The sequence below is a fragment of the Embiotoca jacksoni genome, unplaced genomic scaffold (genome assembly GCF_022577435.1).
Source record: "Embiotoca jacksoni isolate LCO1_2020_lvr unplaced genomic scaffold, fEmbJac1.0.p SCAF_13, whole genome shotgun sequence".
Classification (NCBI taxonomy): domain Eukaryota; kingdom Metazoa; phylum Chordata; class Actinopteri; family Embiotocidae; genus Embiotoca; species Embiotoca jacksoni.
In genome coordinates this window covers 5419016-5486377 of record NW_027185263.1, presented here as the reverse complement: position 1 = coordinate 5486377, position 67362 = coordinate 5419016, and the positions used below count along the sequence as shown (strand labels likewise).

General features: G+C 40.0%; 1 protein-coding gene across 5 annotated transcripts; it reads right to left on the bottom strand.

Moving 5' to 3' along the window:
- Positions 1 to 17476: 17476 nt before the first annotated feature.
- On the bottom strand, positions 17477 to 48433 carry gabra1 (gamma-aminobutyric acid type A receptor subunit alpha1). 5 transcript variants are annotated; one of them, XM_069146003.1, is made up of 10 exons: positions 48292 to 48433; positions 45719 to 45824; positions 41520 to 41632; positions 40322 to 40389; positions 38297 to 38517; positions 36900 to 36982; positions 35586 to 35729; positions 33426 to 33578; positions 22440 to 22642; positions 17477 to 21681 (listed from the first exon to the last, which is right to left on the bottom strand). In XM_069146003.1, exons 2-10 carry the CDS (start codon positions 45796 to 45798, stop codon positions 21361 to 21363), a joined length of 1386 nt encoding a protein of 461 aa, XP_069002104.1. In that variant the 5' UTR covers positions 45799 to 45824; positions 48292 to 48433; the 3' UTR covers positions 17477 to 21360. The 5 variants fall into 5 exon arrangements, with proteins under 5 accessions (XP_069002104.1, XP_069002106.1, XP_069002103.1 ...); XM_069146005.1 differs by having other exon boundaries at positions 45719 to 45821; XM_069146002.1 differs by lacking the exon at positions 48292 to 48433 and adding an exon at positions 48224 to 48263.
- Between the last annotated feature and the right edge of the window lie 18929 nt (positions 48434 to 67362).

The following is a 67362-nucleotide window of genomic DNA, read 5'->3' as shown; positions in this document are numbered from 1 at the left end:
TGAGGGGAGCGTCAATGTTTGGTCATTATTCTGTTCGGGATTGTCACAACATGCAGCATTTTTCACAGTAGACATAGTCACTTGACCCACTGTTTATTTTAAAACAATGACAGCTTTAAGGGTAATACATGGTTTGGGCTACCATGAGTGTTTTCCAAATTAACTTAGGCTTCTAGTGTCTTCACACTACATGCAGACTCAGCTCGAGGATTTTTGCAACCTGTTAGTTTGTTTCATACCCACCTGTATTGGTGTAACCTGGCTTGAGATTCAGCTGTAAATCTTGTAAAGTCAGGTAGTTTGCCTGACCTTATGTCTTTTTAATCCCACTCCACTCAGCAGCGGGGAGTCTGTGGAAACTTATCCCTCTCTCCTCCTCTGCTCAGCAGCCTTTAAAGACCCCGGCGGGAGACCCGGTCCCGGGCCCCGCTTGCTGTATGAATACGGACAGCAAAGCGGTAATCACATGTTGTGTGTCTGTATAGGTTCAGATCCAAAAGCCAACAGAGGTCAAGTGTACCACTGGGGTTATCTTTGGAGACACACCAAGGACAGGACTGTGGTTTTTGGGACATGAAGAATGGTAAATCGGTTGGCAGCCACAGTTAGTTAGTTATTGGGACTCCTCTAACACGTCACAGAGTTTACCAAGAGTGCTTTGTTTATTTAGCTGCCACATGAATTCTGGATCAGTAGGAGTGCCCTTCATGCCTGTTGCCAAACACAATGCGTTTACCTGGGGAACTGGAACATACTTTGTGTGTAACTTAGGGAGAAAATACAATGCCTTAGGCTGCAAGCGATTCATATGGTGAAAATGTGTAGGACTCAGCTTTGGGAGTTTGCTGGAGTTCACAGTAATACCTCTGGATATGCTTTATATTTCCAGGCTTTGGGAGATCAGCTGCTGCTGCCATCACAGCCTTCAAACTGTTCAAATTTGATCATATTTCACTCACTCATAATTCTAAAGTTTGTTTGATGATAATTCTTAAACCATCAAAGCAGAACAACATTTGTCCAAACCAGTGCTTCTTTGGACCAATGTCCAGACAAAATTTTGATTATTATGCAAAACCACACATCTTAAATTTCCTCAACCAATATTTACACTTAAATTACATATATAAAAGAAATGTATGTATCCAGCAACTTAAAATGTAATAACTGAGTACATCCACTCAGTTATTTTATGTAGAACTGCAGATATTCCAGTTATTACTCTTCCTACTAATGCAGAATTGTGCAGCTCAAAAAAAAATTGTTTTTATATTGTTAACACTATTAAATCATTTAATGTTAATTAATAATAGTGTTTAGAAAATTTAAATAATTATGAACATGAAAATAACTAGCTGAAATTCAAACAATCTCAATGCTTTAGAATGAGGGAGTGACTCTTCAGTCTGACTGTGTGAAATGACTGTTCGGTATTTTGCACCCAAGTGGGTTTTATTTCAAGAAAGTGCTAAGAGCTCTGAACCAAAAGATATGCCCACATCCCCAGAAAATAGCCTTGAGCGCCGTCACACTATTCACAAAGTTTCCCCGTCCATGACAAATGGAACAGTTCTGGGAGGTATCGCTTGATGACATGAGAGATTAGTCTTCACTCTCTTCTGTGTGACTTTCAAAAAGAGTTTCATGTTTGCAGAGGTACACTGAAGACACCGAGGTCAAAGAGATATAGTGGACATTTAAACATTTCACTCCATCAAGGAATGCTTTTGAAGGTTGCAAAATATGTCACAGTATACATATCGGAAGATGATAAAGGAGTAAGAAATTGTGAGGGAGATTTCTTTAAGTTATGTTGCAGTTGCATTGGGATTTTAGTATGAAAAGTCTTACGAGTTTTTCTGCCAAAAATAGTAATAATAAATCATAATAACCTCGTGGCAGAGGAACTGTGTGTGTGTGGGGGGGAGAGGGGGGGGGTAATTGAAATTATCATATCTGGGAGAAGAACAAAAACCTATCAAACTTAAGAACTGGACCTCCTGTACCTCAAAACTCGGAGACGGTACACGAGTCCCCTGCCGTTGATGTTCTACATTGAAAGCTGATGAGGTTCAGTGTCCATTTATATTTTAAAGATTTTCAATTATGTCGTGCTCCCTTTTGATAGGCGCCATGTAAAGGTCAATTTGGGCTTCACACATTGAAGGTTTGAGTAATTCATTTGCTGTGGCACAGTCATTTTTCTTACTTGCAGCAGAACGAATGAGGACTAATGTGGTGTGCCTGCAGTGCGTTGTAAATTCAGATTTGTGTGGCATTGTGTTATATGTGTTTCTAAATTGTGCATTAGGCCATATTAGAAACCTCTTTTTTTTATTGAATTGAAAACATGTTTTATGGAACATTTAGCTTTTATCATTTTACCACTTTCCCTACCAAATATATAATGAAATGCCTGGACAGTATTCGAATGATGACAACATTTTAGTATCCAACAAATTGAAGTGTCTGTTCTGATGTCATGATATTTAGTTATTATTAAGGAGGGTTCATTCTGATTTTTTTTAATTTTTTTTTTTACTGCCAACGTAGGAAATATTTTTGCAGTTGTTCTGAAATGTTGACCGTAAACAGTAAATTCCTGTACGTTGTTGACATTTTTGTCATTTGACATTTGCACACCTGCCTCGGGTTTTCATTCACTTGGAGTGGCACTCCGGAAAAAAAAAATCTCATGCTTGCCTCGAGTTCTTACCCTTCTAATTCACCAGTTGTGTTACTCAGAAAAATAATTCCATTGCAATGGATGGCCTCCATAAAAGTGCGTAACAGCACTGCTGAAAGGCACACTCAGTAAATCCTGCCTTTGTAAAGGGAGGTAATAACATCATCATCATCATCATCGCCACTTGCCAGTGTATGTTATCATCCTTGTTGTTGTTTTTGCTTTAATATACTTCTTGTCATCTCATCAACGCAGTATTAGTGACACCCTCCTTATAGCGTCATCTACATTTTAACCATCATAATCTGATTCATACTTCATACCGAGCCTTTCACTTTAACCATCCCGTGTCCCAGACAAATGGGGCAGGGCGAATGGGCATTGGGGGGGTGGATGTAGGATGTAGTTTTTCTAATGTGAGAACAATTACCCGAATGCATGATTTGATTTATTGCAGAAAGGGTGCTGCATCCTGTGAGGCATAATAGATTTATCTAAGTAACTTCTTAATGCCTTTTCTGGAGAGCATTCAAAGCCTCTATTGAATATTTTAACCCCCCCTCTCACTGCGCTTTTTCGCTGTCTCTAACATTCCCTCCATTATTGCTCACCCCGTGTCTCTTGTCTTGCCGCCCCTTGCTCCGCCACTGCTTCCCTGTCTGCCTCAGTCTGCCTGTAAGGTTGAATATGAAAATCGCTTCGACGCCTCCAAGACAGCATGAAGGTGTCAGTAGGGTATATGAGATAAGGGTGGTCTCACCGTGCCCTGCCAGCGATATATCTGATGTTGTGTCAATCACGTGGTAACCTACCGTGGACCCACTTGAGATTCAGCGCACAGAGTACTGTGCCTTCAGAAAGAAATACAATAGATTGTATTTTTTTCAATTTAACCCTGTTTCAGTTTGTTTTCCATACTTCATTTTGAGAATACACTTTCGGTTATGTACCAGCTCAGTGAAACTGACAAAAATAATTTCGGTTGCAGGCAAAATGTCCAGCAGAACTGAAATGACAAGACTGCTATGGCTGGGATGCCACAACAGACAGTAGACTTTTTTTTTTCACAGTAGACCTGTGTGCACGTCAGACTATAAACTGAGTTTCTGAAAATCTTCCCCCTGGAAGGAGTTTTAGAAAATGTCATTCTTAATGACCTAAAACGCAGTTTGCATGAGGATGAAGAATCTAATTGTTTCAAATATAGCCGTGTGTGTGTGGACCAAGCCTCAGCATTGCCCTTGGGTGTCTCTCGATGCATTGAAACAATTGAGAAAAAGTGTAATTACTGGTAGCCAAAACAGCAAGAAAAGTACAAAATGTTATTACAGGTTGTCATGTCAGTTGACATACTGATTTAGCCTGTGCTGCTAGTAAAGACATTAGGCAGGAACTTAAACTCAGTGATAATTTGAGACGAATGGTTTTCTGTTAAATGTTGTACACAGCTGGCATTGCAAAAAAAAAAAAAAAAAAAATTTAAGTTAACGTATTAACAGTTTTGGAGAAAAATGAACAAAACTCACTTCAGTTGTTTTTAAAAGTAATGCGCCTCCCGTTCTCACAAATTGCCATGAAGAGCCAATTTCACATTTTGACATTTGCAGGCAATAAATGAAATAAATTTAGTTTCGAAGGGACTTGCGTAATGAAATTAAATAAAAAAATTTTTTTAAAAAAGCAACAAAAACAAAACAAAAACACAAAACAATGGCTCAGTGAGCTTTAAGCGCCATAAACTGAATCTGTCACCTTCAAGGGAAGTGAATGAACAGTTTGAATTAATAAAAATCAGATTATGTTGATACACACGCATGCATTTATGCTTTTGGTTGCCACCATATATTTTTGACACACAATTTGCTTGGTTTACCAAATTGGATTTCAGTTAGAGGGAGTATTCCTCTCAAAATAAAACACCAATTTGTGTAAAATTAAAATGCACGAATTTTATGAGTTGGCTTTAAGACCTAATTTGGAACAGAGGAGGCAGCAGAGTGCTTGTGCAGAAATAAGGAGAGACAGAGAGAGAGATTTGTCACTGGTCAGGTTTGGAATACAACAATGATTTATTTAGAGCTAAAAAGTCAAGATCATACACGTGACCACCCTCAAAATGAATAATAGCTGGCACCCAAGGCACATCATGGGCTGGCTGTGCATGTGCCTGGGCAATGTATTAATAATTTAGTAAAAAAAAACAAAAATAAAACTTCACATCACTTAAAAAAATGCCACCCGTAAGAAATAATATGCATGTTTGTTGCAATTTTGAATTAATGGCACAGAGAAAAACAAGAATAGCATCTGTTTTTCAGGAAATAATTAGGTGTCTGTGACTGAATGTGTTTTTGCGTGTGCGGTTATGTGAAAAATTGACATTATAATAGTCACAATATAAATAAAAGGGAAGGCTTAAAAACAAACGGGGAACTGGATGAACTTGTCCCAGTTAGCGTCGAGAATATTACTTGCTTTTAAACAAATTTTACATCATTTTTTAAAATGATGAAAAATTTACTGTGAGCCAATTTTTGGGACGAAACATGATATCATCGCTGAAGGCTGAAATTGTCATTCAAGCTAATTAAACTTGAATAAGTTTGCAGTCCAAGTAACTGTAAACTTGCTCTATTGTGGCTTGGATTGTACTTTATTTGTACATCTCTTTGGACCAAAGTGCCTGCCAAAAATATGTAGTGCTTTTCCAGTCTCTGGAGAATGTATCAATGACAACATATTTCTTCAATGTGTGGTTGTTTGACTCAGTTTCATCTGCTGTTTGTTTTTTAATAATTCTGAAGCTGCAGATACACCGCGGCTACTTTTTTCTCACAAACCACATGTTTCCTGTATTTGAATGAAGGCCACTGGATCACACATCCCCCTTCAAAACTGGACCACCAAGCAGGAGAATCAGGTAAGTGACTCAAGGCTACCAGGAGTCCAGGTGCTTCAAGGTCAGTTTGCCAGTGGGTCAATTAGTCTGTAGTAATTGATTAGTTTTAAATTTGTTTGGTAATACTGAAGGTAAAACTAAAGCACAATAAGTTAGATATAAAAAAAAAATATGAAACACAACTACAGGGCTTTTTTTTTTTATTGTAAAGGCGCACTGTCACTCCGGCAGACGTGTCGGAGACGGAACGCGTCGGAGACAGAACCGGTGGAACATAGCCTTCAGAATTAGCCCTCATATCTGCATCGGATGCGGGTTTTCTTTAACGGAGCGGGCCATGTTTCACCGAAATGTTTCTACGGTACCCCAGAACGAACAAACCAAATGCTGGCTTGGGATTTCAGCGTTTTTCGTGAGACTTGCAGCCACCATAGGTTGTAGATTGATAGATCGCTATCATCAACCTCACCACGAAAGGCAGCCAAATCCTGCAAACCGACCCTATAATGAATAATATCGTGCTCGTTCCTAAATATGTTTTTGCCTAATTAAGTCAGAAAATGAAATTTTCCAACTGTTACATGTCAAAGTCCAATGTGCACTGGCCTGAAAATATATATCAGGCTCTCATCAGGGTGGTTATAGTACATATGAACCATGACTGCCCCTGATACTGTAATATGCCAAATCAAAGGTCAATTTAACAAAAAAACAAATAAAATCTACCTGTCTGAGAGTTCACTGGTGTGTAGAGCTACAGACCAAAAATCAAGCTTTCTGGCACTAGCACTTTATAGATCCATACAATCTTCTGAGGCCGGCCACCCTACAAATGAATAGCTTTAGTGGAATAGTGAATCCAAACCTTTTAGGATTCTTTTGTTCTATGATAATGGCCACCCACTGAATGCAACAATCACGTTGTGTGTGACAGAGAGATAAAGATCTCTCTTTGTGTCATGGCTTCATCCGAATATCCCGCTCTCTCTCTCTCTCTCTCTCTCTCTCTCTCTCTCTCTCTGTGTCTCTCTCTCTCTCTCTCTCTCTCTCTCTCTCTCTGTCTGTGTGTGTGTGTGTGTGTGTATGTGTGTGTGTGTGTGTGCTCCTCTTCCTGCCACTAAGACAGGAAAAATGTCCGAACCTCCCAAGTGAGGAGAGACATTGCACGGTTTTGAACAGCTCTAACACCACCCTGCTCCACTTACCTTTCCTCCAACCAAGTGAGTCGGACTTGCGCACCAAAAGAAGGAAGACACAGAGAGAGGAAGAGTCATGTATAGATAGATGAGGAGAGAGAGAGCTCACAAAAAGACACGATCAAATTCCTCTGTTAAGGACACCGTGCAGTTTTGTGTTTAGGGAATGGTGTGGAGAAAAAAAAAAGTTGCATCGATTTGTATGTAAGTCTGAATGAGATTATGTAGTTGGTTGGGTTTTTGCGACAGACAGGCAGCAACCAACCAAATATTGCAACACCTCCCCCTGCTGGATCTACTGCAGTGAGATGAGCAGATGAATAATGGAGGCGCTGTCTCTCTATCTCACTCTCTCACCACCCTAAACTCTCTTTTTTTTTTTTTTTTCTTAGTCCAGTATTGTAGCCCATTGCTTTCCCACAGACCCACAGTCCCACAGTGATGGTTTGACCTTGCAAGTATCTATCTATCTATCTATCTATCTATCTATCTATCTATCTATCTATCTATCTATCTATCTATCTATCTATCTATCTATCTATCCATCCATCCATCCATCCATCCATCCATCCATCCATCCATCTACCCATCTATCCATCCATCTATCTATCTTCCTTTGTTTACTTGGTGGGCGGTAGTACGAATGCCACATGACACAATGTAAAGCAATAAGGGGTGGATGAAGAAGGAAAATGCATTGCCTGACGATGGAACAAATGTCAACTATAACAAATTACATCAGCATTAGCTATTTGCGTGCGCGTGGGTGTGCATGTGTTCGAGTGGAGGCAGTTACACGCACAAATAAACAAGTGATTTCAAATATTATCCCTTAAGGATTCTGGAATATGTGGCATTGTTTATGGTAACTAACAACCCAGTTATATACTTGATCGAATTGTGATGGATTTTAGGGATTTAGTTGGACTGAGTGCGGTATGTACAGTATGTACACATTGAGCACAGTTTGGATCATGTACTGTCCTGTTTCATAGAAGTGAAACCACAAGATTTGTATGAGAGAGCCTTAGGCACACAGTCATTTAATATGAAATTGTTGCCTAAAAACAATGCTAGTACATCTGTATTTAATAAAATTATGACATGTTTCCCCCAAAGTTACCCTCTTTGGCCCATCGTATCTTCAAATCTCTGAATATTTCAAGCACTTCAAACAGTCCAGTTGCCCAGGAGAGCTGATGTTTTTGAAAAAAGAAAACAAATCAAAGCTAATGACATGACACAGCACTGCAAAAACCCAAAGTCTGAGTGACTCTTAAGCATTCTGTCTTGCCTAATGCAATAAACTGAATACTGCACTTTATTCAAATTACAGTACAAAGTAACACACTGGTTTCTTTCATTTACTTTAATAGATTTCATATTTGTTTTTTATAATGGCAGTGCCGTTACTTTTTATATCACACAATAGCAATTTGCACTACACAACCATTACATACATTATGACAATACTGGATACTGCAAACTGGACTTTTTCTGGCTGCAAGACAATATAGTAATATTAGAAATGGTCAAGAAAAAGCATAGGCTGCTGCTGGCAGATACATAAACTCATCATACATGTGTAATAATTATATACTATTGTATTGAGATTTTTTTTTTCTTTTCAAGTCTCTGTTCAAGTTGAATCTTTAGGAAATAATGTAAAAAAAGGTTCCAAAAAAAGCTGTGTTTTTGAGGGTGTGTATTTTTGATTGACAGGCCTGTTGTGCAGTCAGGTTTCCACTATCGGTGGGTGGGACGTTGGGTTTCCAATTAGATAGAGTCAGGTCCACCCCTCGCTCTTCCCCAGCTCGTCCAAATGTGGTCACTTGTGTCGCCAAACCACTCCAAACTAGCAAGATGGCAACGGCCAAGATCCGAACTCGAGGCCTCATAATAGCCGCTCACAAACCAATGGGTGATGTCACTGCTGGTTGATGCTTGCTTCCACCACAAATGCTGCCACGTCAAGTGACGTCAAACCTAATTCTCGGCGCTCTCAAATACCTGCCTCTTCTCCTCATGGGTTAGTTTTATTTCGACAGGCGTTCATGTGTATTCTCCCACTTGGAGGTTGGAACTTTTCTACTTTCCAGATGTTCATGAACGCACCTTTGGCGAAGAAACATGACAGACAACATGATAGTCAATGACCAACCGAAGCTTCTAGTATTTTCTTGATTTCATTGGGGAGGAGTCGCCAGTGACCAGCTTTGGGAAACAAAACTTTAAACAAACAGTAACATGAAAGGAGCTGGCTGGCTTGTGTTCAGAAAAGCATCACAACAGAAAGAAAAATGACTGTGGACGACTAAGAGAACTCTCTTGGTAACACCTGCTAATCAGCCTATTTAGAAGCATGCAGGACGTGAACACCACATGTTTTGATTTGCTTCTAGTCTGATCTGGATCCATTTACCTTCTCCACTATTTACATTTAACCTGCTAACTGCTGATGGATGCTTTAGCATCCCGTGCATCCCTCAGGGAGGTGATGTGAGATGTGTGTCAATCCAGTCTATCATGGCTTGATTTATGGTTCAACACACTGCAGTGTTTGCTGCCTACCGTACACAGAGCCGCATATTGAGCTAAGCCGTATATCTAAAGATAAAAGGCTTTGAACAGGCCCGGGTTGGTGAAGATGAGTTTTGACATTGTTGTGCCATTATGTGAAAATATGGCAACAGAGATGAAAGCGGAGAAACCTCCGTCTCAAATCTGGTTTTCCTGAGATGAGCGTCCTCATAACTGCAGTGCAAAAGCTTGACGTATCTTAACTATCCATCCAATTAATGTTTCACACTGTGCTTCCTTGGTCACACACCGTGTTATCCTGTAAGTTCTGTATTGATTTATGCTCCAGAGACTGGGAAAGCACTGGCCTCAGGAGGAAATTATATTTTGTACTTTTACACAGCAATACATTTATTAAGGTTACATCTGGCACTGTCATACTTTCAGGAAGTCAGTGTTGCAGTGCAGTCCCCAGTGGAAAACAGGGCTAACCACTTTCTGAAAGTCCATGGTGCAATTACGTGGAATAAGAAAACATGTTATGTTCTTGTGATTGAATTCGATACAACTTCTGCCCACTGAGCGGCTATTTTTCCTCCTAGAATACATGGTTTCAAAGGGGCATGTCATGGTAACAAGATATGAATGAATGGCAATGTTTGACTCAACAGGAGTGAGCCTCATTGCCTTATGAACTGCAGAGCTTGTTAGAGATAAACATGGCAACTATTGGTTTTGACGAAGAACATCCGGAAGGCTTTGGAGAGAGAAGACGGAGAGCAATAGAAAAGGGAGAGGGGAGGAGACAAGAAAATTGCGAGAGAAGAATGAGCACAAGTGATTTCTTAAAAGCCCCTGAAGGGTGAAACGGTGTTCAGGTTGAACAGGGCACAAGACAAAGGGGAACTGTAACAAGGTGATGCTTGCACTGACCATAGTAAATGTGGGTTTACACTATGATTTATAGGAGTAAAAAGGAGAGCAACATAGCTGACGGCTGGACACACACACAAGCTGCACAATTACACGCGCCTATGTGCTTGAAGCCCATCTGAGCATTGTATGTACACACGGGCACTCGCACACAGAAAACCATCACAGCATGCTAATAGCCAAGGTGAAGCTATAAATCTATAGCTATTATTTGTCGGCTTTTTGTGGGCAAATGTGTGCGTACCTGCTGCTCAACAGGCCTTCTGGGTGTGGACAGGTGCAGCACTTTGGCAGCATCGGGTCAATACCGCACATGCCTGCTGGAGCTTACATTAATACGAGACAGCTGACAGCACATGCATTCTGATAACACCCCGTAAAGAAAGTAATTTCCGAACAAAAGTAGTTCCAAATAGCCCATATTGTCCACATTGGATCCAAGCGTATTTATGCTTTGACCTTCAAGAATTAGGCAGTGTTTACTGCCTGTGTAGCCAAATAGCTTACTGCAGCAAAACGGAAGCCAGGGCCATTGTTCGGAATAAAAGAATTCAAAACCGCAAACGGGTCGAATTTGTTCCACATAAATCCAGTTGTATTACTACAAAGAGTGGATTGTATGCTGCAGATATGGTTACTGAATCCTCTAGCTCCACCTTACTGCTGTATAGAAGGAGAAGTGCACTGCAAATAGATGTAGGTGCAACTCGAAAGATTCCTTATTTAACGAGTGAAAAACTAACTGTGTTGCCAAAAATAGTAAAGAGCTCCATATACCTCCAGACAGTATATCCGTGACTGTTGTGAGCCGGTGAGGTTGAAGTGGTGTTTTCTATAAGAAGGCAGACAAACTAGTTAATTCCATGTGAAAGCTCTCACTTGCAATTTAATGGAACAGGATGCATTTGGTGATGTAAGCTAAATAAATTACCCCTGTGTTGTCTGGTATTAAATATAACCACGGATTGCAACAAGCTTAAGACCTCTGTTGATTTAGGATGCTTGGCTGGCAGGTGGAAAGCACACAAATGTAATCCAATGATGGTAAAACAGCAACTTTTAATTATGTTATATAACTGCCATTATATAAGGCAACCTAAATTGAATGTGTGTCCCACGAAAAAGGAAAGCAATTTTGTAGATGACACAGTGGCTTTTGTCTTATTAAAGCCCAGCATACATATTTAGAGCTGGAAGAGGAGGGCGGCGTTGTGCATGATTTCGAGAGAGCAGACATGTTTCCCAGGCGTCTAAAAAAGTTGAGGATAGTCAATGAAGGGAATGAAAAGGAATGCCAAAGGGGCAATGCTCTTAAGAGACAAGCACAGAATACAATCAGCCATCAACAATATAGTAATTACAACATATTCTAAAAATATCTTGGTTATTTAATGTGCCTTACAGTTACATTTAATACTATAGAAGTGGTGTGTGCTTTAATGCCTGATCATTCCTGGGTTTTTCTGTGCCCTTGTCTTGGCACAATGTCATTTTTTTCTTTTCCTTGCACATTTTTTTTTTCTCTCTGCTGGCTCCTCGTCACTATTGTCCCCTCCACAAATTCCCAACTTCTTCCTCTTTCCTGTGTAATTACTCTTGTTTTGTTTTTTTTCATTTGGCTTCTGTTCCATCTGTCTTCTGCTTTCCTTTTCCTCATTCTTATATCTTTCTCAGACTTACTCTGCCTCTGGACCCTCACTCATCCTTGTTGATCATCTTCCTCTTTTCTTTAATCTATCATCTCAAATGCCCTGGTGTCCCCTTTTCCTCTCCACTCTCCTATTCTCTTGCCTCTCAGTTCAGTTACTTCTGCTCTCTGCATGCTGTACCTCATTTTATTCTTAGCAAAACTTGACTATCTGGAGAGCTGGTTGACAAAATGTCAGTTGTATGTAAACTTCATAACAATGAGAGGGTCAATGAGAGGGGCAAAATAACGAACAAACATTTACACCAAACTGTGGAGAAGAGACATAAGCACTGTCCTGATCTAATAGGGTACATTTAAATATGAATGATAAACAGGGACAAGACAAAAGAAGACCTTTGGGTTCTGATGAAAGCCGGAGGGGGGGGAAAAGCCAATAGGCTGATGTTATCATGATGTCCTGGAAAATGATTCCCATTCTTATCCCTACCGTCAGCCATAAACCATTCTTTCCTTTGGACTGACGAGTCTTGCCTTCGGCTGCTTCCATCATAATTATCTAATGTCTAGTCTTCTGCAGCATTCACCCCATACTTAACTATTAGCTCACTTAGTTAAACCTGTCACTGTGGTGGCCCTTCAAATGTCATGTTATATGACTAACATTATTCTTATTGCAAAAGAACAGCTTGTGGGCTAAAGTCTGCATTGCTCCATGTCCACAAGCAGCCGTTGTCAAGTTTAGTCATTTGCGATGCAACATTGTGACTGCAAATGGTAAGATCCCCCAAGAGGAACCTTTTTTTTTTTTTTTTTAAATAATATTTGCATCTAAGTGCATGTGAGGTTGATATTGTTGTATATGGGGCTGTGTTGTGTCCTGGTAATTTGTGGAAATCTCATGCAGTGCAACAGAACCCCCAAGGGAAACTGCACTATCGTCCAGAGAGGCTGAAATGAACAAAGCGCACTTCTGGAATTTAATTTGGGGTTGAACATCATGGACGGCAAACATAGCACAGGAATTTTGTTTGATAGGTATAACGTCACTTCTCACTTTTTTTTATATAGATCAAGTGACTATGCGTAATGTGAAAGGAGACACTTATAGAGTCACACTCAACTTTGCTTGTGTTTTAGCATCTTTCAGCTCATTGTTTTGGTTTCCTGATGCACATCTTTCCACTTTTGGTTCATTTTCACCACTCTCATCAACCCGAATTTCATTTTTAGCAGGCAGATTTTTTTCAGTAAAAAGGCATCGATAAAAGCACTGCACATTACCCGTCCAATGCTAAACAATTAACAGAGAAAATAAGGAACAAGCTGGTAGTGGAACAAAAAGTAAATATTTCCCTCAAGATTTGGTGGAGATCAAAAGAAAACTAAGAGAGCATGACTCCAAATAAATGTGAGCGTTGTCTTGTGTGACATTTCCACCAAAACAACTTAAAAGGGCATATATTGTACACTGCCTAATATGCTGTTGATCATTCACAGGCTGCCAAAATAGCTCTGACTTTGAAAGACATGGATTCCAAAGATGTCCTGTGGTATCTGACGGCAAGACATTTGCGGCAGTGGTTAGGTCCTTTAAGTCCTGTAAATTGCGAGGTGGAGCCCCTGGATGTGTTCCTGCCCTGTGTCCCTCCTTGAATCACTGTCAGTAGGTTCTCATCACTGATGGCCGGGAGCACCCCCACAAGCCTTGCTATTTTGGAGATGCTCTGACCCAGTCATGTGGCTGTAGCGATTTGGCCCTTGTCAAAATCGTTCAGGTCTTTACATCTACCCATTTCTCCCACATCAGACATGTTGACAATGACAACCCACAGTTCATTTATTGTCTATCATATCCAAGTTCTTGACATGTGCTGTACTTACGATATATTCAAAGCTACTCACCTCATCTGTAACTGGTCATTTTTACAGCTTGTTTGGTCACTCTCAAGTGGCAGTATGACTGTGAGAAGCAACCCAATACAAGTACAATTACTGAATTTAAAAATGAGGACTATATTTAAGAGTTAATGTTCTTGTAATGTTGCGTTCTTTTGCTGTAACGTTACAGAATACGGACAGATAGACCAAAATAAAAAAAAATAAAAACTCTAGAGGCTTCCTTTTCAACCTCACTGAGTCACCATAAAAAGGTTGGCACTTGGTGTCATAATACCCTTTCACATTACTACCTCACATTTTACTGTTATTGATGGGACATTTACATTTTGATCCTGTCTTATATTCAGGAAGAACTTGTGATCATAGGTGGAACTCACAATGGAAATGTCAGCCTTGAAAAGTCCGGTCCAATACGGACTCCTTAAGCCTTATTTGCAAAAATAAATGACTGAGATGTGTTTTTGCAAAACAAGCCTTCAGGAAAGAAAACATGTTCGGGTGTCAGGGCATTTCTATTGTCCATCAACAGTTTGCAGGGCATGCACAGATGAAAACTAAAAACAATGCTGTCCTTGGGCACAAAAACCTCTAAGTGAATGCTTCTGATATAGAGGGTACAGAATTTTTTGTAATTATCATTTGCCCCAATTGCGTTTTCCTCTCTTGCTTATGTATTCATTTATTCATTTCAATTGAACGAAAAAAACAAATCACTAACCCCGATACTTGGCCAAGTAATCAATAGAGTCTTCCAAAGGGTAATTGGGGAGATAGAGACAGCAGGCAATTGAAAAGAGTGAGATGCTGAACCAAAGGGACAAAAAAATGAGCAAGGAGGGAGAGAACTAATAGAAATCTCAGGAGATGTGAGTCCCTGATGTAGTGACAACTTCAGAATTTAGACCCGGGAGAATTGGTTGTGATGCAAAATACTTTGGATGTGTGTGAGAAAGAATGGGTGAGATTTTCTTCCGTTCTGGTTGATCCTCCATCCTCATGTAAAGAATGTGAACTTCTGAAAGTTTTGCAAGGGGAAATGTCACATTTATCGACAAAAATTCCAGGTGAAGTAATAGAAAGAAATGCAACACTATTTGTCCTCTTTACATTATCAAAATTCAATGTAATTGTTAGGCAATTATCAAAAACCCTTTCCTGAATGTATTAAATACTTACTGCTTGAAGGCTTGAAAGGTGGCGTTGGAGTTTGCTGCTTTGCGGAAGTCAGATGTTTTATTCAGCTTTGATTCCCGATAGTCACAACACTTTGCTCTCCAATGGGGTGTGTGTGTGTGGGGGGGAAACACCAAGTACCTTTTCTATTGCAAAATTTAAAAGATGCTTTGTTGATGCCGGCATTTGATCTTTGGGTTTTTAATGAGTATGCACCTATTGTTCTGAGATGGATTATTTTGTGTGAAGCATTTTTCTGATTTACCTATTTTTGTTCAGCTATTTCTTTGTTTTGGCAGACTTACAAGCTCTTCTGTATCATGTAGGGATTGGTTTGAGTTTACATTTATACCTTCAAGCACGATAAAAACACAATTCATGACTGTTCAACGCCCCTCCACATGGAGTTTCTAGGGAAACTACCAGACGAAGAAAGGGACTTCTTAGCTTTGTGCTTTTGACAACAGCCATCCACACAATGCTTTTGTGAAATTCCAATGTGTGTCTCAAAACCTAGATCAATAGGAAACCACTGCATGTGCATTTGAGGCAGAAACAATTGAAGTACACTCAATCCTTTGCCTAAGACTGAGAGTAGCATGTAGCCCCCCCCCCCCCCCCCCCTCCAATCTGTGTTTATGAGGGACAAATGACAGACAGACAAGAGGGAGGGGGAGGCGGGGAGGGGGAGAAAACCAAGCAGACAAAGAAAGAGAAAAAGGCTCTTCTCTCTCCTGCCAGGGAGAAGCAGCTTTATTACATAACAGTCTCAGGGTTTGGCAGCTCACATGCTTTTAAGGAAGAAGTGCACGTTCCCCTGCACCTGAAGTCTCATGGCACGGTGGGAGAAGCTGGGGGTGAGGTGGAAGCTTGTGAGCAGAGGCAGCGAGAGACAAGGAGGAAGAGTGAAGAAAAAAATGATGAGGAACAAAATACAGATTGTTGGACTGGCTTTTATGGAGGCTTGAAGACAGGAATTAGCTAATTATTAGAATTACTACTACTGTGATTGCCACTAATAGGCTAATATAGATATTAACAATGAAGCCCTAACATGCTCTACCTTTGCTTTCATGAATGCTCTGTACTGGCTGCTTTTGGCGAGAAATCAGTGGCGCAAAGGACATGACGTGCTTGACAATACATGCCATAATGTGTAAAATCCACATTATTATTATTATTATTATTATTATTATTATTATTATTATTAGAATATCAGATGGAAGAGGCCCTATAAACACTGTTTGACTGGAAAGTAATGTCTGGAATGTTTTAACTTATTCAAGTAAACTGCCATAAACCTGGTGGACAAATATACATTTTGATCTGACATTGGTGCTAGATTAAGTGATTATAATTAGGGACATATCTCAGTATTATTTTCATGAAATCCTTCAAGAAGATGTGTAAATATTTAATTTATATTTTATAAGTGACCCGTTCAGTGGGATTCCTCATCTGGGATTCATAAATTGTAATGTGTCAATCTGTTTAGATATATTTTAGGACAAAGTCAAAACGTTGAGCTGCTGGTGGTGCTAGAAATTTAAGAGATTACTGAGAGATTTATCCACCAAATAACAAAGCAAACCTGATCATGATAAATGTTTGGAACGTCCCTTGATAGAGTGGAAATTTGGAAGAGGTTGGTTTAGAAGACGTTTTTTTTTGTTTTTTTTTTCTAATCTAGGGCTTTGTTTCAATTGGTAAATTTACATGGAGTACACTTGCATAGTTTTGACAGGGTAGTGGTGTTTGTTTAAATCGAACACTGACATTGTGCACTTGCTGGAAATGATAACTGCAACATTTGAATGGTTCACCTGCCAAAATATCTGCCTATTTTGGTCATTTGACTTAAAAATGGTAAAAAAAAAAAAAAAATAAGCACTTTTTTGTGGTTGTGTACAACTTGCATTTGTATAATGCCCTTTCCTCTGCTGCCATTTTCAGCAGCTTAAAAATAGGCTGGTTCCTCCCATACTGCTTCGGCAGGGTCCATCATTTTATGCTCAATTTTCTGACCGTCATGAGTACACCATCCATGTACTCATAGTGCACTGCCTATTGCCATACTTAACGGTGTGAATGCGCTCACGCACTCAAAATAGCAAATTGAGAACGAGGCACAGCCCTGGGTCTCAATTAACTTCTAGAAAACCCTGCCTCACCATGTTTATACGTCTGTGGGGCCCTTGAATCATTCAGGGTTATTCCAATACCAGATGGCACCAGTGTTTTGGGTAAATGCAGCTATAGACTTATACATTTACCATGTGTTGCCTGTTAACAGAAAATGTTAATTTATTTCTATTTATTTATTATATTCATCTGTCGAGTGAAACTTTTCCCGCTAAAATCTTCCTGAAATTTTACATGCGTCACATATTAACTACTGAATCTGTGACTCCTTCTTGTGGTGTGAACAGTGCACTTCATACTCATACTTCTAACAGAGATGTGTGTTCCAAACTTGGTCTGGAAATCCAGAGCACAAGGACGGAGGTAGAGCCACGACATTCATTTGTTTTCTTTTTATTTAAAGACTAATGCAGAGAATCAAATTTTACAGGGCCATATCATAACCAAAATAAACAAAAGAAAACATTTACAGAAGGTTCACCATTTCATCTACATCCATCAGAACCCTTTGTCAGTATCATTGAACTACCAACAAATGTACTGTATGTGGGTATGTGAGCTTGTGTGCATTTTGTGTTTTTTTTATGTCCATATGTATAGTCTCATTCTTATTTCTCTTACCCTAATCAACATTTGTGCTTTAGAAAATTAGTTTTTTTTTTTTACATTTCAGTGAAAATCGGAACATATTTTGCTTGATAAAAATACAAGAAAAAACTCCAGTAGGTATCTAGGAATAAACAAAGACTCAATGTTGAAAAGCAAGTGCTGCTGAGAACTGCAATGGACCTTGCATCAAACATAATGAAATAAATGACGGGTGAGCCTACAAATGTGATATTTACATGTATGCTCTGCCTATGAAGTGTGAAGGTAAAAGTTGGAAGCTCATGATTGCACTGCGCCTCATATTTCACATTCTCTCTCTGGAGCATTAAATATAGCAAAACCAGACCTGGCTCAAAAATATTTGTAAATAGTCTATAGCATATGTTTTTATCCAGCTTGGAGTACAAGATTGGGGCTTGGCAAAGAAACTTCCAACAGAAAAGTTAAGTACAAAATTCACGTTTACTCCGTCAAAGTCAAAACTCTCTGGGACTCCCTGTAATATCACTGAGCTTTGGAAATCAGAAGATAAACAATATGATCCATTTGGCAAAATAACATTTTCACCTGCCTCCATTCTTGTAATGATAAACAAGCTCAAGAACTAAACAATAATACTAATAACAAGTTGATATCATTACAGTTTTGCTCCTGATTTTTCAGTTCAATCACTTTATTGCATGTCTCCAGAGAAAAAGTGCAATCAACAATGAAAGCCATTTTCTTTTCAACCACCGACAAATCCAAAGCGCAAACAAAAAAGATAATCCACTGTTTTCTTTGATGTCACCCTGTATAGCCATGGTTGGGGAAAAGAAGCTAATGGGTGTACAGCTGATATAAAAGCTAAGCTTTTTTTTTTTAATTTATTTATTTTTTATAATAGCATGTAAATCTGAAGCACAATGGTCAGGGAGAGAAGGTCAATGATGTGGTTCAAAGCTGTCCTTGCATAGCACGAAGCTGACTACATAGATGTGATGTTATTGTTCTTCTAAATGTGCAAAATGCATAACAATAGGTTGATAATACAAACAATATTCATCATCATCTTAGCTAATATCTTCATTAATAGAATCAAATACTGTATGCATTATGTATTTTACATATGTATATATATTTTTTCTTCATGATAATAAACATACATACAATAGTTTAGAATTCAAATATCTTTATACAACTCTTCACCCTGAACTTTGCAGTTCCTTGACCCTCTCCTTGTAGATTAAGTGACTGTGAACGGTAGACTGCTTGCATATGCTTGTAAAGATGTCTGCTATTAGGGGATAGATTCAGTATTGGTCATAATGATAATGCAAATAATAACAATAGCAACAACCACCGATGTCTTCTTCAAGCCCCTCTGGTAATAGCATGATCTATTCACCCCAGCGCACAAACACACAGAGAATTCTGTACAGTCCTAATATGCCTTTTGGCCTGTTCAGTGCGCTGTAAAACATATTCAACAAAGCACACTGAGAATCAATAATGCGATGCAATGCGCCCTCTCTCTTGACTCTTTGTCAAGCAAGGTCAAAGCGGGAGCCAAAGACTTCAGAACCCAAGATGGACACACAATGCAATGCCTGTTATCTTTAACCAAATCTAAATAGAATGGATTAATTTTCCATGTACAGCATACAGATGAAACTACAAGTCGAGAGGGGTCAGTGTAAAGCTACAATGGATATCACCCCCAGACTGAGTGTCAGGTTCAGGTCCTAAGAAAAGCCCTTGCTAATTAATATTGCTACATTAACATAATTTAAAATGGACTGTTCAGAAACCTTAGCGTGCCACGTCAGAGAAGAAGCGTTTCCCGAAAATGTGTGTTTTTTTCTAAGTTAAAAGAAAAAAAAAGAAGCAAGCAATGTTCAAGACAAAAAAAAATAAACAAATAAACAAAATCAAAAGCATTCTTTTCACATTTGCGTTAGTTTCTGTTGTTTTTTTTCTCGGAAGAGGGATTGACATCATGCTACAAAAATATATTCATCTTCGTCACTATCGTAGAACTACAAGACAATTCTTCTGTGCGAAACACAGCGCCGGCTAAAGTAAGATTACAGTGCCACTCCAACTCAACGTCTCCTTTCTCTTAATCTCTTTCTGTCTCTGTCCCTGTCTCTCGCTGTTGCTCACCAACAAGCGGCAACAAATGAGTCCAAACGGGCATGTGATACTGAAGGCAGTGTAGCTGGTACTTTCTGAGTGTTATGTCTCAATTTTCAACTGAATGCAGATGGGGACTATGATAAACACGGTCAGGGGACACAGTGGGATGGAAAATACAGATGCGCCATCAATCAACAAAGTAATAGCTTTTACAGCTTCAACTCTGAAAATGGAAAAGCCACTTCTCCTCCGTCTCATTGTGCCCCACCCCTTTTGAACTGACGCTAAAAGAATTTTCCTATCAATGGTGTTTTGGCATACGAGGGCCCACCATAAATAGTCAAAAGGCAAAAATGAAAACAAACAAAAGTAAGTAAATTATGAGTGTTTTTAATTCTAAATGTAAATGCACTCCAGGATTTGATCATTTTTACATTCTTACTCGTAACTAGCCAATCTCAGTTTATACCATTGATATTGTTGTTGCTGTTGTTGATGTCAGTGTGTACACCAGCACACAGTTGAATAATATCTTACTTCAGTGTGAAAGCAGCTTTGAATGGAACGTTAACTTGGCGAGAAACAGTCACTTAAGCATGAATTAGACCAGTATATACTCTTTTTGTCGAAAGTATCGTAAAGAGAAACAAAAATAAATAAGTAAATAAAAAAGTTTACCTTTCCATGTATTCAATAAACATACCCTTTAGTTACACTTTGCAAAGCTTAAACATAATATTGACATCTCTAACACCTGATAATATTTACAAAGCTGTGAAAAGGAAATAATATATTTTCAATGCTGAGCACAGAGATGACTATGATGAATTTTTCTATTTTTTTTTTATCTCTAAATAAACGGTGTGTCCACTGAGACATGTTTTATTGCTATTGCAGAAACCCTAACATGTTTTGAAGAATGACATAATTAACCGCATAAAACATCTACAGAGAATGGAAGATATTTTTGAAAGAGACTGAGCGTAGCATTTTGTTGCTGATATCAAATAAACTAAGCCACCAGTAAATGTTGATCTGTATTTTGAATTAAATAAACATAAATAATAAGATGCCCTGCCCATGCATATACACAAGTGCCTTTTACTGTGTCTGTGATTCAATGTTTACATAAAATAAAATAAACCAAAATTAAAATAAATTAAATTAAATAATATTAAACAAAATTGGAAAACAAACATAGAAACAAACGCCCCTTAACGAGCTAGTGGGCCATGTGCAGTTGTAGAATAGCATTCTCTTGGCTATATATTTATAGTAGCATTTTCTTAGTAGCATCATCCCAGACCTGAACAACACCCTTTCAAACGTTTGTATCGTTATCATTCTTTTTTTCTGTATTTAGTTTTTTCAAAATCTTCAAAATTTTGGTAAACATAGAAGCAACGCAACAACTGGGAATTCAAACCAGCATGGACACCATGTTTGTCTGAAAATAAACACTTTTTTTTTTAAAGAGGAATAAGAAAGAAAATGAAATAATTACAGGTATAATTTAAAAGGAATGAAACATGGATTAGTGTGGGTTCATCCCCTGCAACTTGGGCTTCTTATTCAAGTATGTCGCCCAGTAGACCAAGTTAAAGGTTCCAAAGAGCAGTGGGAAGGCTATTCTGGCAATCCTGTCTATCTTGCTCACACTGTTAAAGGTCTTCTTGGCCTCCGGAGGCTTGGGCTTTGGCTCCTCCTTGGGCTCAGTGGGGGGTGGTGGGGCGCTTTTGGCGATAGTGGCCAATCCAGGGTCCCTGGCAATATTGGGGGCGAAGGCTGTAGCAGTAGCAGCTGGGTAGGCTGTGGTGTTGTTCTTCTTGAGGAGAGACTCCTTCTTCTTCTTTTGCTGGAGAAAGACATTGAAAAAGAAAAAAGGATAAAGAGATCAGGTTCATCAAACATCATCAAAGCTTGGACTGTGACACACACTTATGTACACATTGCTTGTTTTAAAGCTCCATATTGTGTCTTTCTCATTATTGCTGATGTTAATGTGCCATTTAGAAGCCTGGTGAATACTCAGTAAAAAATTATGGATATTAAGTTGATAAGTAATTTTGTTCACAGCTACATATTTTCAAATAGAAACAAGAGTCTTGGCAATTTCAGAATTAATATTGGGCTGTATTTTTCAGAAATAGCTGGAGATTACAGAGTACGACTCTGCTAACTGCAGCACAGAGACAAGTGGAGCAGAAAGCACAAGATGGACACTAAACTATTAATGTTCATGTCATGTTATTCAAATTGCATTTTCTATTAGATGAACTGGCGACAACAACTAAATGTGCCCTGCCTGATCTGCCTCTATCAGTCGTTAAGTGCTGTCCTGGTGCAAAAAATAAAAAAAACTATTTGGAGGAAAAATCCATGTATGTTACTTTTTATGTTATTTTTGGTTACCGGTCAGATGGCGCATTTTTCCACCCCTCGAAACCTGCATACGGAAAGCAATTCATGCTATGGGCCATATTATCACCTGACAAACCATTTTATGTTGGACCCGTTTTTTATTTTTTTTTTTTTTTTTTTTTTTTTTTTATGACAATGGAGAGTCTGAGAACTTTATAAAAGTAAGAACTTTATAAAAATGGCTTCAAATACCTTCTCTGGCACCACACTTTTTCCATCCCAAGCGTAACCCCTCTTGGTGAAGTAGTTGACTGTGGCAAATTCAATGAGGGCCGAAAAGACGAAGGCGTAGCAGACAGCGATGAACCAGTCCATAGCTGTGGCATAGGCCACTTTAGGGAGAGAGTTCCTGGCACTGATACTGAGTGTGGTCATGGTCAGGACAGTGGTCACTCCTGCAGGGAGATAAACAGACAAGAATGACACGTGAACTTAAGGATTCAATTGCTGTCAATACTCATTTAGGTACCATAAATGCATGAAAGGAAAATATGTGAAGTATTTTAGGACTGTATCAAATAAGAAGAATGGAACATTAGTAAGATAATGAGTCTCGGAAGTGTTGTGGCATGAACATAAGTTTACAGTTAACGTTATCACAAACACTGTACAGAAACCAGGGGATTATATGTGGACAATATTTGCTCAAATGGAGCAATGCTACAGTTCCATCAAATAGGAACACTGCATGGCAAGTTGCACTGTTTTTGGCTCAAATGAGCATGCATTTCCTTCACATTAATCTGTGAGAGAAGCTTCCTGTACAGTCTTGCAGGTTGTGCTTTTAATAGTCTTAGTTAGGTGGAGGTTTTTTACAGATGCAGCTGGAAGATGCAGTTGAGTTCAGATATTCTACAGATAACAAATAGCAGAAAAATATACATCCTTCCTAAATTTGACTTGTTCACCAACGCACAAACAGTTACCATAAAACAAATACCGAAAAAGCATAAATTAAGACAGCTGATGTATGTTTCTAATCCAAAATGCCTCAGTGCAGTGTCAATCTTGCTGAACTACAACATCAGCTACTGAAGGCTGCAATGAGACATTATGGAGAAGGAGAGGAACTGGGTCAGAACATATCTAACAGAGCAGTGCTCAGCACAGAACAAACTACAGCAGATGTTTACACACCGACTAACATCAGCAAAGAATCCACCAATTCAGTCCAGACTATCATGATGAACAGCTGGCCTGTAGAGGAACTATAAAATATGCAGACAGGACCCTCCCACACACACATGCTGCATGTGGAGTTCATGTGCATGCACAAACACACATGCACACGACAACACCACGTTGATTGAAGTTTCATTTTAAACTTTGAAAAGCCAACCTTTGTTCGCCCAAACAAGAAAACTCAAACAGATACCAAGGAAAGTCAAGGAACATCTTCATCTCTTTAAAATATGACAAAAGGAGGCCACCTTATAGAAGTCGGACAAAATAACAGAAACAGCCAACACAATACAGAAATAAGAAACAATCTAAAAATGTTCAACAACTCAGTGGTGGGTTATGAGGTCATAGTTTGTCTGTTTCTGCAACCATGCACTTGAGTATTTCTAAGTCTGCACTGGTGAGGATCTATTTGTAACCGCTGCTCCTCTTTGCAAGTACACTTCTTTTTTTTGTTTTGTTTAGTATTTATTTGATATGATTTTCTTCTCTTCATAGTTGCTCAGTTTGTAGTCTTTGTGACTAATGTACCATCACTTCATGCTGTGACTCTCCAGCTTCTGGACCCCAGTAGTTAGTTAATGTTGACTTCTGAATGCTTCGACACAAAACAAATTATACACCATTAAGTGTTGCTGAATTTAGGATTTTTTTTTTTTTCTAGCTGTCTGCGTGATTTACAAGTCATTGCCTTTAAAATTATTATTTAGAAATGTACATAGACAGAAACACAAGAACTATTTATATTAGGTTTTATAGTTTCCTGATGGCATACTGTATGTCAAATAAGACAAACCTGCATTGTAAGAAAGACTGATAGCCACAAGGTGACCTAAAATAAAGTAGAATTAGACTATTGAGACTATTCACTTTAACAACTTCTTTCTGACTCAGTCTAAAAAGAGCTTTATGAATAACATGTTATTGCATTCTGTTCCTGTTTTTGTTTTTTTCTCCACCACCTCCAAGATGCAAAAGCAGTTGGTACTGACTTATTACACATGTCCTGAAATGTTACTGTTTCCTTTCAGAATTATGAATTATTTCTTCACTCCTTCGTCTGTCCTTGTGAAGTGTTAAGTGATGAATCATGGATTCCTCATCATGCCATTCTCTTTTCACATGCTTTTGCCCTTACTGACTGGGTGATGTGACATGAACCATACAGGATGATTATTGTGTTCTCATTACGTATAGCCCCATAAATCATTGGAACCAAACAAGCCACCTCTGATGGATTTAGTGGATCTGCAGAGTATAGGGAACACAGGGTGCATGTTATACATGTCAGGTGTTCATTATGGCTCTACAGGGACCACCAGATAAGTATGTCAAAGTTATTGAATCTGAAATAATTTACCATTGAAATTGGTTTCTTATATCAAATGTTTTTGATAGAAAGATAATTTGTTTAATGAGATTGAAATGGAACCGAATAATCAACAGTTACACCTGCCTCTTCATCACGGTATAATTACACTTGGCACGAGCACAATTTGAACAAACAAAAAACAAGTAATCGCTTCACATAAAAGTGGCAATATTCAGCTCCAATTTGGTGTAAGGACACAACTGATCCGCCCACACAAGTGATGTACACAGATGGAGAGGGAGAACATTAAGATCAAAGGTAGCTACAGTTGAATGTAGGCACTGAGATGCACCTTGTAATAGCATCTTATATGCTACAATCAGTGTATTCTTAGTCATGTGATATTACAAAATCCACATATGACCGTGTTCTGCAGTGCACCCACTGCTAAGTAGGCCATCGAATGGTTTGTTAATATATATTGCTATGTCAACATGAGATATGAAAATGTTAAGTGATGCTTAGTCAAGTATTAATACCAGATTTTTGACATCCTTCCCTTTCTGTTCATAGCTAATTTGTGTCAGCTAAGTAACAAGTTAGGAGAATGCAATGCTGCATTTTAAGAATTTATCAACTTAACTGTCTTGTTAAACATAGCTTCATGTTCGCATAATAAACACAGAAAAACATTACAACAAATGTAATCAGGTGAGGGATGAAAATGGTCTAATTCAGAAATCTGTTTATATTTTGATATGTTTGCTTTACACTGGAATACTGCCAGTTTATCTAAATTGCTGCTGCCAATTAGGAACATGCAAACACAACTTGGAGAATCAGCACATACAGTGCATCTCTTAAAGGTGTAATTTGCCTGGAAAGCACCAGCTTGGTGTCACAGTTTCAATAATTTCAAGTTGGAGAACGTGAGTCTTGAAAATTGCAGGGGGGGTGTGAGTCTAATATCAAAGTGTCATTGCTTAGGAGGTAGGTGCCAGAACATTCTCCATTGGAGAACGGCCAGTGCAAAGTGATTTTGCCCGCAATCATCTGTACTCATGCCCACAGCAGGTGCTTTAGTACAAACGAGCAGCACCTCACATCCTTTGCATCTGAACTGAGAGCTACAGAGGTAAGATGGAGGGAAGGAATATGAATAGTATTCAAAGGGACGGCCGTCACAGGGGATAACTAGATAACCCTAGTACGAGTGTGGAGGGAGGATAAAGGCGTAATTTGTATATAAGGAGATAGGTGGGGCACAGCATTAGAAATGGACCGAGGAAGGTACCATCAATCTGTCAGGTACTTTGTTTGCCAGTAAATGAGTTAATTTTGTGGAGGAGGATGAAGGTAGCACCACTGGGTATTACACAATTCCTCATAAAAGCACCCCGATGCTTGGTATCATATATCCTTTACTGTGTTTGACAAACTCCGTTGTCATGGAAACAAGTCTTCCAACTCCTCCAATGTCTTAATACCACGAGAGAATAAGCGGGGGGGGGGGGGGGGGGGGGGGGGACAGAAAACCATATGGTATTAAAACGTAAAATGATGCATGGATTTGACTATCATTAAGTGACGCTTTGCTTCATTGCTTCCGCACATGCATTGGAAGGTTGTCTACAATCACCTTTATGTATTTGTGTGTGTGTGTGTGTGTGTGTGTGTGTGTGTGTGTGTGTGTGCGCGTTCGTGTGTGAGAGAGAGAGAGAGACTACGCTAACAAGGCCCACTAGGTGTGTTGCCTACCTCCAGGAAGAACAATTTGCCTCTGTGTCTGTTTAGTGATAGGCCTACTTAAGAATCATTTAGAACACTAGCAAGTTGATTCATTAGAACATAACTCCAGAGCTGGTTTTAAATGACTCTATTTGACATGTTGTGACTAATAGACTTGAGGATTTGAAGGTTGTTAATGAACAAAGTCACTGATCTGGAAAGTTCTAACTGGATTAATAGTGGTGTAACTCAATTCTTGGGAGTCCCTTCCACTCAATTTAGCTCAGTGTGCACAAGCACTGACATTTGATTTATATGATACATATTTTGTAACAAGGTTTTTGCCTTTGTTTGCATATTCACTTTCAAATACTCACACACACATACTGAGTAATGGGAAAATAAATGTCAAGATATAGAGAAAGCAAATTTGGGGAAAGTAAATTTGAGATTTCAGGTGATGAATCACAAGGTGAGGCAGACAGTTTTGAGGTGGGAGGGCTGTCACTGCTGTTTAAGGCAGGCAAGTTTGGTATGACTACCCAGAGACAAACAGTTAAAATGTGTATTTTTTGGAAATTAGGGCAATATAATGTCCACTTGGTTAATAGGATTCTGACAGAACAAAGTAAAGCTTATATAAATTTGATTTAATGTCCATCAGAGTAATCAGTCTGATAGACTTTTAGTGCTCTGCTGCCTGTAAGAGGATGCAGATCAGAAAATAAATTGCTTCAGACATGGCTAAAAATAAATTAATAGGCTTTGTGAGCTCAACTTTTTTCATACCTAAGGTCAAACGATTTTTCAGCATAAGGTGCAAAGTCATTGTTTATTATTATTATTGATCTTTACAGCAATTTATTGTTTGCACCGTTCCAACTTTAGCCCTTGATTGACAACCCTCGAACGATAAACTTCGGCTAATCTGACCAATCTGAAGCGTACGAGTAAAATGTACTGCTCAGCCACTGCATCACAGCCAAGCCGCAGTCAAATCTCTGAGGGGGAGAGTGAGCCTTCAGGAAAATGTCTCTCTCTCTCTCTCTCTCTCTCTCTCTCTCTCTCTCTCTTCTGTCATGCTCTCTGGTTCCAGGCAAAATTTTGCCTCTCACTATGTTTTAACTGAGTAGGCAACCAATCAAACATGACAATCAAAATGTGGGACGAGGTCAGAAGTACATTGTGAAGTAGGACGCCTGCTCACTCACAGAACACAGTCATTGACGCGTATGTGTAACCTAAACCCTGTGTCAAGACCAACGGCTCAGAAGGTCTTGCATTAATTTAGATTTTATTGAACTGTTTTACAAACCATTCATTTGCACACACGGTTACACCTGAACAATGACAGTACGGAGAACCCTTCCCACACATTTGCACTTCAAAAATGCAAAACCTGTTTGTCCTTAAGCCTTAAAAGCACCTCTAGTTTAACAGCAACATGCTGACTTTGGAATACTGCAGTTTCAAAACACTTCTGGACAAGAGCAGTTTGGCTTCCTTTTCCTACACAGACCTCCTTCCTCGCATAGAGGACGTGGAGGTGGAAGGTTTTGGTACAACCAGATGTCTCCGACAGCAGAGACAAACATTTGGTTGAGATTAAGGGGAGGATAGTGAGACACTGAATGTCAGTGTGTCCCATCTTTAGCTTCAAGTCAACGCTGACTTTTTCCAGTATTTACTTTTTTTTCTATATTTAACCATGACCATCTACTCTATCAGAGACCTAAACAAGTGCTTTGAATAGACTTAAAACAATAAGTCATAGTTGATATACAAAACAAATGAAATGCATCGAGCTAACATTTTGCTGTTATACTGCCATCCAACAGGTTAGTATCATTATGTTAAGAGCAAAAATCTGGTTGCTTATCACAGTTCATTTTAGTTTCAATTGACTAACCAGAAGTGCGTGTAAATGATCAGTTGGATATTATGGTTATACAATCAAGAGCTATTCTTTTATAGCTGATGAATAAGCGTGATTGTTGTGTGGGGAGTTGTCAAACAACTTTTCTATATTCCCTCAACCAGTCCCAGGAGTGAAGCTGTCTTTGTTGGTTGTCTATCAATGTCCTCACCGTACTGCGGCTACTCATTTATTCATGCCTTATCAATAACTGAAGCCTCAGGGACGCCTGACCCAGAAACACATTACCCTCAGCGTCACTACATCACCTCTAATTTACATAAATAAAGAAGCAAATTGACATGTTGATTGGCAGGTAAGTTAAATGACTCTGCCAGCACCGCAGATGTAAGATTTCTGCCACATACACACACACACACGTTCATACATGCATACACACATACATACATACATACATACATACATACATACGTACAGCACATAGCACCACTGCCTACGGTGTTGTCAGCAAGTAATCATGAATTTATGAGCACCCACTGGCACACAACCACCATATTATAGCAAACAAACACATACATCGACACATACACACATTCGTACGTTTGTCAACGAGTGTACATACACACCCAAACTCGAGTACACGCAAACTCACACGCAAGGTGTAATTCCTTAAGGAGCAGATACATTAAACAGCATCATGGGAGAAACAATAAATACCCATCCAATCGCTCTTTAAGAGCAGAGAATGAAGCCAGCTAATCTTCTGAGCACTGCTGTCCCTGACAGCTTAGAAACAGAGAAAGAGACGGGGAGCGGGAGGGAGGAAGTCAGAGAGAGAGCGCCATATCAGCGCCATCAGAGCCTGTTTCCTTTTGGTTTTCATTTGGACTGCAAACAAATAAATTGGCAACAGTTTTCCACTACACGGAAATAGCTATAAGCTAATCAGCCTCTTAATCGGCACAATGATAAATAAGATAACTCTACCCACTGCTGTGTTTTTAAATTGCCTATTCATCTACAGGGTTGGCTTTAGGAAAAAGATTTAGTGCAGAGGCTGTGCTTCATAGTCACATAATGTAATTTAAAACGAGGTTTTCAATGCTGCACTTGTTCATGTTAATGCTGTTACTGTGTCAGCTTTGGACATCTGTGTTGGAAACATAAACCTGATCACATAGTAACAGGAAAACACAGTATTACAGTAGGTCGTTGTTTATTCTCAGAATTGGTGTGACATTTGGTACACTGTGATGCTGTTCTCAGATGAAAACAAGGAAAAATCAAGCTGTGAATTGGTGTCTGCAGGATGAATGACTAAAGTTAATTTGCAGAGTTTAGTCATTTCTCCAATGATAGACATAATATTGAAAACAAAATTTGTACTCCACGAGCCCTTTCGCGAGTATCATACTGTCTTTTACGTAAATTCACTTTATGGCTTTATTCAGCTACAATAGGACTGTAGGAATAAAAAGAGCCACAGTGCTCGCAAATATTCGGTAATGGTGTATTGGATGGAATGTCGGTGAATTGAAATGTGCTGATGAAAAGGAAGAAGATTGCTTTCTGTTGAATCGTTGCTAGACTATAAAACGTTTTCTATTCGTGCTATTTCATTATTTTGCCTTTGAAGATTTGTTTATGATGGCGATTCAATTAATGACCATTGTGGGCATGAGTGACGTGTGTTCCGCCTTCTCACAGTGAACCCCTTAAATACACATTCTCATTAATTTTGTAATTTATGCGGAAATTGTGCTGCCTGCTTTATAATATCTGTCACGCATAGAATGACAAGACATTACGTTTCTCACTCTCATTTAATTCCTACTTGTCCACATATTGTATGATAAAGCATTCTGCTGGGTATTCATTCAGTCATTCATGCATGAATTATTATTTATTTTATTTGAGCGTATGATACTTGGTACTTTTGATAAGGCAAAAATAATGTGTGTATATCTTTGTTATTTAAAAGTTAGTGGGGTGATTATTCAGACATACTGTGATGACACACTGTAAAACTGAAAATTGTATGTACATAAAGAGGTGACAGGTGACTAAAGCCTCTTTTCCAATGCCAGTGCCGGCTCAGGTCGACCCAACTCTACTTGATTTTTGGGGCTTCTTCATTGGGCAACAGCTTTCTAGTACCTGGTCCTAATTTTGGTTTTAACTCCATCGATGTTTCAGTACTATCACTGATACTAACAGGAGACATGAAAACATTACAGACCACTGATTAGTCAGAGAGAATTGTCACAATCACTGCGTCACTGCGTGCACGACATGGGACATCCTACACAAACGTTAACTAACCAAGCTACTAGGGGCTTAAATCTACCGTACCAGTTTATCAGTGTTAAGGTTAGCAACAAGCATTGATGTGTCTGTTTCAAAATAAATATGTGTGCATCAATTCATATTAACTGACTGTACCAAGCACCTTTTACTAGTGTAATTAAAATATTTAGTAAAGCAATTTAAAGACACAATAAGACAAATAGGAACAGAGGTGCTGAAAGACACTGCATTATAGACCATAGAAGACATCTGCCTCAAACATGAACATGCAACACATTACTGCCCAGCGCCACCTTATTTAGATTGCATTTAGAAAATGAATCGCCACGTTACAGACATACTCTTCGTGAACTATAGAAGAATTTGTATGAGACTCAGTGAACCCTTTCACCTTAATAGCATAATTCACATGTACAATGGTCTGATAAACCGTATAAATCTTGGCATTAGATGATAGTCAAAGGATTAAGATGGCAATGAAGGATCTTGACTGTCTGCTTTGTATTTTTAATGACTCATTTATGGTGATATTGACATTGTAACCTCTTTGAAGAACACACTCATTCATCTGCTGTCTTAGATGATGCATATTAATCACATCAATGACCGACCGAGTACACTGGGACATTGTGTTGCTCTGTGTCTTCGTGGAAATGCGTACATGTGTTTATTCAACTGTGAACGTGTGTGCGCATGTGCACGCACTACATACATGTAATCTCATGAAGCAGAACCATCAACGATGGCATGAGGGGCACACACATGCCCTAGATAGTTGTTAGAATCTAATCTAGGCCATCCTCATTTCCCCTCGACACGTGACAAGCACTGCAGGTAGCAAGCTGTGGCACACACACATACACATTAAGACACTCAGAACTCACACAAACAGACACCATAACATTGCAGGAAGAGTAGAAAAACCTGCTGGAGACTGCAGAGCAGCAAAATCTGGTGCCTAAGAATAACGATTCTGGGGAAAGCTCTTTAAGTAGTGGGCCAAGGGGAGACACTGACATCCATGAGAAGAAGATGAAAGAAAGAAAGAAAGAAAGAAAGAAAGAAAGAAAGAAAGAAAGAAAGAAAGAAAGAAAGAAAGAGGGAGGGAGGGAGGGAGGGAGAAAGAAGAAGAAAGTGTGTAGGGTGAGGTAACTCAAGGACATTCTGCTTGCTGCTGCGCTGTTACAGAGCATGCTGCAGACTAGCAAGAGCTTTCCTTTTGGGCGCTATTATGTAAGACCTTAGTGTGACAGACAGACAGATACACACACACGCACACACACACACACACAGAGACAAACTCGCATGCACATGGGCACACACAAGCCCATGTGCACATGCACACACACACACACACACACACTCGCATCACACACAGGCAGGCACAAACACACACGCTTGTAGTCAAACATTCAGAGCACGTAAATCTAAATTCATTCTGAGCTTTGTGCTTAAAATTCTACTGCAGCTAGCCACAACTGATTAAAGCTCTTGTTCACCTCTTTGGTGCAAAGGCAGAACAGAATAAAACAGCAGAGATATATTGTAGTGCGCGTTCGGACTCTATAAGCAATTGTTCAATCGGTCTTTTTTTTTTTTTTTTTAACATTTAATGTCCTTTGAAAGAACAAGTTGACATTTTAGAAAACAAGCCTTTTAGCTTTCTTGCTGAGGATCAGATGAGAAGATTGATATCACTGTCTGTCATCTCTGTGAAGTTTCGAGGCAATCAGCAGAGACCCCAGGAAGTCACTGTGTTCAGCCAATGATCAAGAAATTGTTAAAGCATGTGAAAAATGTCTGTTTGTACACAAATTCAACAAATGAGATAAATATGTTAACTTGTGAGCCTTCGAGGTGATGTCGTTTTTTTAAACTTTGGACAGAACTGTTTCCCATTGCTTCTACTCTTCATGCTATGCTAGGCTAATGGATTCCCGGCTCCAACTCTCATCTAGCTTCTTGGCAAATACGTATATTTCCCGAAATATTGAACTATTCTTTAAAATGATTGTTTATTTCTTTTGTCCAAATCAGAGAATCAAAAAGTAATCAAACTCAATACTGTTAAGGCAACAGTGCCCTTTTTGTGTCGGGAACTAAAATGTGTTGATAATGCTGTAGCAATCACTGACAGGAAAAAAAAATGTTTCAACCTTTCGGCAGAACTAAAATAAATCTGCACTCAGGGTCACTGACAGCGTTGTGTCTTCAAGCTTCTTGTATTGATTCCAAAACCAAATGTTAGAAGTATTTCTGCCTCATGATACTGCAGTATGTTGATTTAGTTTGATGATTTTCTTTTCTGTTTATCCAAATATTCTACAGGGAACCCATTCCTGTCCATTTTTTCGCTTTTACATAAAAGAGAAGCAAATAAAAAAAACAAGTACTTTATGTATTTTAACTGAAAAACTATTCAAAAATGTTAAGTAATTAATATGTAGTAATGTATTGTCTTGATATAATTTCCGCAAAGTGTAATTTTTATTTATTTATGTTAATCAACGAAAATGGCGTCATAATGGTGGAAGCATGAATTCAAAATCACAATGTCATACTTCTTAAGTGAACTTTAACATTTCATTATATCTTTAAGCAACTCGGTGGGTTTCGTGTCTTGCTCTAAGCTGCTTCATTTTTAAATGAGTGCCCAGTGCGTCATCATTGGATCTTCCACATTGATTTTCCAAGAACAGATTTGAAACCTTCTGGTGATGGGCTCATGTCTCTAGCCACAGATGTTTGGAAGAGGAGAGAGCAGACAACTCACCAAAGACAGTCCTGGCAGGAACGGACTCTCTGTTGAGCCAGAAAGACACTTGGGAGAGGATGACCGTCATGATGCAGGGTAGATATGTCTGGATCACAAAGTAACCAATTTTCCTCTTCAGGTGGAAGTGGGTTGTCATCACAACGTACTCTCCTGTTGTAAGCAAACAAAAGATATGAAAAAGTTACAATACATGCAAAAATCAAAACTGTAGGAAGGGTTACAACATTGACGTGCTAAGTCTTGGATTGAATCTGAGTAGGTTTGCATCAGCTTAAAAAGATCTGTATGAAGGATACAGCTGTTTTAACACAGTGCTCATATTGCACCAGCAACTCAAAGTTTCCCTTGGCAGCTGTGTATTGTTTAAAATATTAGTTCTTACAATAAAGCACTCACACATCTGTCAGAGTTGAAAGCTGCCATTTTGTTGGAGGTGGAGTCGTCTGTCGATACGAGGAGTAAAGTGAAGAAGATAATAGTAAGGCTCCAACAAAAAATACCCCTTTTATGATTACACATCAAGTCAAGGGAGCTCTCCACGATGTAGGCGTCTTTGTCAACAATCAAGAGAAGACTTTTTGACCATAACCTCAGAGGATTCATCAGAAGATGCAAGACTCAAAAACAAAGGCCAATTTTCACTGCAAAAATATATAACAATAAACGGGAACAAAGTTCTGTGGACTGATGAAACAAAAAAAATCAACCGCTATCAAACTGATGGAAAGACAAAGAGTGGACCCAAAGCAAACCTTCATATCTGTCAAACATGCTTCTGTTATGGCTTGAGCATCTATAGCTGCCAAATGGAACTGGCACGCTGGCGTTAACTGATCATTTCACTATTAAAAGAAGCGACGAGACGTATGCACACATCTTGATATTGAGAAGGACAACGATCGAAAACATAAAGCCAAAGCAACCGAAGAGCTTCTACTTGATGAAGACCAAACTAAAGTCAGAGAGGCCGCACACCAAGCCAGAGCTGAAGCTGGTTTCACTGAAAAGCAGCACCAACGAGGATACAAAACATCAAGTGATGACAATGGGACTTCAGACAGCCACTGACTGCAAACGCTTTTTCACAAAATATTAAATTACATTGTTTGGTTCCATGTGCTTCTCGTCAATTACATTTGAACCCCTATGTGGCACTCTGTGTTAAAAGGCTCTCCAACACAGCTCAGTCTATATTGATAAACCAGTTCAAACCTATTGATAAAGCTATTCAAATTGAAGCTGAGACATAGCACTTTAATACAGTATCCATTATTTTATTTCAAGTTAAATGCACTAAAGCACCAATGCTGAAAAACACAAATGTGTCATTTACAGTCTATTCTGCCTCCTCCTCAAGTCTAAAGTGTTTTTTTCTTATTGGTTTGTGGTGTTTTAGCATCCAGTTTTATTGAGGTAGAGATTTATTGGCAGAGTTATGGGTGTCATTTGTCAACAAACTCAATATTCAAGCATGATCCACTTCATCAGAGCATTCAGAGCCAGTCACAGAGAGAACACAAGTCACAGAAACAGCGCTGGGCTTTAAACTGGGCTTTAAAAATGTTGATTTTTGAGGTTTTCCAGAAATAAAAACAAACAACTCGAACAAAAAAGGAAATATTAATAGAATGCATTTAAGTCATTTTGGAGCCTGTTATCAGTAAAGCAAGGCAAGATTGAGGGGATAAGGCTGTCTTAAGCATTACTTTCTGCCTGCAGCTCGCATCACTGTAAACAGGTCACCCATTTATGCTGTGACTAATTTTTGCCAGTATCAATTGACCAAAATGAGGTGGGAGAAAAAAAAACACGAGTGGCCAGTAGGGAAATAATGAATCTAGGACATGGTCTGTCATTTATAAAGCGACAAACTGATGCCACTGAAAATGCAGATGAGCTGATGCAGTTCTTCAAATTTGCAGTTTCAGAACATTGACACCATCATTTGTGCAGCGATGAATGATGAACAAGGCTGATGTTTTTTTAATGAATAATGAGCAGGCCGACATGGCTGCTTATGTACTGAATTTGTATCAGTGAATATGAAGAATGTCAATTTACAGACTTCAAAATGCAAAACCTCCCTTCCAAAAAAATTTATTTATGTTACATGAAATCATGTAGTTAGGAGCACACCATAACCAAACTGAAACCTACCTGTGCTGGACTGCACCACACCAGAATCCACGCTCTGCCCCATCAGATCGTACTGGTTTAATCTGGACCCGTCCTCTGCCACTACCACAGACTGGGCAGCCCCTCTGGTCCACACGTACACCACCTCTGCTCTAGTGTAGGCATCTGACAAGGAAGAGCGGAGTAAAAAGTTATAAATTCTTTTGCTGCCGGCTCCCGTCCTCACATGCTGCCTTGCATGTTATATTTTTGGAGCTGCTAGGGATGCCAGGTGGGGGAAAAATAAAAACAGACAAATCCAGTCAAATCCTGTAGTTTTGTCCTACTTCATCTCATTTTGTCTCACTGTGCTTTAGTGTGTTGTCTGCTCTCATCTCAGTGCTCCCCGTCTTGCCTAATTAGCTCTTTAACCATATTATGCCTTTCTTTCACCCCGTCAGTGTGTCTGCAGACCTCATCTCCATCTTGTTTTTTGTTTTGTTTTTATCATCCAGTCTATATTTCACTATGTCTTCTGAAAGGTTTTATCATGTGATATGATGTTGTGCCACGTCATGCCATGACACATTATGTCAGCCCTCAACTTATAGGAAAACAAGCAAACAACATCCCAACAGGACAACATGACCTTAAAACAGCCAAGTCAGTCTATTCTTCCCTCCGGCCACCCAACCTGTCAAAGCTGCAGTGTGTGCCTCGACCACTGCAGAGGAAAGGATGGCTCAACTGCAGACTGCAGCATAAGGAAGAGAGCTCATCACTAAAATATTTAGGGAGTGAGTTCAATTTAAAGGCGGTTAAGGCTTGGTCCTCTCACTCATGCTGTGCAGCTGTCTCAGGAATGGCAGAGAGATAGTGTGACGCTCATTTCTCTTTTGGTTTAGACTTTGCTGTTTTGTTTTTTTGCTTCTGGTTCTCCCCCTCTAGTTTTTCTCTCATTCTCTATTCTTGTCTCCAGCCTCCATCGTTCTATCTGTTATGTCTTTTTCAAGGATGATGCAGGGGAGATGCAGCTGTCAGCAGTGAGCAGCTGTTGTGATGCTCTGGCAATATCACGGGGAGTACTGCCTTGGACTAATGCAGGTCTGCACGCTGCATGCCAGCGAGTGCCTTTCAGGGTCTTGGAAGGTCTGTGAGGGTTGAATGGGAGTGGGGGCGGGGGGGATGCATTAGCACACTGTCATCACTTATCCGGGGCTGGTGCCGGGGTCACGCTTCCAGTCGGTGAGGTAGTGAAATCGCGTGACAGAGAGTCATTTGTGTATCTGCGTGGTGTGTTCGTGAGCATTTCTGATCATGTATGTAAGATTGTACGGGACTACAGATGCTACTTACAGCTGCCAAACTTCAGTGGACAAGCATGGGCATCCATAGGGAAGTCCTCCAGGTGCATGGGACATTCTGCTCTTACTGTAAGCCTAGAAAGATTTATACAGACATGGACAGTGAATTAGAAAAAAAAAAAAAAAACAGCAGCACACAAGAATTAGGAAAACAGAGCATGTGGTAACAGTGCTGGAGGAGGGGTGGAAGAATTAAGGCGGAATGACAATTCAGTGCAGTTAGGCACCGGCAACATGTGGTGTACTATTTTTTTTATTTTTCGTAGTCTCGCAGCCACAAACACTGTGTTGAACGTAGCCGTACTACTTTTCCCCAAATCAACAAAAATGCGCCAGTTGTCTGAGCCGTGGGTTTCTATTTCCTGACAGCTTGGTGAAAAACAGCATGTCAAGCCACCCGTGACACACTAATCTCCCATCTATCCCTCATCTCACTCATCTGTGACAACAATATGGGCTCCGCCCCTACCCTCCCCCGCCAGTAAACACGTTGAAACAAATGTTTTACGATCCTTGCCTTAGACATCTCACATTAGCATCAGTCTGTTGTGTGCATCAAGGTTTGCACTGTCATGAGGGGTTTTATTTACCCGCCCTCTACTGAAGGCTACCGAGGTGCCGTGTAGTTCTAAACTCAGCTCAGCTGGTCGTACACCTTATCTTCCTCCTCCAACTGTCAGGTAGCTTCCCCAAAGTGATAAATCACGACAGGATAAAACAGTTATATTTTTTCTGGTGAACAATTTGCAATGAAAATGTATGTGGCTGACCATAATCTCTAAAGGACAAAAATTGTATTAATGTATAGAAATAAAAATGAGACGATTTACTGGTGGAGTGAATCATTGCTGTATAAAAATAAAAATACATACAATATAACCCTATAAAAGGAATTTATCAGAAAATGAACCCACAAAATGCACCATGGATGGTTCTTCACTTCATACAGCAGCTTATAACATTACGCTGATAATGCTGTAATTGGTAACAAATTCCAAATACCAAAAACCAAGATAAAACCATGAACAAGTATTGTCTGTGTAGCTGAATCCTGTTTTATTCCACTGCACCACAGACCTTCTTTGTTGACCACCAAAACCTATTAAAAACACATCAGTGAACCACACCACTGCTTTGCGCTTAATTATGAGTCAAACCTACATGAGCTGTTACTTAGTAGTGCACCAAATGTGCGTTGATTAGCGACCACAAATAGTCCCCCACAAGTGCACTATTCAGTTTAGGTCATTTCTCCTCATAAAAATAAGTTTCCTAAAAAGCTTAAAGAAATTACAGCAAACTATTCAAGACTTATTTTTACAGATTCACGAATAAATGGTCTGAGTCCAACGAATAGCTGTAGCGATGTAGTGGAAAACTACAGCCTACCTCATGGTGTACAGCAGCGTGCCTTCCTCTGTGATTCGCAGCAGCTTGTTTGGCATGGTCATGTTGTGGGCCACTGATTTCTTGCCATTGTGGAAGAAAGTATCGGGAGTCCAGATCTTGCTGGCCATCAGGTTGTTGAGACGCAACACGGCCATGGGGCCTTTGAACTTTAATCTTTCATCCTTCCAGCTCTGTCTGAAGAAGACATCGATGGTGTACTCCTACAGGTGGATCGTGAAAGGTAGACAAAAAGAGACATCAACGAAAAGCCAGGCTTCTCACCTTACAGCAGTTTTATTTCTACTTTCACCTGCAGCTGGCCTGGAGATGCTGAGTAATCTAACATTATTTTTCCCCTTTTACCATTTTTCATGTTCTCACTTTTCTCTCTCTTTTTTTTTTTTTTCCTCCTTGTGTCACTTTGACTTTCATATTGTAGTCTCGGCCTAGTTTCCCTGCTGGTACCTGTCTCTTCATGTTAAAGGCTTTGGCAAACAGGGAGGATGTAGTGGATGGAGGTGTGTGGTTTTCTGGCTGGTATCTTTTTTCTAGAAGAATGCCTCCATTGTTGTGCCGTAATTGTTCTCTATTTTACACAGTAATATCTGTGATTGCCCTTCCATTTCCTTCCATTCTATTATTTACATAATTATGGTCTGGCCAGTTTAATGCACTATATGCAAATAGAGGATCATTTGGTACTGCATTGTTAGGTAAGTGCCAAAAATGATTATTGTCAGCATTTATCTTTGGGAAAACTTCTTTGCTCAGTAATCTAAATTACACTGGACACAAAAAGGAAGCACTGGACCTAAAATTAGGAGAACATTTGATTTTCAAGCCAGCTAATGACTATAGCTGTGAGCAGATTTTAATGGTTCCACATGACTGCCCAGCAGAGTAAAAATGACATTGCAGCCTGTGTTTTGTTCTCGTTCTTCCCCACTTTCAACTCGGTTCTCGTAAGATAATTAGTATGAACTGAAAGAGAGCTTCAAGGTAATAGAGGAGGATGGGGAAAGGCTGGAGATGGAGAAAATGTTCCTCAGCTCCTCTTCCTTCTGGCCTTAACAGTACACCAAAATAGTCCCATCCCGGATGCCAGCCAGTGCAATTAACTGAGATTATGTCAAATAGAGTAGACACACTTCACTTGCATATAGCAGGAGTCCTTTTTTTTCAGGAGGAGTTGTGAATCATTTGAATGAGATTAATTGGTTTCCGCTGCACAGGGCAAAGATCAGACACAGATTTTGGAAGAATGTTGAAAAAGACTAAAGATTCATAAAAGCGATTATTCAAATTTTAAATGGTGGCCCATTGAATTTGGCTTTTTATTGCCACTTCATCTCAAACCACCTCATCATACTGTAGTGTTTGACAACATCTCAACCTTTCAAATCACAGCAACACGTAAGGTAAAGCTATGTTTGACGCAATTTAGATTCATATCAGGAGTGAAAGAGAGGTCAGCTGCTTAACCTCTTACTTTTAAAAAACTATGCTCCATTTTTTTTTACAAAAACAGTCTAACACTGTTTGTTGATTAATTATTTTTTTTTATTTTTTTTTGACAAAGTTCAGTCTTTGAACATCAATATCCAGATTTTTCTGGCATAGACAAATCATCAAGGGGATAGCTCTGAAATATTCATATGAATAATTCCAATGCTTCTCCAAGCTGGTACAGGGGAAATGTCTGAGGCTATTTTCAATATTACAAGACAAATAAACAGGGTTAGGGGTCAGAGACCACAGCATAATATAACAAGGCACAATGCAGTCATATTTACGAGTAAGGTTGGCATTTATGTAGTGCGTGATTGTGAACCATGCACCAGAAAATACATTTCACAAGTGACAGCTTTATTAACACATCACGAATGAATGGAATGAATCATCAAATCAATAAATATTTTACAGTTTAGTGACCGCTGTGTCCAGAGAGGTTAGGAGACAGGGGTGAGGATGGGGAAAGGGACACGGGGAACCTAGTGACATTTACAGAGGCAAAAAGAGTCTTACCATGTCATGGTCCGAAACTGGCCCAATACTAGTCACGAAAATGTCAGTCTTGACTTCAGTTACACGCTCTGTTGAAGCAGGAAATTGCCAGAGTGAGTGACTATCAGTGGCATTCATTAGCACCTAACTACCTGTTAATACAAGACCACCTGGCTATAGCCTCTGATCATTCATTCTATTCAGCAAATATTTTTTTAACGCTTAGACACACACAGACACAGACATTAGAAAAGAAAACAATCATAAAAATGCCCGTTTTGGATGTCGATAACCATTTCTGCTGTTATTGGTTTCAGTGTCAGCTCCATTACCCGGACAGAGGTTCAATCTCTTAATACATTTCTGCATTGCTGTACTACTGAAAATAAGCCACTCTCGTCCCATAATACTGATAGCCAAAATGGGTCCAGTGGGAATTCATTTGGCAGGGGTGGTGGAAGCGATGTGAGTGTGTGTGTGTGTGTGTGTGTGTGTGTGTGTGTGTGTGTGTGTGTGTGTGTGTGTGTGTGTGTGTGTGTGTGTGCGTGTTTGAGGGGCTCATTCCTTGTGATTCTGAAACTGAAATATGACAGCATGATTTATGAATGATACCCATCATAATCCATAATTTCTTCCTCGTGGCTGCTGAACTTCGAGCAGTCGTGGTTTTATTCGCCTGTCTGTTTGATGCCTGCTGCATCACACTGCGCGATACTCAGTGTCCTTCACACACCAATTCTCACATTATCCCTCCCTCCTTTCTCTTTTACTCTGTCTCTCTTTTTCTTTATCTTTTTCTCTCATTTTCCATTTCCCAGATTTGTCTCTCAGTCTCCCTGCCATTTTGTTTCGCTCTCTGACAATGGATAGTTGACAATAGAGTGTATAAAAGCCTCCACAAAAAACACGACAGTCACTGGGTGATATTACAAGCGCTGGTTTTATGACAATTCACTGCTTCACAAAAGCAGCAGGTAAAGAATGAGTCTCCATATCTTTCTTTACATAGTCACTTGAAAGTCTGACACTGAAACCAAACCCACCTGCATAAGATTTACTCATACAGTTATTATTCTGTGTAGGCATGTGGATAGTAAACTGTTTGGAGGAAGATTTTGCGAAATTGTGAAAAACGAAACTAGCCAAACAAAAAACAAAGAGGCAAACAGCCATCATGAGGGACAAAACACTGTGTATTCTATGACTTGGGTTTACTGACCTCCCAGTCCTGGCCGCAGGCGATTGTCATAGCCATCCAGAAGGCTGTCTAAGATCTTGGTGAACACTGTAGTGTTATCTTTCTGTTCATCTGTCATGCCGTTCTGCCCAGAGCTGGCAAAGCAAAGAATACGATTTAAAGTCACAGCTAGAGTCCAACACCACAGTCAAAACTGCCAACAGAGTAGGAACAAACTCTGAATATGAATCACGTATCAAATAAAAAAAAAAACAGGAGGATTGCGGCTCTGTAGTTGGCAAGGCCAACTGAAGTATACGGGCAGCACAAAAGCTTTGTGAATCACATCGTGAAAACGCGGACGAGAAAACTGTCAAATCCTGGAGGACACTGGCTAATTTCACCGCTAATTCACAATTTACAGTGTGTGACCATGACATTTTCGATCATATTGATATGAGAAGAATAAGCAAGTGATTGTTCAGAGGTGGACTGGAGAGTAAACTATCTCAGGAGGCCAAGTTTTCCTGTTCCTTTGGAGAAGACACGTTAGTTTATGTTATTTTTATCAGCAGCATGTAAAACTGGGCATGCGCACATACACTCCCTTCTGTGGGCACAATGGACACGGTAGAGGGTGAAATGAAGAGTGGGAACAGAGAAATCATAATACATTATTTATACCTTAATATGCGCTTTTAGATCACAAACATGAAACTAAATGCTCAGAGCACTGCCGAAAACACTCACAATCAGTAATCGCGAGAGCAGGGTTTGCATCTCCATGCATGAATATTTCAACACGCACATAATCAGGAATACGGCCCCCTAATTGCATTGTGTATCATAAAGGCAGGATACGACTGGAATGAGAGAGGATGTGTGCATGATTGTGTTTGCATACCTGAATCTATGCACGCATGCGCCGCTCGGAGTCTGTGCACATATGCAAGCCTGTGTGTTTGCAAGTATGTTAGCACTGATAATAATCTCGAATAAAGCAGTATCATCTTCCGCCTCTTTGTCATGCCAGTAGCATTTGGTTTGATTGCATGCAAAATAAACAGCAAGTTTTTGGAAATAAGCTCTGCCAGCCGAACGGCTCCAAGGAGAGGGAGAGGTCATCAGGATTAGTTAGCAGGGACCTGCAACGGGAGGGTAAGTAATGTAGGAGGGACAGCGCGAGGGAGAGCGGCGCCCGGGGAACATGTGAGTTAAAGCTCTAAAGAAAAGACAAAGAGGAGGGGGGAAGAAATTAAGATTAAGGAGATGGAGGAGGGACGGAAAAGGTGGAAAAGCAAGATTGGGAAAAGGTGAGGAAACTGCTTCGACTGTCACCGTTTACAGACACGCAGCTCCCATTGAAAAGCTGCAGGACTGAAACAGAGCTCTGAACGGGAGCAGCTCAACATTCGACCCTCTAAATAAAGATGCACCATCCATGTCACACACGGATTTGTATAAAAGGGTTAATGCAAATCTATCTCCCTGCGTCCGATTTCCCTTAATTCACTAGCATCCCCCTTATCTGCCAGGAAAATATATAAATATAAAAATGAACACGTCTCTGAAGCCAGCATTAGAACTGTAGCAAGTGTGATGAGAAATTTTGTTTTGCCCTGGAGATAACTGCTTTGAAATACTCAAAGTCAAAACAATAATTAGTATTTTCTGTTCAGGTCTGGGAAGCCATTTATGTATAAATACAGACAACATAAATTGCATCCGTGTAACGTCAGCGAGGCTAAAAAAAAAAAACAACAACCACACAATCTCCCCTTTCCTGCCTTTGTGGTCTTCCTACTTTTTATATTCAGTTGGGCAGTTTGGATTTGCTAAGACACAGCAATTCTTTTTTTGGGTGGACCTGTAGGGTTGCGGCCACCAGAATACAGAATACAAGTAAGGATGCTCATTAGCTTTTTCAAGTTCACCAATAATTAAAATATGTCTGATACATTGAAAAATGTCATCCTTACAAGTTGTTATTAATCAGTAGACGTAAAGGTGAAATTACACTTTACCATTAAAATGAAAGACAGTATCCGTTAGAGAGGCACAGATTTTGTATTTTTTGCATTTCTTGAATGACACCCTGATTTATTTTACTTTGATTTAAGACGCTGGCAGGTCAAATTAGTTATTTTTGCACCTTTGGGATGAATAGAATTATATGACGCACATCTGTTTTTTTTAAAGATCGGCTTATGTTTTTTTCTTTTGCAGTCAATATGAGAAACATGGGCGGCGGAGGTTAGGTTTGTATGTCAAGGATGAGAAAAGAAAATGGAGAGAAAAAAAAAATGTTCCGTGAAAGAATACACATGTTTATCAGCCAGGGGCTACTTCCTCCTAAAACATTGTACACCATCCCCATCTACAGGTCATCTGAACAGCAACAGTGCCGATCACACTTGCTCTCCATTTTAATGTATCCCCCTCTCTCCCTCTCTCTCGCTCTCTCTCCATCTTACTGTATCTCTCAGTCTCTCTCTCTCTCTCTCTCTCTCTCTCTCGTCAGCACATATCTAATTATAAGGCAATTTCTTTTGTCGGCAACATACTGTAGCAGGGTGCGAGGTCTTCCTGATTACCGTGTCTTGTTGAAATCCCCCAAGGTGTGTGTGTGTGTGTGTGTGTGTGTGTGTGTGTGTGTGTGCGCGCGCGCGCGCAATTCTGTATCTGACTTCAAAAGGGGACTGGATTAATACTGTAAATCTTTGGGTGATAATTGCTTTGCAGTTTGCAGTGACAGTTCCTCAGTAAAGTAATCAGTGCTTTAAAATGTTTCTCCAACGTACAGCACATCAAACCCAGTAAATCAGACCCTCCATTTGCTCGCCAGTCCATCCCAAACCCAAGCTTAAGCTGCGATTGACCACTTTGAACAATTCTGACTTACTGCAGTGTATCATATAGCACTCGTTTCAGCTGCGTTCTGCATGCACTCAAGGAGTGTAAGGTGCCAGATATACTGCATGCTGTATAGGTGTGTGTTTCTGCAACGTATGCTGAGAAAATCAAACTGGGCCATCTCAACACATCACCATTTCAGTCAACTGCCTGTGACAGTTCTACTGAATTATTTAACTGTGAAGAAAATCCTGATCCTTTCGGTCTCTGCACGTTTCTCCACAAGAACCACATTGTGATGAGAGGTCAAATGAGCTTGTGCAGTTGCAGCAGCCAATGAATTTATACTTCTGTAATTGTTTTATTTGAGTGTTTAGCTGGTTTGCATTTTGATACGCTGCAGAGTTCTATGTCAAAGGTATCCACATTAATCCAAAGAGTGGCGGCAGATTATGCTATTTTGAAACACGCCCGAGAGGCTGCCCAATATTTGAACCTTGTGGGAATTAATGCAGTTGCAGTCACATGAGAGTGGATCTCATTGCTGTCATTTTTTTTTTATCCGATTCCCTCGCTTTCTCTCCTTGTTTGTGTACTTCTTGGTTAGCTGACATCAGACACTTCAGTGTTGACACACTGAGAAGAAGTGTCTGTACATCCACCCTGCTATCCCTGCAGCCTCTTGTCAAAAACACATGTGCGGCAAACTGAGCCAAATATCTCGGTGCAAAACACGTCCACAGCTCAAAAACTGAGAATGTAGATATTGTCCCACACGGCTAGTGAACCAAAAAAAAAAGAAAAAAAAGGTGTCACGATGGTCAAATGGAGAGTGGCTATTTTGGCTCTTCATCTCTCTCTGTGTTGCACTTCTTGTGAAATTATAAGCATGCAGGTGTCCTGTGGGGATGCCCCAGTTACAACCATGCTGAATAAGCTCTGTAAAGAGTGGATCCCAATAAACCAAGCAATAGGCAGGAAGACAGAATATCAGCCCGGCAGGTGCATGACTGGTTGCCACCTTGGCTGTGCTGACAGATTTTCCAACATACTTACTAGCCACTGACCATTTGGTAAGGACAGAGACCGGCGGCCTTTTTTTTAACAAAATTGCACACAACATTTCGCCAATGCAGTCTGGTCTCCATGTCACTTTGTACATTTAGAGTCCTAATTTGATCATATAGGCAATATTATACCTTCATAACCTCTGAGTGAGGCTTCAAAACCAAACATATTAACAATAAGCAGATGCATATTAATCTGTGATTCAGTTTATTTGTGGCGTTCATATATATATATATATATATATATATATATATATACAGAATTGTCCAGTAATCCAATGTAATACACAGGTACATTTATAAGTTCAAGTTTGTTCTTACCTTTTCCCACCCAGTACGCTGTTGGTGACAAGCAAGCAAGCCCACAGACACAGAAAGGCCGCCCTGCTCCGTCCACACATAGTTGCAATATGAGGACCTTTCACTGCTGGAGGTCAAAGAGAAGGAGAAGGAAGATCATTACCAAGTCATATGAGCCAGTGATCCACCATTACCTCCCAACGTTTCATCACATCAAACTGTCAACAAACAAGCTGTGCTATAGAACAACAAGAGCAAACATGGACGTGGAGGGCTATGAGGGAAACCATGTTCTGGATGCTTTACGCGAGGATTCTGGTCCTGGTTCCTGACATCTCTCGCATATTCGCTGACATCACATGAATCAAACCAAATGCTCCAAGCTGCCTCACGCATTGGGCCATCACATGCCACTTAACCCACACAACCCTCAAAGATTTTACATCATCATTTTTGAATTAGATGTCACATTGACGGAGACGTATTCTACCACCATAACCACGAGGGAGACCGAATTTAAATAACTGCTCAGCTTTTTGATGATCAAAAGAAACCCAGTGCAAATAGACTTTCATATCTGACGCTTCAGTACATCGCATACGGTATGGCTGCATCCGTAGTGCATAATAATTCAGAAGAAAAATAACAAGGGAGCACATCATCGAGCACATAACACCCTGTGTGAGCTTGTAGCACCTGTACACAGCCTCGTCTTAATACCCTGCAATGTGAAACGGCGGTACCGCAATATCAAACCAAATCCCCCTAAAATAAGAACATTTGCTTCCTCCTCAATCATTTAGCAATGATGTCAGCCGGGTCACAAAGTATGGAAGCAATAGGCTGCGCAATGCTCAAATTTACAGTGCATTTTTTGAAAGCATAATCGATGCGTCCACGAGAGGGCCAATTACTTACTCATTAAAAAAAAAAAAAAAAAAAAAAAAAAAAAAGCGCTACAATTTCATAAACGACCACCAAATTGTGCCAGTGAAACACAGCCCACATAGAAGACAAAAATACCCCTGATACTTGCTTGTGATGTTCCGGTGCACTCTGAGCGGATGGAACTCGATGAACATACAATGCTTTGTTAAAATGATCTAAAAAAATAAATAAATAAATAAATAAATCCTTTGGTTGACAAGGATTTGATAAAGCGAGGATGATGCAGATTAACGAATGGAGGGAGAAAATCCCGCACAAGCACACTTTCTAAGTTATTCACAGGAAACGTCACCCTCTCCCCAACGATATGTTAATATATTTGAACTCGGTTGAAATTTAGCATGCAACTGGCATCCCTGCAAGGCTGGTCTAAATACATGCATGTCGATCCAATTCGTGCGCGGCGGAGTAATTAAGCAAATGTGCGCTGATGCTATTTTATTCGGAGCTCTGTCCGTGGTGCTAAAAAAAAAAAAAAAAAAAACCAGGCTGCCTCCCGTTGAAACGTCAAACCGCTCTTGTTTGCCATAAAATACGACTTAAACGGTCCTAATTTCGACGGCAAACTGCCCCTTTCCCCTCAATAAAACTCGTCTTCGATTCTAGCGGTGTCCAGCAAACATAAAGCATCCCTCTCTAAATCCGACTGTTACTCCCTTCTCTCCTTCTTTTGCCCGATAAAAAAAAAAAAAAAAAAAAAAAAAAAAGGTGAGAAAAATGGAGAAAATCACTTACAGCGGATGAGTCGGGGGTGGGGGGCGGGGGGGTATATTCGGTGCCCGCTGCCTATATCCTCAAACTTTTGCGAATATCTTTTCTAGCCGGACTGAATGAGAAAAATCCTCTGTGATCTCAGATCTGACGAATTTTAGCTCGGAGGCTGGAGAAGCGGCTGCTGACGATATGCGCAGGTCTCTCTCACTGTTCATTGGCGCTGCTGTAGTGAGTTGAACTCAGTCTGTCAGCGACCAAAAAAAAAAAAAAAAAAAATGTTCTACTCAACTAACAAATCTGTTCGGTGCACCAAGATCCCTTTCCAAAAATAAACGTTTAGTTCATCGATCGTGCCTCCAAATAAAGTGCATGGCGAACAGACTATGTCCAAGCGCAGACTATTTAATTTTAGAATAGGCTGTGCCAACCTAATATACAGACAAGCCCGCCCATTTTATATGCAGCACAATTTAACTTGCAATGCTGTCGCCCTAATCTCTTTTCAGTGGCTGCTAAATAAAAAAAATCCTCTTACATTTTCAGCTGGGATTCCTTCTCTCCCCCCCCCCCCCCCCCCCCCCCCCATCGCGCGTTCTCTGTCTCTCTCCCTGACTCCTACGTGATGATTTCCGAGGAGATAAAATTGACATTTATCAAAAGACCGTCTCACGACCGAGACCGCTTATGGACAAGAGTAGCAGTCGTAAAACGGACATTAAGTACTTACGATGAAGCAAAAAAAAAAAAAAAAAAAAAAAAGAGAGAATCAAACACAAATGGATTACGGCTCGGATACGCGCGCACAAGCTGGGAAAAGACACCTCCAAAAAAAAAAAAAAAATTGAGAAAATCGTGTTCCCTCACCAGTTTGCACTGATGAGACGAGCATCTATGTGAAATTAAAAAAAAAAAATCCTCCTGGAATCACTCACCGTCTCCTAAAAGCCCACGTTTCGCATCGAGACAACAGCACTGTGCCTCTGTTTACAGCCGAATATTCTGCTGCTACAGCCGCGCCACTCCAGACTGAGCACAGAACGGCGAGGAGCGCTGAGCTGCGTGCATCTGCAAGGGAGGAAAAAAAAAATGGGCTTATGATAGCCGGCGAATATTTTTGTAGTCATCTGCGTATTTCAAATTAAACTACAAATCAGAGGACATTTCTATAACCAGGGACTACAGCAGAAGGCATTAAGTGGGGGAAACAAGGGCATTCTTATGGGCAGTTTACATCATATCACTGTAATAATTCACGACCGCATAAGCCTCCTATAAATTCCGGCTGTTGATTTTAGAACGCTTTTGACAGTGGGACAACTCAGTTTTCGCCTTCAGTTTTGACTGGGGGTTTATTTTTTTTAATTTTTTTTTTCATCAGAGCAGGCAGAGTGAGCTGGCGGTGTAGTCACGTCAGTCTGGTCTGCAGTGCAACGTTTCCTCTGTGAGCGTGTGTGTATGTGTGAGTGTGTTGCCTCCTCACGCGTGGTTAAAGTAGTGCATGTGCGTGATTAGTTATGAGGGACGTCATGAGCTTATATGCCTCTGTATTCAATAAGAGCTCCGTCTCGCACCCTTTTTTTCCCTATCTTATCTATCTATCTATCTATCTATCTATCTATCTATCTATCTATCTATCTATCTATCTATCTATCTATCTACCTATCTATCTATCTATCCATCTATCCATCTATCTATCTAAAAAAAATAATGGCAAAAATAATAAGAAAACAACCCAAATATTTGGCTTGGAACCCTCCACACACACACACACACACACACACACACACACACACACACACACCTTTCTCCCTCTCTTAATATTTCGCCTCTTAACCTGATGCTGCAGGTGCATGTGCATATTTTAATAATAATAATAATAACAAGAACAAATCCCCTCCACAACCCCACCCAGCTCCTTCCGTGGAATTAATGTTATTGTAATGCAAGTGGAGTATCGTTTCAAGCTGCCTCCCTTCTCTCAAAGCCAGACGCCACCGCTGCATGTGACTCGTTTTGCCCGTGTGCGCGCGCGTGCACGTGCGGGCATGCATAACCAACACGTGCCCGCGTGCGAGTTGCTTCGACGCGCACGCCCGCGGACGGATAGTGGAGAGAGGGGAAAAAAAGTAAGACTGCCGTTGGTCCCCCCCCCCCCCTCCTCCTCCTCCCCCTCCTGCTCCTCCTCCTCTTCCTCCTCCTCCTTCTCCTCTTCCTCTTCCTCCTCTCGGCGTTTTAATAACCTTCCGTTCTGCCAAAGAGGAGAATTTCTTCGTGGGCAACAATAGACAGCTTCTCCAGAACAGTGCAAGTGATCAGTTAAGACGAATATCCAGTGACGCCGCTGAAACACATGGGAAAACGAAGGCGACTTGCCTTCTCACAGCTCCATCTCTGGGCAGGTGATGGGAACGGATAGTGAAGTGAGGCGTGTTTGTGTATATTTATGTGTGTGTGTGTGTGTGTGTGTGTGTGTGTGTGTGTGTGTGTGTGTGTGTGTGTATTTGTATTTGTAGGTGTATGCGTGTGTGTGTGTGTGTGTGTGTGTGTGTGTGTGTGTGTGTATTTGTATTTGTAGGTGTGTGTGTGCGCGTGTGTGTGTGTGTGTGTGTGTGTGTGTGTGTGTGTGTGCAGGGCTAAACGGAGAGAGATGGATGATGGTAATTTAGGTGAGAAATGTGCAGGTTATGGGGAAATAATCACTCGCAGTGGACAGTGCTTTTGAATTTTAAAAGAAGGGATATTGACTAACTACGCCCCCCCCCCCCCCCCACACACACACACACACCGCACACACACACACACACACACACACACGCACACACACACGCACACACACGCACACACCTCCCTTCTGTTTGTGCATCCATCATGGTGCTGTGTGTGCAGATAATTTGTTTCATTTAACACAAACTTAAAGTAGCAACTGTGGTAAATTGGTATTAAGAAGCAACGTGTTGCCGAGTCAATCTTGTATCAGTGACACTTTAACACAAGCAGCAACCTACTGCCACTTTAGTGTCTTTACTCATATTTAACTTTATATATGTGTGCACACATCTGCGATGTTGTATTGTGTGCTTGTGGGTTTCTGAATGTGTACGTGCACCCGTCAATCTTGAACATGTCATTGTTTTAGGTTTGCTTGTCCGTTTGACTTTTTAAAGTGACATCATTCGCACGCCGCCGTGTTTTTGTGTGAGCGCATGTGGGCACACATTCAAGTCCAGTCTTTTGTCCACCACTTTTAAAGCACCAGGATTGTTGTCTCTTAAAGAAAAGGGAGCCCTTTAAACACCCATGACCCTAAACAGGTTTTGCTGAACTCTTTTTTTTTAGTTAGTGAACACCTGCTGCCTTTTGACAGTGACACACACACACACACACACACACACACACACACACACACACACACACACACACACACACACACACACACAATCTTAACGCCTCCACATTATTTTTAGCCCTGGCCTTTAGGCACAGATATCAGCAGATGACGTCTTACTTTCAGTTTGCCTGTAGGCAGTAAAGAGCTTTTTAAAAAGGGATAAATGCAGGACAGGTGGGAGAGGGATTTTGTTTAGCTTTTATGGCAGTCTTCACGGGGGAGGAATTACTTAATTTCGCCGGTGATGTCACTCGATTGGAGATTCCCGAGGCTCTTTGAGTTTCACCGCTCGTGGACTGCTGTAGTCAGCGGCATGTTTTAGCTCTGTTTAGGTCGCTTAAGACCACTCTCTGTCCAGTAGGCAACAGCAGGCAGGACTCCCCTCTGGCTGCGTCCAACCGAGGCTCTATAACAGGAGATAGAGGAAGAGAGATAAACCCAAGTGCAGTACTTCAGTTCAATTACTGCAGTAAAGCTTGATTTGCGCTTGCCTTTTTTCACCCTTTGGGCTTGTGCATTTCACAGTGTCAGTGGTTTGAAACTCTGCTGCTGCTGCGGCTCTTGAACCTGGACTTAGCGCCTGCTGCTTGACGGTGTCTAATTTCCTTCCCACAAAGCTTCTGGGCGGAGCGGAATTCCTACAGGTGTGGATGAAACACTGAAAGTATTTTCATTGCAGTGTTGTCCACATGTAGTCCAATCAAAGAGCCGCTGTCCGTGAACGGGAATGAAGAAAGCGCCCGAGTGCACAGTCAGACGCTGATGCCGCCAAATTGTTGGGTACCTGTCGTTCTAGCACTTTTACCAGTGGGCACAAAGTCACTGCGACGGTCTGTGGTTCCCATTCTGCGGCGCGTTAGAAGTGACTTGCCTCAATCAGTCGTTCCGAGGAATAAATCAGGCTGTTGTTGAAGACAAAAGAGTGCTTCCCCTCTGTGAGCTGCTCTCTGCAATCAGCCATAAGCTGGCATCTTCTCTGACTCACAAGTCCGGTGTGACGCATGCACGCGCAGGTGTAAACACACACAACATTCATAGCCATACACACTTACTCATATAGGGAGACATGCACACGGATGTACTGTACATATCTACATGGATGTTTGTATGTGTGCATTCACGCATACAGAAATTCACACCGCCCGCACAGAGACAACGCTAGCACATCGAAATTAAACTGAACACATTGCATATGCACACAAGTCCAGACATGCCTACAGCAATCACATAGTACAAATTGCTCTGTGATTTAATTTGGAGTGTCTGAAATTTGCAAAACTGATCAAATGCTAATACGTGTTCCATTTAAACTCAATGAAAACACAGCCAGACATTCACGTAAAGGGCATTTAAAGGATTGGTGTACTTAACTAACAAATCTTGGTATCATTTTGGACCCAAAACGTAGTTCTAAGAAACATGCTGAACGGATTAAAGAGCATTGAATGACAGCTTAGCATATTTTAGACAAATGAGAAATTCTTTTCCTATCAGTGCTGCCAACATACACCATTTATGAGTCCTTGATCTTTTCCCACGTGTTGCGCGACGGCCTATCAGCAGGCTGACGAAACTAGTCAGTGGTGACGTGATCAGGCATTTGACAACACTGGAAAACAAATAGATTTAGATGTTGATTACTTGTTCATTAAAATATCTTGTCATTAAGTTTAACAGGGAGGGGGACTGCGGATTGTACTTTTAAAATCCAGATTAAAAAGTCACTTCATTGTCACCACTGTAGAAGGGAAATGATCTGTTCAGTTGTGACAATTACAGATTTTATTCAAATGTAAGTCTATTACATACAATTTTGAATAACCCGATCCCCTACTCTGTTATGTGATTTTGTATCTCTCTGAGAACATCATTAAATTCTGTAGAATATCTTCCATAACAGATTGTACGGTACCTTTTCATTATACTGCATTTGGGCAGTCCAGTTTTTCTGTTAAGCCTCTTGCCAGTGGATTTGTCTGTGAAAAAAATAATTCACATCAACCTCATCAACTCTGCTTTTAGACCTGCTACTTTTACACTCACAACTGTCCCTGAAAGTTACAGAAGTGAAGAGAAAAAAACAACAACTATTCCCAGGCAAGTGGATGTAAGTTTGAAACTTAAATGGTACACATAAACAATAATAGGCATTGTGCTGTTAGTGATAATGAAATAACTTTTCGATTACAAAGAATACAACTTAGTTCGGCAAATGTACAAAGTAATATCTCGGCTAAAAAATATATATATATTTTTCACCAGCGTATGTAGTACAGCTGAGCTGCAGAATATTAATGGATAGGGTATATTTAGTAAGTAATTAAAGTAAAAATGCATTATATCCTACATATAAACAATGAGACAAAGGAAAATATACACCCCCCCACATCTATCTACTTTCACAGAAACACACATTAACGCACACAAATACACAACACAATACAGGACAAAATACGGAGGTAAATTGAAGGCTAAAGCTCGATAGCCTGCACATGTCTGTAGGCAACTGTATTACACAACCAGTTGATATTTTCCCAATCAAATATTCATATTTCCAATGATGTGGCAGGAAACACTGCGTGAATGAATATCAAGAAGTACACGGCTCTACTTCATGTTTACAATACAACTACATGCTACCCCGAGATAAAGATTGCAGAGGCCTCGCTGCTGCATCTTTGGGAGAGCACATCATATTTTCTATAAATTCTACAAGGACACATAATGGACTGCTTTGTCATGCAGGTACAAGTATGTGTGTGCAGGTTTGGAGGCTAAAGCAATCACTTTATGGTAGTTAACATAAATACAAATAAAGTTGACATAATAAATATAGGAAAGATGAAATGTGTGTTTTTTTTTAACTCATAAGTCTTGAGACATTTTCAGCTTCTTCTCATGCACATGGTTGCATAGTCATTAGTTCTCCTGCAAGGTGATGTTACATAGTTGACTAATTTTGTACGATTCAGTAGTTTTGATATTTTGATATGTACAATTACAGATCATCTCAGCCCTATCTCCTGTAGATAAGATAGCACATCTGGCATGCACAGCTGGTGTTGTTCGGGTTTTTCCCAGTCCCTTCAATGTGTTTTCTTGCAGCCAGCCTCTTGTGGACATCAACGGAACAACAGCCTAAAAATCTTCTGCACTATTTAGCATTGGTAGTTGCTGCTTACTGTGATGAACCGATGTCCTCTCAGTACAACAACACACCTCTGTTGTAAACCTTTTGGAACTCCACCACATCTTTGACATTTTACGTCTCTTGCTGCTGCCCTTGATCTCTCCCTAGCTTCCTCCATCTCATCATGTTTGGTTTATATCCGTACTGGCTCTTCTCTCCGCTTCCGTCACAAAAACATCAGACGTCGGCCCATGAATACGCTGTGAACATATACACACAAACAGTGCTCTGTGAGAGCAGGCAAGCAGGGCCACGTAGCGGAGGCAGACTACACAGCAGCAGCAATAGCAGCAGTAGCAGCAGCAGTAGCAGCAGCAGCAGCAGCGGTGGCGCTCTCACTCGTCAGTTTACATAACGCTGATTACAACCCTGAGATTTAGCCAACCGACTCGCAACAGTTTAGTTTGGCCAGGGCATTACAATCTCACTGACCATCTGTTCAACTGCTTAGTTGCTTTCCTTCAAACACTTTTCCTGGACAATGATTCTACCTACGGAAACTATGCGTGTACTGCTGTCAATCATGTCTCAGAGAGCAGGTTTTTTTATTTTTTATTTTTTTTAATTTTTATGTCTGCTTGTTGTAAAGCGCTTTCAGCTACTTTATATTCCATTTTATTGGAAAGGCCATTTGACTGCACCGATGTCATGAAAGCGTTACTCAGTTTAAAAATTCAAAGCAGCAGTTAATAAACAGTGGCTTGGCCTCCCTAATGAGCATTTATCTTTGCTATTGGTGTGAAGATACCATGCTTGAGTGTTTGTTTTGGATATTAGAGTAAATTAATTTCGCATCTTATGTGTAGCTACACAGTTGACTACACACTTCTCTACTGTTCTACAATTGGTAACAAATCAAAATTTCTTTGTCAGATGGTATCTGTTGTTATGCTGTTGCATGTCATGTTGCAGAATGAACACGATTTTCAATAAAAAATTCATACTTAACAAGAAATGTTTTAACCAGATTTACAACAAGCTGTCATTCTGACACTATATGGTTGATATACACTATAAAAGACACACTTCTAGTGAAGGAACATGTCACTAATTTGATTGTTTTCATGTTAAAGTTGATTTTTTTTTTTCAGGAAGATATTGAATTTCTCTTCTCTTCTCTTCTCTTCTCTTCTCTTCTCTTCTCTTCTCTTCTCTTCTCTTCTCTTCTCTTCATTTCTCATTTGCATAAATGTACATAAGTTAAGAAATATTGAGTTATTTATTACAGTGACAGGTAGGTTTTCATTCCATTTAGCAGGACTTGTTTATTAGGTGCTGATAGGTTATTGCCCTGTACTGTATATTCTTAGGTTTTCTTGGCAACACACCTCACATCAGTCATTGTTATCCCAGCCAGCTCTTGGATGCGGCCAAACCGAACTGGAGATCATGAAAAATGCCATTCCAGCATCAACCTCTCAGATGCTCATTTCAGTGCAGTTTTCCTTTATTCTGCACATTACATTGCTGACTTTTGTGACCATTTGTCTTCCTCAGGTCTGTGAGTAATGAAGTTTACCCTTGATGGTGGATGCAGTCACAGATAATCCTATTTATACTATCATATATATACTATAGTTTATCTTCCTTTTTATGTCTCTTAATGGCAGTGGTTATCAAATGAAAGTGTTGCAAATGTCACTCATTGACATGGTTTGCGCTTCTATTGCAACCCTTCTGCTCTGTGATTCACTGAGAGTGCGTAGTTACTGATCTGTGGTTATGCCAGTGGTCATTTATGTTATGGAGATCAACTAAATGTTATCGTTGAGGAGTCCTCTGCATCTGTAATTGTGAGTCAGCATCCAGTGCGATATACCTTGCTTCCATACTGCCGTCCCTTTGTCTGTTATCTGACAATAATGCATCATAAACTCTCTTCCCTCTCCAGATGTGATGGAGGAATTACAGTGTTGCACCATTAAATATGGCAATTATATGGAATGACAGTTCCTCTCAAACATCTCACTGATCCCAAAATAAAGACAGAATGAGAGAGATAGAGTAGATAGACGGAGAGGGAGAGTTGTTCTCTGATTGTTAGCACAAGGTAATGAAACACTGAAAAGGTGACATTATCAACATGTGGGCTGAGAGATTCACTGAGACCGTTGCCTCTATTTCTGGAGGTGTAGGAGTATTTGTGTATGCATGTGTGCGCGTGCTTGTGCGCATTTCTGTGTGTCTTTGAGAGCAACCGATGGTGTCAGAGTGTACGAGTCTATGTGTGTGAAAGAGAGAAAGTGACAGAATAAAAAACAGAGATAGACAGAGGGAATGCGGGAGAAGAATGATTTTTTTTTTTCACACATCTCCTCACTCATTAGAGCTCATCATTCAGTCATTCAGCAAAACTGTGAATTTGTATGGAGGTGTTATTCTGGGTTGCAGCCACAGAAAAGTTGCTCTTCAATTCCCTCCACACAGGCAGTACTGAGAATATTTCTTTTTGACTTGTATTCTCATGATTAATGCCTAAAAAGTTATTGTTACTATATCTCAAAATGTCAAATGTGCTGAACAATGGCCCTGCTGTGCACACTCGTATATCAAATCAAGAAAGCATACACTGCAAAAACTTCAATTTCCACAATTAATGAACTTGTTTCTGAATATCACTGTGTTGTGCTTTGAAAAAAGAAAATAGTTCCTCCCCCACTGACCATCTCATTAAATGTGTGGAATCAGTTGCGTTTGTGGTTGCCGTATGCTTTGAAGCTACCCTTGCCATTAGGTCTCTGCAGAAAAAGAAAAAAAATGTTTATATGGGTCAACCCATGACAGACACATTTTACATTACTGATATGTTTACATTTGGACTCTTTGAAAACCAGCGGCATATACTGTATTCTAAAATATATGTCTCACAGCATTTGCAGAATAAGTGTGTTTAATGTATTAATGCAATGCACTGGTTACCGAACTGTAAAAGAATAATCTGAAAGACACACAGATTTAAACAGATAACCACAGAAAAAGGTTTGGTGGCATAAAGTAATATCAATATTTTTGATTAATTGTCACAATCACCTTGGTAACAATTAATTGAATGACTATTTCTAAGTACACTGATGAACAAAATATAAATATTAAAAGCACATTTTATTATGTTTAAACTATTAAATATCATCAGCTTTAGTGAGTCAATACAGCGTTCCCATACATGGGCTCTACGTCAATGGTCCAGCCACACAGATAAAACAAACATCAAATAAGTTTCAAACAAGGTGAATCTCAGATAAGAACACCTGATTTCTCTCGTTTCATTTTTGTTAAAATGGATTTTACTTATTAAAATGGTATCGAAAAAAGTATTATTTAGGGCTCGCTATTAAAGTCAAGGTACCAATCGCTGAGTTACACTGGTTAAAACTGCTAACTGCTTGAAGGGAGCATGATAACCAAGTTTGAACACGATTGTGAGCTGTTGGCAAGTAAAGGCTGTTCCACAGCAGTAAAAGTGAAGTTGGTGAAGAAGGCAGAGGCAGTCGGTAAAGAAGCAGAAGCAAGACACAAACATAGAAGGAGTTAAATGACATTGATGTTATAATCACAAGAGAAACCTACAAATGTCTGGTGAACTGGCTTCTGTTTTGAAGTACTCCAGGGATCATCACTTCAATCTTGTGTTGCTGGCTTGTGAAAATCCAAGAGACACCTACAATTACCGACACTTGATCAGTGTTGAACAGGAAGTCGAAAAACTTGATGCTTCTTTTTTCTCTTTTAGCTTTTATTCAATGTTTGAAGAGAAACAAGACAGACAGAGAGAGCGTGAGAGACTCGTATTTGGAATAACAGCAAAACAGCCTCTCAGCTCGTCACTGTCAAATATAGCTGCCAGCCCTTAGCAGTCCTACTTACATGCTGTTTTAGGGAGTCCCTAACAGCGTAAAGTGGAGAAAGATAAAAAATCATACATTGCACAAAAACATATTTTGCATAGTATACCGATAGAAAAAGATCAATAGATTGCTGTGCACCAACATGATATACACATTTGAATTGTCACGCAATTGTTGTGAATACAGCTCATCATAAAAGAACCAGCACTGCTCTCCAGAAATCTACTGCTGTCATCCATCCATCTTGTTCCTATAGCTTTTCCGAAGCCACCCAGGCATCCACCTGTAGGCTCTGAGTTGACATTCCCCTATGGTGGAGGTTATTAATGTCGCTTCCATCTCCCTGGTGTGACATTTCCCTGAGGGGAGTGATGAGGCCAAAGGCGAAACAGTGCTGTGAATTCTCTACAATCGCATAATAATACATCCTGCGAGAGTATCCTGACTGAACTAAAGTTTAGCAATCTGAGCCTACAGTCAGAAAGTATGAGGCAGTTCATGAGACTGAATTGGATTTATTGTCTTGTGATTTGGAAAGACTCAGTCCGACATGTGTGACCGGACGGTCGACAAGTGATTCTGATTACAGCACGAGCATCAATGAATGTGTTGTCATTTCTGATCACTGACTAACTAAAACTGAAAGCAAAAGTTTACATTAAACATGTCTCAGAGCTCCGCCAGAGCCCATGAATCAATAACAAAGAGTGCAGCCTGTGATTTGGGGGAAACGGAAACCAAACTTGGAATTTTACTTCTGGCTGACTCTCAGAATATCAGCGGTTGGCATGAACACCATTGTGTCCTGTCAGAAAATGCTGCTTTCATCCGTGACCTTCAGCCATGCAATTGTTTTGAAGAGCAGGGGGAAGGGTAGTGATGTAGCAGTGTTTTGGAAAAACAGCTTGAGGGATCTACTTAGGATGTACATTCCAGTATCTCTAACTGTGGAGAGATCAATAACTAGAGAAATGTGTTGCATATAATAAGCGACCTAATTAAGAGTTTGGGATGAATGGGCACCCTTTGTTTTCATATAAAGAACACCTTTTGCTCTCTATTTTGAATTGATGAGGAAGCCATGGCCAAACTGCTTCCTGCCCTTTGGCTGGTATTCTAAATCAAAACATTAAAATATCTAATCACCTCACGTGTTTCTTCTTGTGCCAGATATACTTTGTAGAGGAATCAAAAATAAATTAAGGCTCTTAAAGAAAAAAATGTATATCTCCTCAAAATGGCTATAAATGATTGCTTGATTGTACTGTACTGCTTGATTACTGTTCTATAAGACAGATGCAAGGATATAAGTTCTGCTGCTGTTATAGAAAAATGTAGCACAACACAGTAAAGACATGAACACAAAAGTATGAAGACATCATTCATACATGTCTACAATAAAATGTACGAACACAAACACACCTTCAGCAACATACACACCAAAGTGGACAATGGCTCTTTCCCTTTGTGCAAGGTGACATCATCCATGCTTTTCTGGTGACGTCCGAGGTCAATTGTTTAGTGAAATACCGTGCTGCGAACAGATCAGGTCCAGTCTACATGCAGGACATGGTCCAACCTTACACCCCAGCCCGTTCACTCCGCTCTGCATCTACCAATCGGCTTGTTGCTCCCTCACTGCGAGCTAAACACTCTACAAAATCACGACTGTTTGCTGTCCTGGCTCCTAAATAGTGGAATGAGCTCCCCAACGACATTAGGACAGCAGAAAGTCTATACATCTTCCGCCGCAAACTAAAAACACACCTCTTCAGACTTTACCTTGAATAGTAGAACTTAAAATGGCACTTTGAAGTTTGGCGATCTTGAAGAAAATTGTACTTTCTTGATTGTTGTTGTTCTGAATTTGTACTCTCATGGTTGAAATGCACTTATTGTAAGTCGCTTTGGATAAAAGCGTCAGCTAAATGAAATGTAATGTAATGTAATGTAAAAGATTTATGCTGGCGTGATGTGCGCCTAAATTGACAGCAGTGACAGTTGTGTAATGGGTGGGCCTAGATGTTGGTATGTGTTTTTGTTTACTGTCGTGTAAAGAAAATCAGGAAAGTGAAAAGAAAAGACAAATACCTGTAAAATTATAATTTACACAAACTGTGTCAGGAATTTAAATAATATTCAGGTCAGATGTCACATATCTGTAAATAGTGGTTCCACCCTGCATGTTTAGGCTACATTAGCTTGTTCCAAATGCTTTTCAACCCCCACCAAGCCTCCATTCAGCATCTACAGCTAGTTGACCATGATTGATGGAAGCCACTAGACCACGTTGGCGAGGGAGAGGTGACCACTGGAGCTTATAGAGGTAATAAGGTGTGATGGTGGTTGAGATGGCTGCAGTGGATGTATTAGTGCCCCATACAGTAGATGGTAGGTTCACATTCTCTTAAGCATCAATCCCATTTTAGATGAAGTGCTTGGGCTGGAATATCTCTCACATGATAACGTTTTTAGAGACAGTTGTGTCTTTTTTTTTTATGTATTCAGAGAGCTTGGCACTGTTTGACGATATGTATGAAAAGGGGTTCCTCAGCCCGCTGTCCATGCACAGAAAATCCAAACATTTGCTCTTCAAAATAGGGAGAAATGTTTCAAATTGATGACAGTGATCTTTACATATACAATGACTTCAAGATTTTTGTGAGTGTCATTTTTTAATATGTAGTCAAACTAAAAAGGTCAGATATTAAACAATTAAGCACATCTATCATCTCGTTGCATTTACAGTGGGTATGGAAAGTATTCAGACCCCTTTAAATGTTTCACTCTTTGTTTCATTGCAGCCATTTGCTAAAATCAAAAAAGTTCATTTTATTTCTCATTAATGTACACTCAGCACCCCATCTTGACAGAAAAAAACAGAAATGTAGAAATTTGTGCAAATTTATTAAAAAAGAAAAACTGAAATATCACATGGTCATAAGTATTCAGACCCTTTGCTCAGTATTGAGTAGAAGCACCCTTTTGAGCTAGTACAGCCATGAGTCTTCTTGGGAATGATGCAACAAGCTTTTCACACCTGGATTTGGGGATCCTCTGCCATTCTTCCTTGCAGATCCTCTCCAGTTCCGTCAGGTTGGATGGTGAACGTTGGTGGACAGCCATTTTCAGGTCTCTCCAGAGATGCTCAATTGGGTTTAGGTCAGGGCTCTGGCTGGGCCAGTCAAGAATGGTCACAGAGTTGTTCCGAAGCCACTCCTTTTGTTATTTTAGCTGTGTACTTAGGGTCATTGTCTTGTTGGAAGGTGAACCTTCGGCCCAGTCTGAGGTCCAGAGCACTCTGGAAGAGGTTTTCTTCCAGGATATCTCTGTACTTGGCCGCATTCATCTTTCCTTCAATTGCAAACAGTCGTCCTGTCCCTGCAGCTGAAAAACACCCCCATAGCATGATGCTGCCACCACCATGTTTCACTGTTGGGATTGTATTGGGCAGTGCCTGGTTTTCTCCACACATACCGCTTAGAATTAACGCCAAAAAGTTCAATCTTGGTCTCATCAGACCAGAGAATCTTATTTCTCATAGTCTGGGAGTCCTTCATGTGTTTTTTGGCAAACTCTATGCGGGCTTTCATATGTCTTGCACTGAGGAGAGGCTTCCGTCAGGCCACTCGGCCATAAAGCCCCGACTGGTGGAGGGCTGCAGTGATAGTTGACTTTGTGGAACTTTCTCCCATCTCCCTACTGCATCTCTGGAGCTCAGCCACAGTGATCTTTGGGTTCTTCTTTACCTCTCTCACCAAGGCTCTTCTCCCACGATTGCTCAGTTTGGCTGGACGGCCAGGTCTAGGAAGAGTTCTGGTCGTCCCAAACTTCTTCCATTTAAGGATTATGGAGGCCACTGTGCTCTTAGGAATCTTGAGTGCTGCAGAAATTATTTTGTAACCTTGGACAGTTCCTTCGACCTCATGATTCTCATTTGCTCTGCCATGCACTGTGAGCTGTAAGGTCTTATATAGACATGTGTGTGCCTTTCCTAATCAAGTCCAATCAGTTTAATTAAACACAGCTGGACTCCAATGAAGGAGTAGAACCATCTCAAGGAGGATCAGAAGAAATGGACAGCATGTGAGTTAAATATGAGTGTCACAGCAAAGGGTCTGAATACTTATGACCATGTGATATTTCAGTTTTTCTTTTTTAATAAATTTGCACAAATTTCTACATTTCTGTTTTTTTCTGTTAAGATGGGATGCTGAGTGTACATTAATGAGAAATAAAATGAACTTTTTTTGATTTTAGCAAATGGCTGCAATGAAACAAAGAGTGAAACATTTAAAGGGGTCTGAATACTTTCCGTACCCACTGTACATCAGTCAGCAGAGAGAACCACCAAAAGTAAGGACATTGTTCAGGATTAGGTCAACTATACAAAGCATAGGCATTGCAAGTAAGTTTATGGTTAGAAGTAAGGTTAATTCATGGGCTCAGATGTACAGCAGTGATACAGGACTCGCAGCGAAAGCATTCCTCCACTTTCTAAAATTTGCTGATAATATAATTACATTTCCATTTTTTTTGAAGAAAAAGCATGGAATCTCATGCTGCTTTATTGGTTGCAATAATGTACATTTGAGGAACATGTGGACCTTTAAAAAAAATTATATATTCTCTTTAGGTGGAGATTGTCTCACCATAATCCCCATGGGCCCTGAAGTCAAAGCTGTGATCCTCTTTAGCTTTGTCCCCTATGTCATGTGCACTTCTTGCACCTGAGGCATTCCTCAAACTAAGATTTGGAATTGTAATGTTAACGCTTTTTCTGACCCCCGGGGCCGAGACATCAATCTTTGAAGACAGAATAGATTTGTGTTGGACGCCCGGAGCCATTCACTTTGCTAAGATGACCTGTCCACTTTATGTGGCACTTGTGTCACACTGGGTGGTGAATTCCAGGACACGGGGTCTAGTTTAGCTTTCCGGTAGATGGTCAACGCCTCTCTGAGGCAGTGTTGTTATAAATCATAGTGACAGCATGATTACAGGTATTATAATTTGCTTTGTAGTGTTTGGTTTATCACTCCTTGTTTCTACACTCTTTCTCAAGCAAAAGCAGGTTTTAAGGCCGAGGATCCCAACCACGAGGCCACAGCCCCTGCTTATGCCTCTGACATTGCTGTAACAAGTTGTGGGATTAATATCTGAATGGACATCACAGGAAAGGTGGCACCCCTCATATTTATTCGTGTATATGTTGGTGTGGAGCAAATGTTCTCACCCAGAGCTCTCGAAAGTGGGCAGGGAAGGCTTCATTGTCTTACTCAGTGACAGTGCAGGAGAGTGAAGTCAGCTGCTGTGGTGAATCAGCTCTTTGAATTTTTTTTTTTTTTTTTTTTTAACGTCGTGTTTTTTTTTCCCATTGAGGTAAACGTTGACATGTCACAGTAGGAAAAGCACAAATAATGCAATTAAAGATGGTTGAATTGTGCTTCAATTTCAGCGCCATGACATTTTGTGTATTGTCTCACTACCTCAGTGGCATGAGATTGAGTCATTGTAGATATGTGCTCTGTACACTTCCTCCTTTGACAAAGGCCTACAGTCAGTTGAATATATTGAAGGTAGCTAATACTGTATTATTAATTTAGACACAAGTACATTTTGTGATTTTGCCAAATTTTTTTGCCATTTTCTCTGGTCATTAGCATAAGTCGCTACTCTTAGATCATTGTTGGGCTCTCTGAGAGATAATGCATCGATTTTTGGAGGGAGAAAATCTTCAATAAAATTCTGGCAAAATCCAAATTGAAATTTTATATCAAAATCTTGTATTATGCTTGTTGCTACAACATATATTTTATACCCGATTTTGTGGAAGAAACAAGTTGTAAAGATTAACATTGACAACATAACATTGACAGCAAGCATCAGCATTCATTTGAAGTGTTTCTCCTCCCCTGGCAAATGTAAGTCCAATATTTACTCTCTTGTAGCTCTGCGTTGGTCTCTACCATCTTTTGAGGGACGTTTCAGGCTCTTTAGCTGCTAAATGTGCCATGCTATTGGATTCACCAGCTAGTCACTGTGTCTGAATGCCATTTGGTGCTGCAGGTAGTGTACAGTGGATTTTGAGAGATTTCTTACTGTTAAAAATGACGCTGTGAGAGCAGTAAGAATGAAACGAGGCAGTAAGGCTGCTGGCTGGGCAGCTAAACTATCAGTTGAAACTCAGAAACTGAAACTTTCCAAAAGCCAAGTGGAGCTGCAGATCCAGGTAAAAATTCTCTGTAGGTTCTCTATGTAAAAAAAAATATGATTTTATACATTATATAAATACAAAAATATAAATGATAGCCGCTTTAAAGGTAAACCAAATTACTGTAACACATTAAAGCAGTATTTGAAACAGACTTTTAAAAAAAAAATAAAAAAAATAAAAAAATTCTATCATGTAAACATGAAAACCATCGAGCCAAGTGAAGAGGAGAAAGCGAGAGTCAGGTTGGTGTAGCTAAAGGGTTACCATGACAATACCAGAGTAATATGGCATGGACTGAGGGACCTGCTGCTTTGGTGGGCAGCCTTTGATGTATTTTTATTTAGTTTTGTTCTGGAATGGATCAAAACGTGTTAGTCACTTTAGAATATTAGTGCGCAGTGAAAATGTATTCGTTGTCTTTTTTTGGTGAGGATAATTAATAGAAAAGAGTCATTTTGGGTCCATATGCATCACCTGGAGGTGTGTGAGTGGCTAGCTGGCGTGGTGAAAGTGGCACAGACAGATCAAAGACAGACTGATGTGGCAAATCTTTATCCAATCATATCACTTTATGAAGAGGTAGTGTCGATAGTAAATTTCCTGGAAGTGTTAATTTTTATGCAATCTATACTGTTTGCTGGTTTGTGGGATCACACTGGGCTTCAGAGAGCTGCGGAAAGTAGAATGATTTCCTTTTGTGGACCGAGTGTCAGACCTAAAAATGATATTATGCTGATGTGAAATATGTCAACTCTGCATTTGCCTGAAGGTTCTCCTTGGAGCAGGTATTTACTCAAGCACCATCAGCATATTGAACCAGGCTGTACATTGGTTGACGTAGAATACGGCTGCACAAGTCTTGATGTGAATTGCTGCGGCAAGCAATCACTGGCAAGCAGACTGGTAAGGTAGAGAATAGAGGAGGTTGGACTTTATGAGGCACAGCATCACCATCATCATTATCGTTGTTGTTTACCAAGATGCACAACATCTCTACACTCGATTTTTGTCACGCGTCTCTGCCCTAATCAGTTTCCTTTATCATTCAATGCTTGCGTCCTTTTCCATTCCCACGTATCTGCTCAGCAGCCTCCTCTTCTTTTCATTTCTCTGGTGACCCTCTTTCCTCATTTACCACCTTCAACCATCCATTTACCCATCCAGAAATCATCCATCCATCCATTAATTCACTCATAAACATTCATCTGCCCATCCTGCTAATCCCTTATCTCCCAACTGCAGTGTCCATTACATTTGCCCCTCATCCCTTATCCTGAGTTCACCTGCACTGTTGTATGTCTCATCCTTCTGCTTCCTCCTTCAACCGCTTCGTGCTAATTTATCTTCTTCCAGTTCACTCTTTGCTCAGTGCTCTGCCTTACCAAATTACCCCGGGTCCATTATTTGTGTCCTATCCTTCACCCATCGTGTCGTCTTCGCACAATTTTTCAGTCCCTTCCTGTTTTCTTTATTTCCGTTTCACAGGACATGCTTTTTTTTTTTTTTTTCCTAGTTTATTTTTTGTCCCCACAAAAATATGTTTTCCTCTTTCTGTCTTGGTTTTGGTCACTTGCCACTCCAACAAACACTTTCCAAAGATGCCTTATCTCTCCTCTTCCTCCTCCATTCCTCCTCAATCACACTCACCCTAACCTTACCCCCGCCCCTTTCCAGATCCCTTTTTCCCCACATTCCCTTCCCTCATTCCAGGCTCCATTTAGCCTTTTACGCACTTTCTCCAGCATCTGTTACATCCTTCTGCTTCGTCATTTTTCCTCTTCCCTCTACTCCTTTTGGTCATACTTTCACATTTAACATTTGCCCAAAGATTATTCTCATCCTTTGTCATCACCCCCCTCATTACCCCTCTCCCCTATGTTTTTCATGACATTATCAGCCTCTCATATTTTTTTTTAATGGACTCAAACCTCTTCCTTTTTCCCTTCTCCTCCCTGCTTTCCTTTTTATTTAATCCAACATGCCCCTGATTGTTGAATAGTCTCATTCAGATTTGTCTAATCTCAAATCTAATGGCTCTGCAAAATTGATAGTTCTACAAGTCTCTAAGTAATTGAAGGTCAATTTTGCTTTGTATGCTCATCATTATATAAATGATGTTTTTCAGTAACCTAGTTAGAGAATGATACATAAATGAAGACACGAGAAAGCCCATTGTGAAACTGGTGTGGATTATTGCATAAACACTATCAACATGTTCTAGTTTTTCTACATGCAAAGCCACTTTTTGCAATAGTCTATTAAACAGCAGGGAAATATTATGATACAGGGAATATGCTGCCAGGAAAAAAGTTGTTTAATTAATGTGAGAGAAAAAAAATCAATTCTAGTCATACTGTAAAATCAACAGGGATTATTTCGGTTTTTCTTTGAGCTTGGTCATGCAAAACCACCCACCAGTGGGAAACGCACGGCTTTAACATAGATTGACTGCATAGCCTGCAACAAATAGTCAGGAATCACTAATGTTATTGATTGAACTTACCTCATTGACATAACTTATAATAACATCTCTGTGCATGAATTTTAATCATATGGAGTGCATGCAGTCCTTAGAGCCACTGCTTGTCAGCATCGCATTATCATTGTTTCCATGGGTGATGCGCAAGACCAATTTAACATAGTTTTTGCAAATGCATCGAGGTACAACAACAACAAAAGAAATACAACTTCATAAATAAATTGTTTTTTAGTACAGTTTGTCAAATTAAAACTTGTAAAAATCATTTAATAAATAAAGCTTTCTCAGTAACCTTTATCAAAGTAATATTGATTTTTTTTTTTAATTAATACTTATATGTAGATGCAGTCAAAAAGAATCTGTGAAATCTATTTTTATTTTGGTCTATGTTCATCTGTCAAGGCAGATTGTACCATCCGTTAAAGTCTATGTATTTAATTAGTCAGGGCTAAAGGACTCAGGGCTATTTTTTACATTCATTACCAGATTTTTTATTTTTGTATTTCTCTGTGCATGATCTTTTCACTGAATGATGTAAATGATCACAAATAGCTACACAGTTTGTTTGTTTTTCTTTAAAAGGGAAAGTAAGTTGCAACAGCTGGGGCAATGGTTCTTCTAGTAGGAAAAAAACAAACATTGCATGGGACTACTTGGATTGCCAGACCAGTCCTTTGAGACGGAGGCATAATGTTTTGTAAACAAAGACTTATGGTGCTGAAGTAATATGGAACATTGACATTGCTGTGACTTAAATGACACATAGCTCATCATTTGAGCTGCAGTCTAACATGGATATGATCATCTTAAATTTTTTTTTTTTTTTTAAAACAGCATATTAAATCGGACACGTACATGTATAAACGGCCTTCACACTGCGATTT

Excerpts from the sequence above, each read along its gene's own strand:
- gabra1 (XM_069146001.1), bottom strand. The coding sequence starts at position 46,779 with ATGTTCATCGAGTTCCATCCGCTCAGAGTGCACCGGAACATCACAA. Across the intron at positions 38,518-40,321 it reads CAGTTTCGGACCATGACATG|GAGTACACCATCGATGTCTT; the intron begins GTAAGACTCTTT and ends ATCCACCTGTAG. Across the intron at positions 35,730-36,899 it reads TCCACTGAAGTTTGGCAGCT|ATGCCTACACTAGAGCAGAG; the intron begins GTAAGTAGCATC and ends CTTCCTTGTCAG.